We start from the raw sequence: 72,089 nt of genomic DNA on the forward strand, positions 1-72,089 counted from the left end.
GATGCCATTATTATAAGCGATTTTGAGTTTCTACCGTATATTAAAACATGCAACTTGTAACTATATACATATACCTAAACCTAATATTAGAATAGTATCATTCACTATCATATCGTCAGTCAAATCGAAACTGTTTACACATAGTAGATAAATATAATATCAAGCCATTTGCCCATTTATATAAAAGTATGTGAATACGACCAAGTTATATCCGTTGATACTGTCTGTCAACCTACATAATGATTAATGAGTAATTAAATGCCAGTATAGCCAAATTCCATCAGGTACTTTACAATTTAAATTCATATTGGCTATTGTTTAACTTTAAGAGGAGAATATTTCTGAGATAATGCCATATAGGTCCTACTTATCGTTTTTGTGAAACATCAACTAACGAAGAATAGTTATAAAATTACAATGCTATTGCTATAAGTTTGCCTTACCTATATTAGATTATACTATAGCATTGTAATTTGTAACTTTTTTTCGCCAGTCAATGTCTTATAAAAAAGATACCTTATTAACGCCCATAGGTATTCTAGAAAAAAATTTAAATTATATATAAACGGGTATCGCACCGGTAAAAAAACTCGAGCGCATGCAGACGGCTCCAAGAGACGACCTCGCGCACGTCACAGATTCGTATGAACGTAACCACAAGGTAACCTTTTTTGTACGTATTCAATATCCTTAAATTATTGTTTAAAAGAACATGATTTTTTTTCTCAGAGTTATTCCTAAATCCTAATACTCCCCCGAGTGTCCCCTCTCCCCTATTTTTCAATTTTTGGTCATGGTGCGGGAGAAGATAGCGCCAATGTTTTAACCGAAAATATCATTATATACTCCAACGATTTTCCAGTTTAATTCAGAGGGGTTCAATTCCCAATAAAAGTTTGTTTTGCAATGACAACAAACAAAGAGGAAGGTCATATATTAGCGCATTGTGGAATAGATTTGGAAAGTAGGTAACTGTCTCACATGGACAATTGTCGGTATGTAACATTTTCTTAAGTGGGAAGACTTGACCATTTATATTGTACGATTATGCACTACGAAATAAAACTCTGAATGTGGTATATCGCATATCAAAAGGTTTTGACTTACGTTTTTGGTTAGTATAGGTGCCTAACTAGTACTACATTCAGAAATCTATCTTTGATACAATTAGTATATAAAATTATGTATAGATATTTATGGTCTCATAGGTCAGTATAGGCGTATAGCCTATACGCCTATACTGACCTATGAGACCATATGTACATTTTGAAAGTTGGTACCTATACGGTATAGGTACCAACTTTCAAAATGTACATCATGCAAGAGTACTTTTTATATAAAAATAAAAAATTGTTAATATCTACGTACTGTTAATATATTTTGTATTAAAATATATTATATTATATTAGGTATATCATAGTCTGTACATAAAATCACTTGTAAATATCATAAATGCAATTACCTAAATAGATTGTAGGTATCTTATTTTCGTTAAAAAATTGCACACGGCCGAAGCTGGTATTCAGCTAGAATAAAACAAGTACGTATAGGAACCTACATTATATATGTTTGCCTACGTCATAAATTGTTTTTTTTAACGCGCGTTTCAATGTCACCTGCACACCGACTTGTCCTTGAAACGAAACCTGGACGTTCGCTGTAAAAATAATATTTTTATGATTATGTTATTAATTATATAATCATCTCGTAGAATCGGACGACCGTATTATTATAGCCACAAATCGTACATATGTAGTTAAACAGTTATGTCGGCTACAGTGGCGTTGTCGACTTGATTTTCATATGTGGGCTTAGAGCCAACTAGGGATAAGTAATTTCACTATTCTTTGAAGGGCCAGTCCAGAGATTCTAAAATAAGACATAGCCCCCCGCTCCTTTTATTACATCACATCCTCTCGATTATCCTACAATACGGAGTATACCTATCGTATACACAAAAATTATATATTTTAGATAAAAATGATTTCTTTACAGCATATATTTACAATTGATCTTGAAATGTATGATTATATAATGAAAATGTATCAAGAGAACGCTACACTGACATTTGTTGTCTCTATCTGACAAATGTGTAACATAGTAAATTTTGCACCCAGCAGATCACGTTTAGCTCCGTTAGTTTGAAAATTAGAGTGAATTAACCTCTTATAAAGCTTAAAGGTAAGATGATGATTTAGATAATAATAGACTATATAGATCATAGACTTTTTACTATATTTTTATTTTAAAAAGAGTTATGAGTGTTTTAAGATGTACAAACAATTTATAATTTTAAAATACCCATATAACTAGCTTTGAAATAAATAACCTATGAGATGCCCTAGATAATATAATCTCACCTTTACATTTTATAAGAGGTCAATTCACCTTAATATTTAAACTAATGGAGCTAAACGCGATCTGCTGAGCGTCCAATTTTCTATTTTACTCACTTGTAAGACGGAGACAACAAATATCAGTGTATAGCTTCCTCTTAACTCTAGTTATATAATCAATATAATATTATTATAGGTACAGGTACTAAGTATAATAGGTAACTTATTACATATTTATTTTTTGTATCAAAATGTTCTTATTCTGCCATTGTTAAATTATGTTAAAATTCGAACCACCAGGATCGAATGGTGTTGTATAAGAAACTGAGAACACGTTTACACTGAACAAGGCATACTAGCTTTAGTGATCACCGATATTGCTGTATAAGTAGATACCTATATAGTGACTACCTATTGTGTATAAAAACACGAATTTAGACTATAGTGTACCTACCCAGTACCTACCCATGATTTATACAACTCCCGTTTATCAATACAAACAGTTTACAATGTTTACATAATATTATTATATTAAAGTAGTTTGAGCAAGTTCTTGTACAGTTTCTCGATCGCAACAAACTTTTTTTTTAAAGCCTTGATTGTGTGGAAATATAATGGTTTGAAGAATACAACAGTAAAATCACATTCTTAAAAACACAGAACACCCTTCACTCTTTAGTACCATACTGAAACTGAACAGACTAGTTTTTCTAAATAAATTCTAGTTTTAATCTACTAAAGTGTTCTCAATAAATCATTTAATAGGTAAGTACACACACGCAATTGCAGCAATACACTATACAACAGTAATTTATCGAGCATAGTAAATACCATCATTTTTTCTTGAATTAATAATTTATTCGAATCATGTTTTTTTACAAGTATATAAGATTATTATTTTTGTGAATTATTATGTTTATGTATAAAAATCAAAAACTGGATGAGTAATAAATATTTGAAAAAAAAAATTGTATGTAAAAATGCTAGATTCAAAATTTTTAAATTTAATTATTTAAAAAAAAAAGAAGAAAATAGTATCACACATAACTGTGTAATTTCAGTTGTGATTATAAAATTAAATATTATTCCATGCTTCATTGTAATAGGTGCAGTAGGACACTAATATTGTGCATTAGGAAATATAAAGTGTGCAGTTACTTAACGATTAACGAATATGTGCACTTGAGAACTACAACAAAATGTACTTTGCTAAAAGTAAGTATTTAAAATAATATAATGTATTATTTTGTTGTGTGAAATCGCGCCCGACATCGACTGATAATTACTCGCGTAGTCATCGGCGTTGAACATGTTAAAAATATATATTGACAACAGGCTCGCCCAGATTTGAATATTCTTTTGTTTGGGTAGGTACCTACTACTTAATAAGGTCTCATAATTATAAAACAATAATATCGACAATTTTCTAAAAACGTTGACTAAGTCCAACCGTGTCTCTGGAACGGCCCCAGTATGGTTTAAAATTTAAAATTGACTATTCAGTGTGATGAGTGTAAGGTGAAGCCTCCCCACTTATCACTATAACATATTTATTTTATTTTATTTGTGCAGTTGGAAAAAATCCTTACAATAAAATTATGCTCATACATTATGTGATAGAAGATAACAAGTTAACAAAGTCCAATTCCATCATCTTATGCATTTTCTCATTTTTCAAAGAACATGAGATCCTAAAAACATTAAGTATTAATCAATTATTAAAGGAAATCCCAAGATATTAATTCATATTTAACTTACTATCAAAAAACAAGCTCCTAGCAAAACAGCTTTCATACGGACATCAAGATCCATAGGAAAATTAATACCAAAAAAATCGGCATCAGTAAATACTTCTCTTAAGAGCCCAGACCATTTTTTGGATATGCGGCCAACTACAGCGGTTTTGTCTTTAGATAATATCTGAAAAACAGTATTATTATATGTGATTAAAATATTAAATTTTTTTATTTATGTTAGACTACATATACAAAATATTTAGCTAGTCTGATTAAAAATGTTAAAAATTACTTTATATTCAATATCTTCTCCACAGCAACTATATTCACATATTGGTCCTTTCATTTTGAATACTTCTTCATTAGCTGCATTACGAATGGTGAATATTGGTTTTAAAATTGACCAATCTTGTTCAACGATTCCTATCAAACACCCAGGTGGTGAAAATACTTCAATTCTCTGTTACACAATTTTAAATAAATTAAAAATTTTATAAAATTATTATAGTCATTACATAATTATAATATTTATTCAAAAAAAAACAAGTCTTTATGGATATTCATTTTTGAATTACAAAAAAAAATCTTACTTGTTGCAATAGCAAGAGCAAATGAAGTGAAACTTCTTTACAGAATGTATGAAAAGAAGGTTCATCAAGGCCAAATATTAAGTTTGTAAAGGAAATTAATTTATAAATATTATACAAAGATAAGCTGATTGCTGATAAGACAAATTTATTATTATTTATTACCATAGAAACATTAGGATCCAAACAGACGACCGGGTTTTGCCCATAGCCTCATCCTACTATGGAAATTGGAAAGCGTAACAACATAGAGGGCGCTTTTTGATTACTCGATTACTCGTAACTCGTAAGCAGGGCATAGTGCGGGGAAGTAGGGTAAGATATAATATATTGCATGCATAGGTATTGTGGTAAAAAAACAGGCTACATCATTGAGAGATGTTGTCACGCCGCTCGTAATACTGTTGTTGTACACAGTTCTTGACTAGTGGCTAGTAGTATATGGTCTATGATTTTACTGCCCGGTTTTAATAAAATATATTTTAGTTATAGATTTAGTTCGTGGACAGTGCAGTTTTCCGCCGGTCGGCCAGTTCGCTAGCTCCGGCATATTTACTGAACTATAGAAGGAACACTGCGTCTGGCCGGCAAAATCCGATCATCTGATTGGACCCAGTTGTGTAGGCCAAGCCCGTAAATCCATTTTACTCTAACGCGCCTAAAAAAGTTTCATTTCAAAAACAAAATCGAATAATAGTACCAGTTTCTTTGAATATTTTGTTTCTTTTTGGTTATCTTAATTATTACATAAAAGTGTTATGGTTTTTTTTACTTTTACTCCCCTCCAACCGCTTTAAAAACCAACAAGATCTAATTTTCTACCAGGACCATAAATTATTTAAAAGAAATAAATTGGAATTAATTCTTGAATTCACTTTGGAATTAAGTGCATAAATAAAGTAACCTTAACCTTAAGAAGTTTGGACAATTTTTTTAGATAAGACTGTGTTTGGACCATTATTATTATTACGTATGAACTATTCAGCCTATTTATTTTCAAATTATACACTTTTTGCTTTTATTCCATCTGGGATTTTTTTAACTCTTAATTCTAAACCTCTACCTTCTACCTATACTAAAATGGTAAACAAAAATAAAACAAAACAAAAACTCGACTTTTCTATCACAAAAGGGACTATTTACATTTTTTCAAAATATGAGTAGTGTTTTATTTTAATTTTGTTATCTCTGTGTGGAACCTAATTTGTAACTAAGTGATACCAGAAATTATTTTTAATATAACATATCATTATACCTGTAAGCAACAAGGAAAAAGGCAAATTTGACATGCTAAAGGCCTTGATAAATGAATAACTTCATTTTTATAGCTATCCAAGATTTTCATTTCAAATGGTCGCATTGACCCCCAGCAATTTCGTGTACAACAATCATTATCTTCCACAGCATAAAAGACTTTTTCACCAGCATTATTTTTAATTACATACTTGTTATTGGTCTCAAACCCTATTAAGGCTATAGTAACATATTATAAACAATCATAATTAGTATAAAATAAAAAAGCAAAATGTTCATACATTATGTAGATTTGACTGTAATGTATTAATTTTATGAAAAATGAAAATACAATATCATATTAAAGAAAAGTAGATACTTAAACTATAAATATGTTCGACCAAACTATGTAAAAAAAAACGCACCAAGATATTTGCATCTTATCATTGACATGGTTTATTATCCCAGTGAGGGCATGAGGATAATTGTATTCCAGTTATAACCAACATATTTCCGTTGGGATATTTTTTTTTCACTGATTCGGAAAAAACAAATCAATTTCTAGACTGTATATGATATTATTTAAACGAATATTACCAGAAAAAAGTTTTTTGGATCAATGTTCTTACCATTTTGTAGCAGTTCATATTCAAGTTAACTAATTTTATATGTTAACAATTTTGTTTAACTTTGTTAAATTATACCTTTTCGTGTTTTCTTATGAAAAAGTTACTATTTATTTTGATTAATACATTTTTAAAATATTGGAATTTTTCCTCTGTTACAATATTGCATTATACGTACAAATACATTAAGCTAACAATTATTTAAATCTTCTGATTGAAATTTAAGAGGTCAAAAAAATATTATCAATAATTAATAGAACATTTAAAATCTAATTATAGTTATCAGAGTATAGAACGAGTTATATCACTCTATCGTAGATTATATAAAACTTTTTAACTCTATATATATTTAATATATTTACATGTATGTCAATGATATTTGGTATACAATCGATGTCTATAAAACATTTATAATACTTATAGAGGACGCCGTACTCGCATGTGTTTTCCCCGTCTTATACACAGAGGTACGACATACAGCAAAATTTCATTCACTAGTTCCAATAGTGTGACAGTATGCTGTTACTTTTGATATTAGAGTGAGTTTTATATTTATCAAGCTTTCAAGTAAGAACATTATCTGTGTTCTCTAGTTGGTTTTTTACGATATTTTAATTTTTTAAGTGAGTTATGAGTATGTAAAGTATTAATTTTTGAAAATGCTCATAATTCACTTAAAAACGTTAATTATTTAAAACCAACAGTTTATATATATTGTACTAAATTCAAAGACTTACATAGTAGGTGCTAATAGATTTATTTTACTTTTTACCTTCTATAATTCCCACTTGCTGTTTAATTAGTAATTCATCAATTGTTGAAAGATACTGGAGTCCATCTGGACAGTTTCGAGGTATAGCTTGAGGAATAGGCATCCAACCATCTATCAATTTAATGAGATTACAATTTAAAAATAATGAATAATTTGTTTATATTGCGATTACCGGTAGTTAAAGTGGGGGGATACGGTGGGATGGCATAATCCGTCCATCTTATATAATTTACATTTTCCATCTCTCCACTTATTTTGTCGGAAATAATGCAACCTCCTTATAATTATATACACATACTGTTGATAAATATAGCTAGGTTATAAATAAATTTGTTTTATAATACTTGAAATTTAAGGCAATATTTTTTATTTCGCATATTTTGCATATTTTACAAAAAAGTGCATACTTTGTGAAATTTGTATTTGAAGTGCATTTTTCACATATCACCCAAAATCGAGTAAAATGATTAAATATTATTTTATAATTTATCACAAAATGTATTGATACTAATAACCCACACTCAATCCTCATTAACCTCTGAAAATATTTAAAACATTTTAGTCACAGAATGTATTGTTCATTTGAGCAGCAGTTTAATGAATGATTATGTGAGCATATGGATATGATGCACAACTGGAAACTAAAGAACAGTCCAGAATGTGATTGTGGAAATCGGAAATGACAGTCAAACTATGAGGTACATTACAGACGAATACCCGAATTAAAGGTTCAAGTTGATCATCAATGGAAATAATTAAGTTACTGAGAAAGCATTTGAATGGATTTGGGCCTAGGACATAGTATTTAGATTGACTACACACTATAATATAATGTATTGTTATTAATTTTACTAAAACATTTGTTTTAAAACTGTTATTGTGTTATTGTTGCCATACGAATATAGGTAATTTTTAAATAATAAACACAATAATATGGATGTATAATTTAAAAGTTTATTTTGTTGAAAGGCAAGGTTAAGAGCATACCTATTTTAAGCTTTTTTGCATTCTAATAGAGCCCACACTAAAGATGTTTATTGCATGCGTCATGTGTGCATTTTTTAAGGTTTTTGATAGTACGCAGTCAAAATGTTTATTATAAATTAATACAGTCCCTAGCTCTATGTAATATTATTTTACAAAAGTTAATAAAAAAAAATTAAGTTATAATTATAGTAAATTTGTATTTAAAAAAAGTTTAGCTTTTCCATTTTTTTTATACCTTCTGTGTAATGGTATAGGCATTATATTATACTATATATGATGCATGCTAATACTATTTATAAGTTGCATGTACAAAAATACTTAGGGCATAATATATTAATATATGTATATTATATTCATATTTGTAATTATATTCAAAATATATTTAAATGTAGGTACTTTTATAATTGTATGTGATCAATTAAAATAAGACACCAAATTAAAAACTAAAATTATATACCACATATATAAAATTGTATCACGAAAAAAGTGGGTAAGTGGTTAATGCTCTGCTGTACAGTAGATGTCTGTAGATAGTCATTGTAACAGATGAGTTAAATTTGAATTCAATGATATTGTCGTATACGCCGATCACTTAGACGTACACAAAAAACGAACAAATAATATTCTAAGAATCTTTAATAAACGCTCGTGTCTGGTGGTAAACGAGTCACACAATCGCCACCACGACTGACCCCATATTTGTCTAGTACTATGACATGAATTATCGCTTATTGCTTAACCTAGTTTTGTTTTGCAACATCTGCTAAAACTTACTGACTAAGACTTAATATTAAATATTGCTACATACATGTTTACTTAACCTATTTAATATTTTTAATGTTAATAATTTGTTTAAGGAGCCTTGTATTCATGTTCAAGCTTTTGCACTCAACGAGCAACTTTTTATTGACATTTAAATATTAAAAAAACTTAAGCATTGAAAATTGAAAAATTTCGTAAACAGCTCAAAAAAAGTCAAAATATTTTAAACATTTTAATGAGTATAGAAAAATGATATAATGTAAAGAAAATAATAAAATAAACATTTGATGAAAATTTCAAGTATCTAGTTATATTACATATTAGTTATTATTATTGAATAGCAACAAAAGAAAAAAATCGTTGAGTGAAAATTTGTTTTATTTATGGGTAAATATCCAATGTCCAACTTTAAACGCTCGTGAAAAATTAATTTGATTTTCCGGAATCTATTTTTTCTTGTCTAAATGTAGGATAACTTAAGGGGAACCTTGCATTAAATTTTTAAATCTTAGATATAAAAAAATTACATTTTTATGCATTTCCAACTCAAAATAATTTTAATTTGGTGATTTTTAGGAATTTTGTCAAAATTCAAAATTCAAACGCTCATAAAATATTATTGTGGATTTACGCTTTACTTTTTTTAATTTCCACTAACAACAACTTACTAGGAATGCCTTGTATTACAATTTCAAGTTTTTTTGACCAATTTTGACCTAGCCAAACGAACATTTTTTTTTATCAACATTAGTTCTAAAAAAATAATGATAATCGAAAATTTAATATGCCTGTAAATAGTTCAAACAAAAGTCAAAATATTTTGATAATCTTATGATGTATAGAAGATGTGAATATAAGCATTCATTAAAAATGTCATGTGACTCATGTATATTTACAGTATTTTTTTTTGTGTTATACCAAAAACCAATTTTTTGTCAAAGTGTCAGTTTTTTCTTAATTTTTCGTTTGTTTTCCTGTCACCTTTGAAAATTATTAGACATTTTTTACTTTTAATTCTCTCAAAGTACCAACCAGATTCATTTTCTCACCAGAAACGATATGTTGAAGAAAATCGAAGCATTTTTATTGTCTCGAAAGTTGATGATAGACCAGATAGACACAAAAAAAGATTAATAATAAAAAAACAAAAAACAAAAACCAAACACACATTTTAGTAAAATAATTACATTCATCGTTCCTCTCAGAACCTAAGTGGTATAAGAAGCTTAACGTACCCCCCCCCCAAACCACATGTTGTACGATTGTCTAAGCTATATATGAGAACTATATAATTTATGAAAGGTATCCCTTCACTTATTTTGAGCCCCTTCGACCACTGGCGTTTAAAAACATGTTTTATTAGAAAATGCATGGAAATACATTAAAAAGGTTAAATATAGTTAAATATAAAAATTTTACTTACCTGCAGCTACCACTTGAGAAGATGTTTGATGTGCACTGGGTTGATGCTGAATAACTTGTCCATAACTAACGTGACCATACTTCCCGCTTTGGGCGGAACTGTCCCGCTTTCGAGCTATGTGTCCCGCTGTCCCCGAGGAATCTAAAAATGTCCCGCTTTGAGAAAAGGTGACCTGTGGTATGTATTTAACTTAACCAAAATCATTAGCGGTCATTAGCAATCATATATCAATATATGCATACATATTATACTATACTGCAGATACGTATACTATATGTCTATATATACAAGTACAAATTTACTGTAAAAGTGTAAGAGCCATAGTCCATAAAAGTGATACAAAAAGTACCTAATTGTAGTTGCAGCAGCTAGCTATCGCTTATCGCTGCCACCGCGTCGTTTGCGAGAATCGCCAATAAATGGACTACACATAATAGTATTTATTAATTGATTATCTTAGTTGGTCCGCCGCCTTCTTTAGTTATTTTGAGGATCCGAAAATATAGAAAACCAGCTGAATAATTTACTCTATTGTTAAATTATTATTATTATTGTAATTATCACTACTATTAATATATCATCTACGTCTTCTGCGGTTTCATTTTTTATTATTGAAATTAATGTTCTTTTTTTTTAATTAAAACGCACTATAGCTGTTTTTCACTTTATTTTTAGTGTTGTCATTTTACTCGAAATTATATGATTTTCCTATTAAAACTTACAGGTGTCCCGCTTGAAAAAAAAAATTATGGTCACATTATCTATAACCCGACTGTGAATAAGGAGGAGGGTATTTTGGATTTTAACTACAGAATATCCCTGATTGTGTTGTGCTGGCTTTTGTTTTTTATATGGCTGACTTTGATTATCCTGGTAGATATTGGTTTTGAGGTGAATGTTGTTAAGAAAATCATAAGAAATAAGATGTACTTAAAATTATTTTTTACTTCAATTAATTAAGTAATCTTAAGTAAATATTGAACAGAGATAATAATATAAGATTAATTACAATTTTAAATTTTTAAAAACCAACCGAAATGATTTTATTAAATGATTTAAATATTTTTTTTATTAAAATTTTTTTTTCTTATTGAAATCTCATACCTGGTGGTGCTGATTTTGGATTAGTAAACATTTTAATTTTTTGAGACTTGCGATTTTCAAGTAATAAATATTCTGGAAAATACAATTGTTTTCTTAATATATAGGTAGTTATTATAGTCCATAGACACACTAAACTAATAAAATGTGTACTGACACTGAGCACATACAAACTAAAACTAGACTAAAAATAATCTATACAATATCTGGTCCCCGCGGCAGTGGCGCCGAAAACAGGCGGTAAGTACTGACTACAGCCTACAGGGCGGCCTCAAAATCAATTTTTTGGCTGGTGGGTGGTTGTTACTGTAGACTGTGGTCAGCACATCCAAAGATGGGGGGGGGGGGAACTTGGGCAATTATTGTTCGGTCGTCAGTCTGCATTGGTATAATGGTATTCTTGTCTATGGTCTGCAAGAGCAGATTATCTCTGCGGACAGTTTTTTTTTTATAGTTTAATAATTTTGGGAACAGGCCACAGCTGGGTATTTACCCACTTATAATACATTATCTCACTTATCAATGTTATAGCATAAATCAGCAATAAAATATTTTCTAATACTTTAAATGAGAATATAATATAAAATAGAATAGTCATATAATTTAATGCTTTAAGCCAGTGGTCTCAAACTCAAATCAAAAGTTCACGGGCATAACATTTTTGTAGACTACGAATGATGAAAATGATCTTATCGGTAATTAAATATCACTTAATGTCAAATAATATTATATTGATAATTATGGATACTTAAATAAAAACTAAAATCTACAATAAGAAAAAAATTGAAGACCTCCCGTGGAGATCGGTGTATGTTACAAAAATGAAATTGTTCAGAGGAGACAAATAACTGTATATAGACCACTGAAGTCAGTTATGTGCATGTTTAGTACATGGTTAGGTAATTACAACAAAAATTAATATATAATAATATGATTATTCAATTTGCGTGTTTTTATTGTTGACTACATAATTGTGTGTAGAATTCGCGGTACTTCGGTTCCAAATAGTCTAACATAGTAACATCTATATTCTATACATAAACGCTATCTTGCAATCAATTTTCGGAGTTCTTAATGTACGTTAATTCATGCATAATGTAGCACAATGGGTTGTCAACACTAAGTTTTATCAATTAATGTAATAAAACGGTTTTTGAAAATATTGTAACATACACCGATCTCCACGGGAGGTCTTCAATTGTTATCGTTCAATTATAATGATGAATATAAAAATGTTTTTAACTATTGCGGCCCACATCAAAAGTGTTCGCGGGACGCGTGTTTGAAACCACTTAAATTTTAAGCAATTTACTGATAATAATATACATTATACTTCATATACTCTGTTTACAGATAAATGAGGTTCCATTGTCAACAGGCTGATCGCGGAGCAAATGAATAGTTTCAATTAAGATACTTTTTATTTGGTTTTAGATTAATAATTACTCAGCTAAATAAATGCATAGATAATTTAGAAGTAATGAAATATTTAGCTTTTGCTTTCTGTTGAAACAATCAATGCCGTTAAAATAAATCCTAACAGAATTTCAAAGGATGCATTCAAACAGTTTAAACCAGTTTGCTCTGCAGAAATACAATTTTAACAAAATATAATACTAATATATTTATGGATAGCTACTTTCATATTATATTAAACAGATAAAATAGTTTTTTGGCAAATTAAGCATTACAGATTACCTTTATTTTCGATGGAAAAATATAAATACGTCTTCATAGTCTTCACATCTTATAAGCTCATTACTATGGACTTTTTGGGCTTATATCAATCGCGCCGAAATGACCTTTTTACATGTAAGAAATCTATCGATCGGGCCCCTTATCAACGTAGCCAAATTTTTTACTTACTGATTTTGCGGGCCATCAATCAACGACGATTTGTAAATTATTTATTTTAATAAGTGATGGGTCGAACTCTGAATTTTTAAATAGAATTGAACTTGAACGAACTACAAATTATTTTTTCGAAACCGAACCAAGAATCATTTTAAGTCGAACTCGAACTGTTTATCATGTACATTGTACCCACATATTTATTAATCAAACATAATTAGTAATCGCCCTTATATTTTAAGTTTTCTTATTAGATATACCTATTCTACATTTTAACTTTTAAGTCTATGCAACTGTATATAAAATAAACTTAGATAATATTTTATTATTTTTTTTTTTTTTACATGGTTAGTAATTACACAATAAATAATAGCAATTCAATAATTATATATTATTATCATGTATAAATATCTATTGACTTTATGAGTTTATGACAATGCAATCAGTAAATTATAATAATTAAGTAATAACTAATTCACAAATTTATAAGTATATAGAATGATTAGTAGAATTTGGAATGTAAACATGTTTTTATGAACAGCTTAACCGCGGTATCGGAATATTACCATAGAGTTTACTCAAAATGGGCGGTGGTAAATTCTCCCGATTTTTAAAACTAGTAAAACTCTCCAGCTGGGTCAATGTTATGTTTACCTAAAGTAAATGTGTAAACTCTCCTCACTGGTTTTAAATGTTATTGCTACACTGCAGAGATTGTGATTAACATTTTAACTATTTATGATCAATTGTATTATCGTTAATCTGTAATTGTAATTTAAACATTTAAAACGAAATTGACTATTTAATGCTCAACCAAGTTTTTCAATCTCACCAACTCCGTAATACGAATAACGCCCCATGTCCCCTGGCTTAGCAGTACTAAAGTATTGTAGCCCCGGAAGAGTTTACAGGGGCGTGCCTAGGGGAGGGGGTGTTCAAACCCCCCGAAAAAAAATTAATTATAAAAGTTGACCATAATATAATGTATATGTGGAGTTTGATTAGGCTAGGTCTGGAGATAGAAACCCTCTTCCCCCTCGAAAATGTCTGGAACGCCCCTGAGACTTTACATGCAGTATTGGAGTAGACCCTGGAGAGTTTGCAAATGCGCCCCCTACGCATTATACTGGGGTACAAGACCACAAAAGTATCATTTACCCTTCCTCTAATAAATCTTCATTGATACATTATAAATTATAATTATACCAAATACAGTACCTAATACCTACTTACTATTATTATTAATTATTACAATTTTTTTGAAAAATAAAAATGTGTTAGTATTGCTGACAGTTATTTTTTGACACCTATATGAAAACAAATAAACAAATTCAAATAATATGTTGTAATATCACGACAATTGCACATTGATCAAAATTCGACAAAATGTTTAATGATATTGTATTGTATTTGTATAGGTATATACACACGATTGGTTAAATAATACTGAATTAATATAATAAACTTAAATTAATATAAAATGATCCTCCTATTTTTATGAATAATCTTTCCGCAAATACATCCACGTGTAGAGCTCTAGCAATTTTCTTTTCTATATTTATGGGAGATAAAATTGTTAATCGTTCATTTTGTCATTAGATTTCTCGTACAGTTAAGCTATTGCATAGCTTTTATCGCGGGACTGGCGTGGTGACTGAAAAAATATTTTTCTTAACGAAAAAGTGTGACCGTATGATCTTATTGTTATTATTATTATCTGCGGTCGTCGGCTATTGTTTTTCAGCGATAATGAATAAATGAGCAACGGGCTTACTTGCAGCCGACCCGCCCGGCTTCGGTGCCGTGTTCTGTTCCTGACTCGGCTGACGCCCGACTGGCGGGCGCCCTCCGGTCCGTCACAGAACACGAGACCTACCGCAACAAGTGCCGGCGACTCGTGCGCGCCGATCCGGTCGGCACGCCGGCCACGGCGCGCTATTCGCGGACCCATCCTGACAAGTTCTGGCCATCGATCGACGTCGGTGCCTTGTTCTATTCCTGATTCGGCTGCCGCTGACAACGCCGCGGGCAACCAGCGTTATCGCCGCCGTGCGACCACGCACAACAACCAATCACAGACAATCATAACATGACGAATACGCAGAGCCGCAGTGGGTGGGCAGAGTGCGGAGCACAAAATCACCAAATCTTGGTATCAGGTGGCCATGGACTAACACGTAGTAAGAGGTCGCCAAAACCAATGAAAACTACGGAAAGGCCGGCCGACGGGTATAAATACCGGTACATCGGCCGACCAATATCACATTCAACTTTCAATACCTTCAAGACTTCCAGACCTAATCAACAAACATCTAGGAAGCCAAAAGGAACTACGAACGACGACCCAGCTACGACGATCGTTGCAATCTGGGACATCGATCAGTAGAGCAAGCAAGAGCTCAATAATTGACGAGTACGAGTACGACTACCTCGGGCGGTCAATGCGGTGACAGATCAGCTTATCAGTGCTCCCACCGACGCCAATAATCTCGAACCACACGAGCGCGGCAACCAGAAATTGCCTATAACGTCGGCCGTCCGGCGATACTATTACTTAACCACTCAGGGTTAATCGATTATCGACTGGTCTACGGTCACTCGACGTAAATTCAGATAACGCTGTGACTACGGCGATCATCGAATCCACGGGATGCCGTGCAATTCATCTCGTCACTCGTCAGTTCTACTGGACACCAGGTGGGCAAGACGAGCCCGTAACCGGACATCGACGAATCCAGGAGAACAACAGACACCCGAAATTGCCCTTTTCGTGGCAACCGATCCCCCCCCCCCCCGAGTGGGGCTGCCTAGGCAGGGGCGTCATTTACGTTTTTTTCTGGGTGTGCAAACTTTTTTAGGCAGGCCAATTTTGACATTTCATCAGGCCATTAAAAAAAAATATATTTATGTATATAAATGTAGGTAACCTAGGCAAACCTATGTAAATATTGTTTCCTTCTCTTTTATGATTCTAATTGAAACTCATAACGACTAATGCAACTTTCAAATAGCTAACAATTCAAAGAATTAAAAGCTTATGAAAGATATTAAAGCAACCACCTAAAGCCATTCAGTTATTATTTGAAAAAAAAGCAAATAACGTGTAATCAATAAACCTAATAAACCAAAAATATATAAAAACTTGAAAAATATATATTTTTTATTTGTATTACCTATATATGAAGTCATAATGTATAAGTTAATTATGACGGCGCATTAGAGGGTAAAGCGTCAACATGTTTTAAGTTAGTGGTGCCGTCGCACACCCTGTCCCCCCCCCCCAAATGACGCCCCTGTGCCCATTCCGGACGACCCTGCGCACCAACTCAACTTTTTTGACCGGGCTGGTCGGGGTGCCTACTACTACCCCTTAATTATATTGCCAAATACCAATTCATTCTCCAACAGTGTAGTACGGACGTACGGTGATCTCAAGTCCCTCAACTGAATATCGGTGACCCAAGAATCATCTTCTCCATAAACGTTGTACATAACTATATTTTTAAATAGAAATAAATAAAACTGATTTCCATCATCAAATTGCGTTCTGCATTAATACGTTACAGGTGTTCGCAATAAGCGGGTCCCGTTACAAACGTATACGTGTATTGTAAATCATATTAAATTCTACGCATGCATAGCGTATAAATTCAAATATGTAATAAAAACTATGTTAACTTCTTATTTATTTAATATATTTTTCTTTCTTTTGGGTTCTTTTCGGTAACCGCGCTTAAAAAGTGTAACTTGAAATTTGAATTAATATCATACAAAATACATGATATACGTCGCTACAAAATTGCAATACAACAGCAAAAACCGCGGCAGTAGTAGACTGAGCCCCAGTGCCTCAGACTTTTTATTAATCTTCCAAGACACGTAAATGTTCTCTCACGCGCTGCGCTTGATGCTGGAATTGTAATCGATATGACAGCTAATTTATGTGTTTCATTAAAAGAAATGTTATATTTTTCAAGAAGATCAATTATTAAATTCATTAAACTGTTAATTTCTGCGTAAAGCCGATTTTCATATTTTTTTTAATTGTGGTGGGAAAAATTTTAAGTTTTGACTTCAACATTTCAAAATCCAGATTATGATGTAGGTATGGCTAATGCCTCCAAACAGTTCAAACGTTCATAATTTAGGAAATGTTCATTATTGAATGTAAATAAGATATAGAGGATAATATATTGGAATTATCTTCTTTTTTTTTATTATGGTACCAAGGAAAATATTGGAATTATCTGTAAATCTTTTTTCAAGCTCATTAATTATATTATCTAATACAGATAAAAACATATGAAGTTTTAAATCAGTTTTTGAAGTTATTTGATTATTTTATGCTAAACCTTGTTCTGCAAATATAAATTGCTTAAACTTTTCTGGTATTGATTTCATTTTGTTTTTGGTTTTTGATTTTTGACTAGATATCTTTATGTTGTTTCCCTTACTGATGTCTTCATTAAATATTTTGTTATACTACTTATACCAAGCAAGAAGCATTACTTTTTGGGTGTTCTGATCTCATATTTTGAAAAATAGTTTTTAAAGAAGATATAAAATAAACATTCTCCATGCCCGCATTTAAATTTTGTAAATAATGACTTGCTTCTTTAAATGTTTGCTTGCAACACATATTAAAACATAACCAAATTGAATATGAAATTAAAGTCCATTTGATGAAGTAAACCATTTGACACAGCTCTTTGATTACCTTTTTAAAAAACATAATTATTAAATAAAACTAAATAAAAAAATAAAAAATAAATAAAACTAGAACTACAAGACATGGATCTTTTTTTAATGACATACATGTAAAAACTTCAGCAGTCCATCTTGTTAAGCATATTCTTTGTAACTCAAAAATAGGTTTATAATTCATAGCTTTCTGAGTGCTCAAAATCTTTAAATGTACCGAAGAATCAGAAACAAAAACGTAAAAGCTCTCTACAACATTAAAAAACATTTTAACATTTGCTATATTCTTATGAAGTTTTCTGTAAACGTTTTAAAAGTGTGATACACAAACGCAGCTGGGAATTAGATATAGATAGTATAGGCTTAATAAATAATATGTGGAGGAGGGTACAGGAGACAATAAAAGAAATATCAGCTGAAGTCGTGGGAAAACCAAAAAACACTAAAAAACCTTTGTTCAACAAGAGGTGTGAGAAATTGATTAAGGCTCAAATTTTTATGAGCCAATTTTAACTTAACAACGTTAAACATATAGCTACTGTTGAAGTAAACAAAGTACCTACTTAAGAGATTATCCAAATAAAAACTGACTTTAAATATAAATAAGAGTGTATTTGTTACAAATGTTTATATACCGATGGTTGATGGACAATATTATTATACACTCTTGTGATACAAATAATATATTATTAACATCCTGTAATTTGCCAAAAAAATAATTAGAGTAACAAGGGTTAGATATTTAGGTTTAATTTTTGATTGTAACTTATGCTGGAAAATACATGTTTCGGATATAGTGATATGCCTAAGGTCTGTCATAGTGTCATTTTCAAAATTTATAAGTTAAACAAAATATAATCCAAAGAATGAAAGAAACCATATGTACTGTATATAATTCGATGCATAAATCTATTTTCCAATACAGTTTAATAGTTTGGGGAGGTTGTTCTGAAAATGCAATAAGGTCTGCAATAATAGTCTAATTACATACTTCATTTCAATTTGTTTTAATTGTAATGTATTGATTTATTTAATGCAAAATTATTGTAGGTTATTAATGAATGTTTATACTAACATTCTATATACATCATAAAATTAAAAAAGATTTGACTAATTTTTAATTATTATTATAGGCATGAGAAGTTAGCTATTTTTATAAGTTTTTTTTAAATTCTTATTGACAAGAAATTTTTTGCTCTAAATAAATCTTGAACATTTAATACAAGGCTTCTCATAAGTTGTTATAACAGTAAATAAAGAAGGTAAATAACAATGACATTTTTTATAACCATTTAGAGTTCAAATGTTTACAAAATTCATCAAAATCATGAAAATTTGAAAATTAATTTGTATGTAAAATGTATAGGTTTTATAGAAATTAAGATTTAGGCAAAGGCTCCACCCTCCACAAGTCTACTTGACATTTTTTAGGGGTATGTGGTGCCATAGGTTTTTACCTAGTCTAACCGAGTATTTTTAAACAACTTTGGTGCCACTGGGTCTCTGGGCATATATGAAAAATGATTAAGTAAAAGAAAATAGATAATAATAAGAACAAATTTGACACCAAGTTATTTTTGTGATTACCGATTCAACTAATAAGCACTTTAATATAAATATTAAATTAACATATGTAAATAAATTATTATTCTGAAATTTATTCCTAGGAGTTTGAATGTTGTTTAAGATTAAAACCAAACTATCAAAAATATTTTTCACTTCACGTTCATATTGTTTAAAGTTTTCTAAATTTGTATTACTTAATGACTAGTTAACTAGACAATGCAAATAATATATTCAGTATAGTTATCAGCAGAATGATAATGATATAAATATTTCTTAAGTAGGTAATGACTTTCTATTCACAGTCAAAATATTTGTAAGTCTAATATTATAATTTAAAATATTATATTTTAAACAATATCATGGAAAATGTTATTATTTATAAATACATATTAATATAAGATGGTAAAAAAAGTTTAAATGATGATTTGACAGAAAAAATAAATTGAAATTTTACCAAAATCTTTGCACATAATTTCTGGTCAATAATACAACATTTTTCACCTAATGTATGGAAATATATGGGCATGAAAAAGTTGCTAATGCACTGTTTAGTTTGTTACAACTGGTACAATAATTTCTTAGACTGTAGAAATAGTTAAGGTACTAAAGAAATAGTCCATGATGACTAATGAGTTTAGAAAATATAGAGATTCCCAAATATTATTACTAGGGTTAAGAACCCTACTAGACTGAATATTATACATGTACTAGCTGAATTACCCGGCTTCGCCCGTGTAGTTTTATTTTTTTCATATTTACAATAAGGAAGTGCAATCACTGGATGGTTTCTTCCCTTACCTTATACATGTGAAATTATTTGTAGCACATACCCTTATTATGCCTAGGGCATATAGATTGTATATTTCGATTAAAAATAAAAACAAAAAAAAAATATTTACAATATATCCCTAAAACTTCTCGGAACAATTCACAACACGACGGACAAAAAGGATAGGTAACAGGTAGCTGGAAACCCGCGGGCCGCCATGTGCAGCACACTACTTATTGGCGATGAATAAATATAATTGTTAATTACTCTACTAAAACGCATAATTTTTGAAAATCCTTTCTTATTGCACGGTAAAAATATGAGAAGAATAAAACTTTATTCCAAAATTCAAGTTGCGTAGTTTTTGAGTTACAGCGATCAGTGATTAAGTGGTATTTGGATTTTATATGTATAGATTTATTTTGTGTTCCAATATTATTATGGACTCTTCTCGTGAGTAGTCTAATAACTCAGAAACTACTTGATCAAATATCAATTTAGAAACATCAACATTCCAAAAAATCATCTACTTAACAATATATGAAGTAATAAACAAAGGTTCTCACTGGAAAACAATAGAAGTCTGTACCTATACCCCCTACTTTAATGACACAGAAAATATAGTTTTCAAATACATTTATCATACAACTTCAAAAATTGGAATTCAAATAAATCAAGGAATACACTGTTTAACTATTTTTAGTTCAATGTTTGATGATTAATGTTTTCATTAAAATAATATGCTTCAACCATAAATTAAAACAAGTTAAATTACATAAAATAATGTTAAAATAGAATACATAGGTTTGTATGCATAAAGTATGTAAACACATAGATACATCAAACACAAAGAAGCAACAAAACTATTTTCCTAATACATATACATGTATATATATATATATTTATGTTTACAAAATATAATAATAAACAAAATTAAAATTTAATTCAATAATTTCGAACCAGTCCACTAATATTGTTTAATTAAATAGTAATTACAATGAATACAATATAAAATATAAAATACTTAACAAAAAAAAAACAAATTACATAATTAAGTAACTAAATATGACACAGAAAACGATAATTTTTAAATAAATATTGAAATTTTGCTAAAAGTCAGATTTGTTTTTTTGGTAAATAGCAACATAGTTCAATATTGATATAAAAATATATATAAGCTCAAGATTAATTTATCTCTATTACTTACAGAAATATATAAAAAATAACCACCTTACCTTGAACTTTAACAATTCAATGTTTATAGAAATTAATTGTTTCAGAATAAAATACTCCATTTTTAACAGTTTACAAATTTAAAGGATTAGGTTGAACTAACCCACCACTTTGACACATTTGTTCAGCAATATTACTCATTTTTGAAAAGTTATCTAAGTTCTTGCCAGACTTCAATTGCAATAAATTGCTTGCTACTCTGTCACTGGCCTAGAAATAAAAATAAATAATATTAAAAAATATATATATGTATAATAAATATTATACATAAAACACCCGTGAGACATACTTCAGAACAGTAAACTTGGGTCAGTAATGCTTCGTAATCAGCAGAGGGCAAACCCAAGTTGAGTGCTCTTGTTGCACGAGAAAGTACCACAGTCATAGTGTATGTATCAATAGCCGCTTGAGATAATCTATTCAAAAGGAACTGTTCATCAATAATACCTTTTCCATATTTGATTAACAGAGATTCAACAGCTGGTCCAAAAAGTCCTACACTCTAAAAATAAAAACAGAAATATCAAATATTATTAAAATCAATATAGAAAACTTAAAGCATTTACTCACTTGACCAGCCAGGTTGGCAGCATCTGATAATTTTGGGTGTACCAAGTGTGATAGAGATGGGGCAGAACTAAATCCAACCGATGACAGAGCACGTTTAGTGACTTCTCCAAGAATTAATCCTAAATTTGCTGTTGGATTTTTGAATGCTTTTTGCAATTCTTTGAGATGACTACCCGCAAACTGGATACCAGTTAAGGCCACAAACAGCCTCAATATATCATTAGTACCTTCAAATATTCTGAATATTCTTAAGTCACGCATAACTTTTTCTAGGCCTGTACCCTTCATGTAGCCCATTCCACCTAGAATCTGTATGGCTTCATCACATACATACCAGGCAGATTCCGATGCAAAGCACTGTTGACAAATTACATATTTTTATTTATCAGTTGTATATTCCTTAAAATAAATATTTTCTCTGTACCTTAGATATTGCTGCTTCTAAATGATAGTCAACAGACCCAGAATCCATATTTCCAGATATCATATAAGCCATACTCTCTGTCACATAATGCAACATAGCCATGCGAGCAAGTTTTTCTTGTATGCTTCCAAATGAGTCCAAACGTTTACCAAACTGTACTCTGGTGGTAGCATGCTCCACCGCTTTAGCAGTCACTGATCTCATAGTACCAGACAGAGCAGCAGCCATTCCAAACCTTCCATTATTTAATATATTCATAGCTACTTTAAAACCTTCGCCGACACCACCCAAAACATTTTCGATTGGTATCTTGACATCTTCGTAAGTCACTTCAGCTGTGTTTGAAGCTTTGATGCCCATTTTCTTTTCTGGTGGACTGTTTGAAACACCACCAAATGCTCTTTCAACAATAAAGGCAGTCACTTTGTCAACTGTTTTACCAGTCTTTTCGTCTTTTACTGGGGTTTGAGCAAATACTGTCATTATTTCTGCCATTCCTCCATTACTAATCCATATTTTATTTCCATTTAGAACAAAATGTTTACCGTCAGGAGATAAGACTGCTCGAGATCTAAAATTGTAACAATACAATATATTACATTATAATGATTGTATCATTATTTAAGAAAACATACTTGATTGAGCCAGCATCACTGCCAGATGAAGGTTCAGTCAGACAAAATGCGGCAAATTCTTTATTGGATACTCTGGGGAGATATTTAGCTTTTTGTTCAGGTGTTCCAAATAGCAAAATTCCCTGTTATGATTAAAAACCACAATTTATTTTTCAATTAGATATTTATTTTATAATATTAACATATTAGTATTACATCGCATAGTTTAAATATTACAGTTCATTTATAGCATGAGGATATTATATTTTTAAGAATGGAGAAGTTTATATGATAGGTAGGTATGTACCATATTGGTACACTTATAATTTTGAGACAAGCCATTTTGGTTATTTTTGAAATACTTTAATGCGAGTAAAGGAACTTAACAGAAGTGACATAAATTTCTAAAGATTGAAATTTGAATAAAACTAAAACTTTAACAGTCATTTTTAAAATTTATTTATAGTTAACTAACAAAAATAAAAAATAACTAAAAATCTATACACAAATCAATGGTCAACTAAACCCCAATCATTCAAATATTTTTACTAGGCATGTATACATTCTGGACTGTTAAGTAATATTGTTAACACTTCCAATTCACACACTTTTTCAAACAAAAAAGAAACTTAACAGTATTATGATTATTGGGACAAATTGTACAGGTTGAAATGGTTGAATGAAAGAATTTATAAAAAATTTTATCTATAATATATTTTAAAATAAGCTTATCACGAATGCATATATATTTAAATGCGACATACTCTTTATTAACATTACAACTATGTAACAAATTAAAAATGTTGATAAATAGTATTTATATAGATTATATTCTCAAATTTTAGCATGCTAAACATGCCATAACGTGGAACAAATAAATGAAAGATAAAAAAAAAAAAATATTTAATACACAACAAAATTACTTAATTATTTTGGTATGGCTGAAAAGAATATACAATACATATTTACAAATACGTAAAAGTTCTCCATATTTGTATTAATTCTTGTTTATACTATGCTGACATCAAAATTAAAATCAGCTAACCATTATAGATATATTGCAAGATAGGTGTTTATTAGTTATCACAAGAAGACAAATGTAAATTTTAAAAAAGGGTGCATATAAGAATTTTATCCAAGAGCAATCTAATTATGTCACTGAAATAGTATGTATCTTATTATACATCTGTCAGCTACACTGTTTAAACTGGATCACTTAGTCTATTTTAAAGGTTGGTAAATAAAATTCTAACATAGCTCTGTACAATGCAGAATTGTATGGAAATTGTGAACTGAAAAAACCATGTCACAGCCTAGGTTTAAAAGAAAGTACAAATATAAATATTTAAAATATACTTATAGGTTGGTTGTACAACAAAAATGTTACTTCATGTCTCCTCTAATATTTTAAATATGTATTAATACATGTATGTTATGTGTGTGTTTACATATAATATTATATACATAATAATATAATATAGTTTTTGCCTGTGCTTGTAATGTATCTGGATGAATAATTTACATAAACACACAATTTAAATTAACTTTTTTATATTAGAGTAAATAATTTTGTAACAAAAATAGATAAATTAATTTCACATTAGAACCTTTAACTATGGTTTTTTCTAAAAATCTTATCTTTTTTCAATGTGGCATAAGATAATATACCAAACTACTGAAGCATGTATTTTTATAACTAAAGAATAAAATATTTTTATGTTCATGAATTGCCCTATTTCTATCATTACAAAACATAAAATTTTTAAATCTGAGTGTACTCAGAACTTGAGACATTTTTTATTTAAATTAATTTTATATTTATTTATCTCACATAAACATGGGCAATGGGTAATATAAAGATTGCATACTGAAATGCAGGTATGGATCAAACTTAATTCCATGAACTCAAACTTAAATTTTTCTCCAGCTTCAATATTATTTGAACTTTTAAAAATGTATCTATAGTAAATATTCAAATATAGTGTCATAAAATAGAATAAGGAATACAAATTAACCATGGGTAAACTTAATAAAAACAATTCAAATTTCAAATTGATCTGCTATTAAACTTTAACATTTCAAACTAAATTATACTTGAACTAATCAAATATCTTAAAATCTGAGGGATTTAAGAGTTTGAGAACCCATCCTCAATAAAATGTTATCAAGATTATATGTAATTTTATCATTGATTTTTAAACATAATCATCATATAGATAGATATCAAATATAATTATACTATAGTGTAGATAGAAGTATTTACTTTAAATCCAATTGACTGATGTGCTCCTAAAACAATACCCACAGCTAAATCATGAGCACCAACAATTTCTACCATTCTAGCATATTGAGTGTTGCTAAGACCCAAGCCACCTAAGTCTTGAGGTACTTGTAATGAGAAAGCACCCATATCCCATAACCCTTCGAGGGTGTTAGGTTCTACTGTTTCAATTTCGTCATTCTTGAGTGGATTATTAACTTCCTTGAAAAAAATTAAATTAATAAATATATATTATTACAAATTTTTTTAATTTGATAAATACTTTGAAAAACTTTGTCACAGGGTCGACTAGACTGGTTAATGTTTCCGTTTGTTCATCATTTAATACGTTGGGGTATGGGAAAACTTGTGAAGTTTGTAATTGACCACGGAACAGGTTCATTGTGAAGGATTTTGATTGTTTAACATCTTTTTTTGAGTCTGAGGATTTTTCTGTCGAGAGTGCAGCAGTTGTTGACAACAGTCTATTTTAACATTGTTATAAATTAATCAAAAGTAAATAACTAGGTAGGTACAAAAAAAAAAAATATTTCCATCTTTACATAATTATGTTTCGCTATTCAATTATAAATTATACTTCTTAGGTATAAAATAATACATAACAAGTTTTTATTCATTTTGAATTAATATTTTTAAAAAGTATAAGGCATAATAATTAATAAAAGGTTATCACAAAGGTATCTAACCTACTCTTTTGTTGATAATTTGTGTTTGATGCATTATTTTATTAGTTAAGTTTATAGAAATATGCTTTATATTAAAATTGACAAACACGTGTAGGAATAACAAAAAAAAAAAAAAATTATATTGATAACCAATAATTATAAGGTAATATAATGGAATAGGTATAACATTTTTAAACTTCAACAATTAAAAATTAATTTCAGCTTTAATTAAACTTATAATGTTGATGAAAATATTTTGAATATATTGTATGTCCTAACAATATTATTTTTATAAATATAATAATTGTACTTCACTTCCTGATTTGTATGTCAATATTATTAAATTGGCATTGTTCTATTTATAGTGAAAGTATATACATCAAAGCCAAACCATAAATAATATATTATATTGAGTACAAAGGACAATATTACGTAATTAAATGAGATTATTTATTTATTTTTTAATGAACTCCATAAAAATATTATATTAATGTTTAATTAATTACTAAGTTAATATTATAAAACTGTTATATTAAAAATTAAATGGTCAAAATATTTGTGAATTATTAATATAACAGCAATAAGTTATAACACTGATTTAAATTAATCTTAAATTTACATTGGTACTTAACTGAAATGCATTTTATTTTAAACCTTACAAGTAAAATGTTGAGCCCGATGTTGAGTAAACTCAATATGCAATACATAGAGGTCAATCAATTTCATCTATCAAAAGTTGTACTTATATTGTAATTAAGAATGTTAGAATGTTAGATAATTATCCAAATATTTAACTTAATATATATGACAGAAATAGTGAGTTCACCAATGATGTCTGGGTATTTACTTATTTAACCAACTTTATTTCGATTTTTATCAAATATTGTTAATTTGTAAGCTGCATTTTAAACGGCAGTCTATAGATACATTTTACATGCAGTTGTGCAACAAATGTCAATAAAACTGAAAAGCAAAAAACAACATACCTTCTAGTTTTCTGAACGGTCCTATATTCTTCTAGTGTTTTCAATTGGTTACGGTTTAATTTATTATATACTTTGAACATTTTTAAATTAGGGAGTTGAAAAAAAATTACAGAAAAAAAAATTCGATAGTATTAACTACCCAACACGAGCAAGCTACAACAAGGAAGTGTCAGTGAGTCGTGACTAACAGCAAATTTCTGACTAATACGTATTACGTCGGCTGTTACGCACTGGCTACTGTGCCAACTGCCAAGTTACAAAGCAATACAGTACTCGAAGGCAACAACGACTAAACCAACTACGCAAGGTCGATGTAAAAAACAATAAGTAGCCAAATAGAATCGCCAACAACAATATTTACAACAATATTCGTGATATCGTAGATTTTGTTTTGTGATAACTATAGTTTAGTTGGTCAATTTTACAAAATGTATACAAGAATATATAAGAACAATGTTAATGACCCACATATGAGAATTCTTGATAAAGTACAGTGTGGCCACATGTCAGTCAATCATTGTTTGCACCACAGATAATGTTATTAAAAATTTAATGCTATAGACCTTTAAATTTTAGTTAATTTAGTTAATAGGTTTGTACTTTGCACCACGATTGGTGGCAATACTGACATCACATACAACCACAGATTAAATAAATTTTAAGTTTTATTTAATCTGTGGTACAACCCATAGAAAATAGATCTGTGGTACAACCAACGATGCCGTAGTTTTACTAACCCCAAGATAATCTCCAGAAGTGATCAAAAAAAAATTACCAGTTGCATAGAAATAGAACCTCAAAGTTATAAGCAATTTGTTAATGGATGTCACTGCATTGTTTCTAAAAAAAAATAGGATTTCCATAAGTTAGCACCTTATTTTGTGTGTGTAAAACCTAGATCATAAATCATAATTTTACAAAACAGAAAACGTAATTGGAAACAAAGTTTTCAAAAACTATTACGAGTTGTTTAATGTGAAAACGGTGAGTTATAAGGCTACAGACAACGAGGATTAAATTTATCATAAATCACATCTATCGTTTATTTGGAATTCCGACAAAAAAAGAAATTCAATGTTATTGAAACTAAGTTTTTTTTAAAAACTATTTTCTAAAACCAAAAATATATATCATGGCTATAAATAGGGTAACATTCCATTGAAATTTTTCTGTTAGATAGAGCCATGGAGGTAGTAAAACTTATTGGGTACCTTCTATTGAAATTTCTTAGCTATGAAAAGAAAACCTCATGAATTTCTAACTAATTTCTAGAAGTTCTTATCGAGAATAATTATTATAAAACAAATTTCCAAAATTCGAAAAATTTCTCAAGGCTATAATTAACTAGCCCAAAAAGAGTCAAAATATTTCGAAAATGTTACAATGTATGGAAAATGCAAATAAAAATATCTAGTGAAAATTTCAAGGGGAAATGGTAATTAATATTTTTCTACCCAAAAAAAAATAAAATCTATTTTTAAAAATTGGTTTTGGGTAATAATTAACATATTTTTAAAAAAATTTTTTTGTTCTTGACGCTTTCGAAAACTACTAGGAATTTTTAATGTTGATCTCCTGAAAATATTAACTAGATTTTTCTTTTCAATCATAAATTATTATAATTTCGAAAATCTGAGAAATTTCTACTTCTTAAAAGGGTGCTGACTGACGGAAAAAAATAAAAACTAAATTATATTTTAACTACATATTTTTTTCCTTTAAACCTACATACTATACGTGTGGTAAAAGATTTTGAAGTTTGATATAGATGCAGGTAGTTTTTATATTTTTGTTTTGATACAAACGATTTTATAAATAATATTTGATAGGTACTATAATTTTTTAATTCAATATTTTCTAAACACTAAATATTTTGGGGTGCAGTTATAGTAAACCATTTTACCTATCCATTGATGAAGTTATTTGGTCGTTGATATTTTCTAAAACTTGAAGAACGACCACCTTCAAAATTCGGAATCTGATCCTAAAATCATGATCATCCCAAAGTGTCATATTATGATCAACTCGCATACGTATGGTATATATACAATGTTGTCGATGTTGATAATTTAAAAATTCGACGATTTCCTGATCATCGTCTTCAGAAAATATTCCAAGTATATCCATTATTCATTTATAAAAAAGTAAAGTAGGTATAATAACTGTACGGGCTGGTTTGGTATTATAATAATAACAAAATACAACTTTTGGTTATCACAGCTATACACTACACATTTATTCGTCGAATGACTTGTTATTTGGTCAAAAAATTACCTAATAACTTGTTCGTGAAGTCCACAAAATTATTTTCAATAAAATCCGAAAAATGATTATTGATTACCACGGTGGAAGTAACCCTGATCTCATAAGAGGTAAGTCCTGGAAAGCGGTTTACCAGATATACCTGTGTGGAATACAAGAGGGCTTCGTAAGCAATCTCATATATATGATGTCAAATATTGGTTAGAATATATTCATGAAAAGATGAGATAGAGTTAGCTAGGTACCAAAGAGAGGACTGGTAGAGTTTTGGGAACGTAACGCCACGTTAAAAACAGAGAATAAAAAAGATCAAAAATGGGACAACTAGAGTGAAATAAGGACTTTAGTTGAAACTTGCCTGCAACTTGCAAGCCAGCGACACCTGATGTTAAAAGGAGATCACGATGATTCCACTTCGATTGCTGGGAGAGGGGGTGAATATGATCTAACATAACCCATAATACTTCTTATGCCCTCAAATTCCTTATCCAAATCTTCCTTAAATTTTATTAGTCCATCTTTTTCTCTAATTCCTTGGTCAGACTTTACATCTCGTATACAACGTCATATTTTTAACCTTTGGTCTGTTTACTGGCATAATCTGCCCGCTAATTTTGCTTCCAGATTTAAATCTATTGTACCCAATATTATTAATAATACTTTGTTCGCAAATGTATTGCTTTGCTCCCCAGATCCTCCATTATTCAGTTTAATCGTCTACGTATAGGCATCATTTATTAGTTTATTACCCTCTCACGCTTATAAATTAAATTTAAATGATTCTCCCTTTTGCACTCGGCATTTGGAAGAATCCATCGGCGATTTGTTTCATATTCTTTTCGACTGCCCCTCACTCTTCATTAAACGTCAGGACAAGAGGGTTACTTCTCTCATCTCCTTGAATGTTTCATTTAATCTCTACTCCATTCTAAATTCTAACTCCTAACAGGTCATTATTATTATTATTTCTTTTATTCGGGAGGCTGGTTTTTTCATTTGATTGTTTTTTTTATATACTTTAATCTTACTATTATTATTATTATTATTATTTTTTTTTTTAGTTATACATTGCTTACTTTTATTGATTATTCTATCTGTTTTTATATTGCTTTGTTAATATTTTAATGTATTATAATTGTTGAGCTAGATTTTTAAATAAAAGCTATATAAAAAAAAAACTTATTCATGATTTATTCATCGAATAAGACTTATTCTGACATTGAAAAACCGGTAATTAGTTATTTTTTCTTATCTGTCGAATAACTCTTGTTATTCGATTAATAAAAATATGATTGAAAAACCGGGCCTAGTGTATCTTTACTAATGGTGTGTACACAGAAATACAGAATAGATTAAACGGTGTCACCTTAAAACAGTCACTAGCTTTGATCCTTCCCTCAACCATATTACCATTTATCAATTTACCATAGATAAAAGATTAAACATTTAAACCTCAACGGCTGAACGTCACAGTTTTACATTCGCAATATTCGCATTTCACTTCACGCTGTCGTCGACTGCCGATTTGCGTTGTTCTTGTCTACTTTTCGTGTGGCAATAAAATTGTCCTTTGGCGACTAGCTGTTAGACGCGAGTAATCCGTTTCTATTGCGTCAAGTCCAACTACCATCTAAAATGCCACGCACCAAGAAAAGAACTGTCCATCGTTCGTCTGCTGTCGACATGACTGCTGTGAATGCAACGACGGCCAACCAATCGAAAAATATGAAAGAAATTTTGAACGAATTTGATTATGAAAGTAATATGAATACAATTTCGCCTGTCATCTAATCTGTGTATTTAATTTATGCTTGTTTTTTCGTTTTTCAGAACAAAATATTGAAGATTATTTTTCTGACATATTTGATACCAAAAGAAATTTAATCGAAAATTCATTTTTAATGACCAAAATGAATTTGGCCGACTCACTACATTGTAATCTTTATGACTTTGTGAGTTTCATAGCATTATCCATTAAGGGGACGCCATACCCACGTGCTTTGTTTTAGTCTTACAACCATAACATAGGAAATTTAACTTTGTTATGTTTAATCTTAGAGTACCTATTCTTAAATATAGAAGTAGGAATATTATTTATTCAATGACAAGTTATTTATTCATGTTTAAATTTTAAAGCGAGTTATGAGCATTTTATAAAAGTAAATTGTTTGTACATTTTAAAACTCTCACCTTTAAAATTTAAATATAAAAAAATAACCTATGTAATGACACTAGTATTATCTAGATAATACTTATAAATTTGATAACATGTTTAACAGCTCTAAACAATAGAGTTAAATGAATTTTTCAGAACATGCAATTTCTTATGTTATGCATTTGTAAGACGGAGACAAGGCATGCAAGTATAGCCTCGTCTTAAATCTATTTCATTATAGAATGTAATACATTTTAGATCTAGGTATCTAACCCACTTTTTGAATTTTATTCAGATACTTTTTCCTATACTATAAAGAGTACAACACAGAGGTCATCATCATTTATTTTTTTAGATTTCTAAACAGTATCCAATAGAATCCAACAGTGGAACTAAAGGAAACCTAGAACGACCGTCAAGGCCAGTTACCAAAGCTACAGTAAAAAGGATGACTAGAGCAAAAAGTGGTAAGATCCTATTTATAACTTCATATTTCGGAATTTGTTTTTAATTTTTAATTTTCCGATTGACATTGCTACAAAGTTTTCATATCAATCTATCTTGATTATATTTTGGCTCTATCCATTACTATGGTCACTGGTTTAATAATAAGCTTTATGAAATATTATTAACAAAAAATTGATAGATTTTATTTAGAAATCTAATAAATTTGAACGTTTCTGAATGATTTATATGAATTTAATTAATTAATTAAATTTTTAATTTAAAAATTACTGAAAGTTTTCAATTTTGAAAAGTAGCAACCGGATATGTCCAAGAAAGTTGATAATCAGAGTATTTTTACTACTGGATAGTGTCTTTAAATAAAACAAAAAATATACTATATTATATATAATAGAAATTATATATTGTGTTGTGAACTTGGAGTATGGAAACTATTACCTATGGTCATAGAGCCTTCTATAATTCAAACACTAAGAAGTAGGAGTGAAAAAGAAAAGTTTATAGGTTGGTACAAACCAGAGTTCTACATCTGTAATCCTTTTAGATGAGTTTCAGGCATTTGAATTAGAGTTTTAGACTATAATATCTAATTATAATTTCTTTAATTTTTTCAGGGCTTAAATCAACATCTAAGACCAATGGTTCTGCCATTGTAACAAAACACCATAGTGCAACACGTAATGTTGATAATAAGCTACTATTAACAGAAACAATAGAATCTAGATTTAAAGTAATTATAATATATAAATTAGGTATTTATATAAAGTTAACAGCATACATAATACTCCTACCAATCATGTGCAGCATATTTATTTGATTATTTTTAATACTTTTTTTCTTCATTTGTATAAGTTTTTAACATAATCTATACATATATCTATAGCTATACTACTATATAAAATGAAGTCACTTTTTTTTGTCCGGGATAAACGTCAATTCAATCGTCGTGCAATTTTTTTTAAATTAAAGAGGACATCACAGAGAAGGTTTAAGGCAAAAATTTAGTCCGATAAAGTTAATAAATCATTAGTTATTATTAATTAAAATAAATGTGTAAATTGTATACCTATAACTTTTTTAGTAAGAAATAGTCGCTGGCTGAAAATAAATAACAATCAAACTCGACAACCACAAATATAGGTATAGATTTCCGTATTTATTTTAACATCGCCGTACACTGATATTATTTTCGTTGTATGGACTGAGTAATACTTTTCTATCATTTTCGGTAGAACACGTCTTTTCTCGATTTTGATTGTTATTTAATTAATTAGCTGATGAAGTCAATGCGTCTTTGAAAAGATCCTACTTATGGCCTTATATAAAAATATTAGAACTTAAAACTGATATGAGAGTGCTATGTAAAGATCAAGATAATATAAATTTTGTCAAAGATTTACTTTTAATAGGCAAAGGCGAATTTCAAGCAACGAATGATAAAATAAATATTAATAGCTTCTGTAATTCAGTACCCACTATAACAAAATTGATTCAAAACGTGTACTCGAACATTCAAAATATATCTTCTAAATATCATTGAAATGGTTTCAAGAAAGGGCTAATTTATCACCAACAAATGAGCAAGTCGACAAATTTAAATTATTTGATTCTATCTAGGTTTGACGCTCAATTACATATGTACTATTCAGTTGATACAGTTTTAAAAAAAGAGGATGCAGTCCATTTCCCAACTGAATTTCTTAACTATTTAACGCCTTATGGAGTCCCACCACATACACTGATTTTAAAAATAGGGGCACCTATTATTTTAATGAGAAATTTGAGCCCACCCACACTTTGCAATGGTACAAGATTACAAATCAAAAAATTGAGAAGTTTATTACTTTAGTGCATAATATTAACAGGCTGTGGTAATGGAAAAATTGTTTTAATACCATGAATACCAATTATACCTTCAGATTTACCTTTTAAGTTTAAACGTATTCAATTTCCCGTTAAATTAGCATTTGCAATGACTATAAATAAAGCACAGGGACAAACACTTAACGTTGCTGGAATTGACCTAAGCGTTCAATGTTTTTCTCACGGTCAACTATACGTCGCCCTGTCACGTGTGACATCCAAATTTAATTTGTATATTTTTGCCCCCGATCCAGAAAAAGTTGATAACGTTGTTTACAAAGAAATTTTTTAAGTCTGAATTATCAAAATACTGGCATAATTCATATCTTTTGTTCCATCCATAGTTATACCTACAAAATGAACATACACAATTTACATACAATATACATATACATTTACCACTACATACAAAATAATTTTTTTTAAACATTGTGAAGAACTGCGGTGGGGACGCTAAATTTATATGGCTACATTAGCACGAAGACGTGACTAAAAGTGGTCTAAAATAAAAATAATTATTTAACATCCTGAAAATAAATAGCAATTTAATATCTGAAATATCTTGCAATAGCGAAGCATTGCAGGGTCAGCTAGTAAATTATAAATTAAACAGTACACTAGTGAAGGGGAATTAGTCTAAATCAATATATTTTAGGTATTAAAATAAAAGGATAATTTCTATATTGATTGTATAGGAAAAAATTACTTTTTTTTTAATCATAATTATAAAGCAGCCCACACAAGGATTGGCTGACTGAAAAGATTCCTCGTTTCCTGATAGGTTGATCCCCTTGAGCATAATAATGGAAAATAGATAAAATTGACTTTCTATTTTACCCTGACATAATTCAGTGTTATTGTGAATTAATTCTTTCATTATTGTAAAGTTAATATTACCAAATATAATTTCGGTTGTGTTTAGTATTTAAAGATAAAATGGAATAATTTCATTTAAGAAAATAATGTTAAATACACTTTTTTCTTCATATTCTTTGAATCTGCAATGATCATCTTAAGAGGACCTGTATTTGTTGTCTCTGTTTTTCTAACGCATGACATCCCAAGTCATATGTTGAGTAGTTCCAATCTTATGTTATTCCTTAATATTAGGGTGAATTTACCTATTATGAAATTTAGAGGTTTGTTGTGTCGCTGGATTTTCATGATATTTTAGTTTTTAATCAAGTTGTAAGTATATATATAGCTCGCTTAAAAATTATTATTATCATTATTATTATTTATTATATAACGGGCACAAGGCCCACAAATGACATATTATATTTTACATACATTTGAAAAATCTAATACATGGTAACACAAAGTAATTACAAATATCAGTTAATATAACCTCAATAACACAACATTTTGACGACATAAAATAATAATTAATTAACATAAGACATAATGAATTCTGTATTATAAACAAAATTATAGAACATAGATAATGTTTTTACCTTTAAGTTTCATCATTGATTAATGATTGATTTAATCAATGGTTTCATATTAGGTTAATTCACTATAATAATAAAGGTAACGTAAGATTTTAACTGCTGTATGGACATTTTAGTATAATAGAACACAAACTGGTTTGACATCATCTCAAATCTCAAAATAAAAAACAATTGGTCTAGGTTCAAAACTTATAATAATCACATACTAGTTTTTTTTATTTTTCATTATTATATCTAATAAAAAATAAATTATGTTTAACAATTACTAGATTTTAAGTAGGTAGTAGGTAGTAGGTACCCATATTAAGTATAAAAATCATTTAACTTATAAGACTTTTTTTGTGTTATGATTGACTATTGCTGCAATTTTTAGGTTGATTTCTCATCAATTTTTTTTTATTAAATAATTACTCATTTGAATCTTATTAATAAAATTGATTTCAGACTCCAATTAATCGACCTGTATATACTTCAGCAACAGTTACACCAAAAGTAAATATGCATGAACCAATATCAATGATGCGGCGTCCAAACCAAGGAGAGGTTGCACTTTCAATGACTGGAAGTCCACTTATGGTTTCGTCTGTTTCTAGGGATGATATGGCCACAGTCAGTGTACCGTTAGCCAATGGAAATGTAATTACAATTATTCAAAAACTATCAACATAATATCTGTCATAGAAATTGTAGACTCAAAATTTTTTTTTTTTAGATTCTTTCAATATTGCCTAGAGCTGGTGCTTCTATGGACATTTCATTTGATGAACAGACTAAAAGTGAATTACTTCTTCTCAAGGGAAACATTGAAGGGCTGTTAAAAATGAATCGGGGCTCGTGAGTACACAATAAAAATATATTTTCTACTGATCTGATTCTACTGGAAAAATCACAGAGGATGTTGACTATACAATGTAATGATTACAATAATTTAGTATTATAATATTATATTTTTCAATATTTATATATGATTTAATTATTAATAAATGTATTTGCTCTACCTCAACTAAAAATGAAAAACATTTGTTAACAATGTTTCGGACAGAAAAATATGTACTAAGGATAAATTAATTTGAATGCTCTTAAACATAAAAAACAAATTTACCTCGATACACCAGTCTTGTAATAATATTGCTAAAACACTAATATTTTCTGTACCGGTTTTTTTTTTTTAAAGTTAAATATTATTTTCTTGTGTTAAATTTTTTTTTATTATTTATAAAGGTGTATTTAATTATGAACATCTGCAATTTATATAAAAACAGTGTTTTCTAGTTATAGTTAGCTCACTAATAATTGTAGGAATGAATTGTATTAATTTAAAAAATGAAGTTTAAAAAGGTTTTATAAATTTCTTATGTAAAATGAATCTAAATTATAATTAAATATACAGAAACATTGAGGATGTTTTAAATATGAATTATGGTGTATTTTGTTACCTTAAACATGTTGAAATAGTTTTAAAACTGTTACTGTGCTATGTTATAATAATGAATTGTTTACAACTTTAATAGTTGAGTTATTGTTCTATTCATACATTCATTGTCATAATATAGGGTCTGCTCAATTAGCCTTTATAATGAAAGTGATAAAAAACTCCTTAAGGGGATGCCACACCTATTATCTAGTGAACCTACTAGGGTTATTTTACATTTTAATTTTAAAACAAGTTTTGAGTATTTTAAAATGTACAAACAATTTACAATTTTTAAAATAATCATATTTTGCTTTAAAACTATGACATAGAAAAAACCCCAAGAGGTTCACTAGATAATATTCTTACTTGTAAATTTTTTAATAAGTCAATTCGCTCCAATATTAATCATTACAGAGTTAACTTGATTATTCAGAACGTAGAATTTGTCATGTCACGCATTCGTAAGACGGAGACGACACGGAGGGTCTGGCGCATGGGACTTTTCTAGGAGGGGGGGGGGACAAAGGTAATTTAAAATGGACATAGTAGATAATATGTTTGTGCAAGGGGCAATAAGATTTAAAAATTAAAATATTGTAAAAAAGCCAACAAAGGTTCTTACCTTAAAGTTTGATAATAGGTGAATTCACTCTAATATTAAAAGTAACAACACAGGGTTGGTTCTGGAGAACATAATATATTTGACATGTTAATCATGGGTCAGAGAGAGAAAACTAATGGTGTTTCGACATCCTTATATCCAGATATCATTTCATCTTATATTGCTATGCACATCTTCAATAGTTTTACATAATATTATTATTCAGTATTCTAAATTCTGTACTTTTATTATTTAATACTAAACATAGAAAACTATTAATTTTATTATGATACTAATTATTAAATATTATTAATACTCAACTTTCTAAATGGTATTCGGAAAAAAAAGCCCCGTACCAACAAAAAACATAACACTTTTTTATTAAAGTATGCATTTCATAATTGTTAATTTTTAAACAATATATTATTATTCATCTATAGAAATATATTTATAACCATATATATAACATAATTTTTATATACTCTTATATCATAATAATATTTAATAAAATAATAAACCCAATATTTTAAACTATTTAGGTTAGCAGTTAGCCACAACATTAGAAATCAATGCTACTAAATAATTTTTAAAATGTTTTTAATTATGTACAAATGACAAAAGACAATTATTACAAATTGCAACTATACTTGTATATTTTATAATAAGAGAAATGCATGTTAAGGAATGTTATTTATGGAATGATTTTTAACTGTGATATAATTAGTTATTGTTTAATGTCAGATGCTAAATAAAATTTTTTTTAAAGAACTACCTTTTAATCAAATAAATGTACAACCTAGTGCATAATACCTATAATAAATTAGATGCATAATAATATAATATAATAATTTAAATAATTTATAAAATAAATGTAATGATTATATTATGATTATTATAATTAAATGTAATCATGCAAATCAAAAAAAAAAAAGAATAATGTGTTTAGTACGGGGCTTTTTTTCCTAGATTTTTCTAACTTCTGCCGATTTATTATTTTTATTTATTTGTGAGTTCATCCATAATTCTTGATCGTTTATTTCTAACTGACTTCAAAAGTTCAAACCAGATAAAATAGACTTTATGGCAATATAGCTTTAGCTTGTACACATAGACAGGGCGTGGTGGAAGTTTCTTTGGTGAAAGGTGGCTGAGAATAAGGTCTATGCTTCAAACGACTGTTTGTGATAAGTAGTATCTTTAATCACGGTTTAAGCATAGATAATAGATTTATTATCTATGGTTTTATATCTAAGGTCTAACCTCAATTTTATAGTAAACTTAATATTTTAGGTTATGTGATTAGTTTGTTGTCAAACTCAAATTCGCTTAATCATTTTTCGAATACACAAATACACAATAATATATTAATGTACATATTACACTAGTCACTGTCCAGTATCCACTCAGTACTCACAAATTCGATTTTGAAACGTAGAAGTTACCAACAACACAGGTATGTCATATTATATTATTATATTATTATATCATCCAGTTTGTAAAAATTTAAACACTCAAATTTTACAATAACCCTTGGTTTGTAACTTATTCTCTTTTGTTTTGCTGATAGTTCAAAAGTTATGGATCGTCTATTGAGGTTGGGCGGTGGTATACCCTTGGGACAAGGGTCGGCTCCTGCTGCCGATACTCCTGTTGTAGACACTGCTGAACAAGTTTATGTGTCATCATTGGCCTTGTTAAAAATGTTGAAACATGGACGAGCTGGAGTTCCTATGGAAGTTATGGGCTTGATGTTAGGTGAATTTGTGGACGATTACACTGTACGTGTTATTGATGTATTCGCTATGCCTCAAACTGGAACCGTAAGAATGTGTACCTACTATTATTATTTTTTTCACTTGATGTTAATAATTAATTATTTCAGGGTGTAAGTGTTGAAGCTGTAGACCCAGTATTCCAAGCAAAGATGTTGGATATGTTGAAACAAACAGGCAGGCCGGAAATGGTTGTAGGATGGTATCATTCACATCCAGGGTTTGGGTGTTGGTTATCTGGTGTAGATATTAATACACAACAGAGTTTTGAAGCCCTCTCCGAAAGAGCTGTTGCCGTTGTAGTTGACCCCATTCAAAGTGTCAAAGGTATTACTTTGTATATTGTTAAACCGACCTATAAAATGTCCTATTTTTCTTCTCTCAATACCCACCCACCCATATTTAAAGTGTTGCCTGAGCAACACTTGTACCCTACGTCACACACCACTGAAATAAGTTATGGGTATAATCTCAAGTTATATTTATGTGATTTTTTAATATGTAAAGTATAAATGATTTTTTAATATGTAAAGTATAAATGATTTTAGTGAAATGCCAACCATAATTGAAGTATACTTTAACTTATAATTAAAGTTTTAATGAAAAATATTTTGTGAATGTTTATGGAAGAGGAATTCAAATTTGTTTTTCCAACATCTCATTAAAATGTTAAGATAACTTTCAAATTTTGAAGGGCATACTAACATATTAAAATGTGTTTTTTTTCAATATAGGTATCAATTATTAGACAAAAAATCTATTAAGTATAGAAAACTAAAATAGAACATCAAATGAATAAAATAAGATTTAAGTTCTATATAGTAAAATTATTATCATTATACACTAATTGCCAACATCATAATTATATTTTTTTTACTCTTTACTCTTTGGTATTGTGGCTCGAAGATGATCCTTTTATGTACAGTTTGAATACTTCTGGGCTATGGTGTTTAAAGTATATCAACTAAATTAAAAATAATATACTAGTATAGTACACTTGAAATAATTTATTTGTTAAAATCTTAAAACAAATAAATATTATATTATATTTACCTATATATTGTTAAAATAATATAATTGATTTTTAAATTGCATTAATATAATGTTAATGTCATATTAATTCAATGTTTAATCGTCTGTTAGTTCAATACTAGAATTAACTATGTATTTTTTTAATCCAACAGATTATGAGTTTCATCTTACCTACTATTTACTAACTATAATATAAAGCTCTATTCATTATACAAATAAATCTCTACATCATATTACATCTAACCTTATGAAAACGCAGTACTCAAATTTCTTACTATACTCTATAGTCTATTCCACGAGAGAATAATCAGTCCGCCAACCAATGCTCGTTAGTTGTGCATCTCTCATCAATTTTCCGGCAATAGAGTGATCATGTGGTTCTCTACTTGCCAATCAAATCATTTGTGATGCGCGAAAAGTGATAATTCTCTCGTGGAATAGATTATAACTCATAAGTTCATAATATACCATAATTTACCTTTGGCAGTTAAGTTTTTAGTTTTTTAATATTAGAGCTAATTAACCTATTTTTAAACGTTATAGGTAGGTTACATTATAAGTGTTATCTCAAAGGTTTTTTACAATATTTAAATTTTTAGGACAGTTATGCCCATTTCTAAATATTTATATTTTACATACTTATAAATTATTTGAAAACTAAAATATTATAAAAATTTAATGAGAAAACATATAATATTTTTACCTTAAAGTTTCATAATATTATAATCAATTAAATATAAGAACAGTAGTCAGCAGCCAACTTGTAACTAGTTGTATGGCTTAATTTCAAAGTGCTGGCCTTGCGAGTGGCAAAGCTAACATCTGTGGGAGATTGGTCCGATAATGGGTCTGAACGTCATAGATGAAAATTCATTGCCGCCGCTGATTACAGTTCTCATTTTGAATTTGAATATAATATTTTAATTACTCACTCAAAATTGGAACTGCTAGATGTATATTTTTGTATGTTATGCATTGGTAAGACAAAGACAACAAATGTTTGTACGATATCCTATTAAACTCTTTCAAACTGATAATATACAATTTTCAATAATGTCCATGAACATAAAAATTTAATTTCTGTTTAAAAAAATATATTATTTAAAATTTAACAAATATAGTATGTATTCACTCTTTTTAATTATTTACCAATGTTCTTTTAATTATTAAAAACAAAAAAATTAATTTAGTTTGTTATTTAATATTATTTAGGAAAGGTAGTTATTGATGCCTTCCGTTTAATCAACCCCAATATGATGGTACTTGGCCAAGAACCAAGACAAACTACTAGTAACTTGGGACATTTACAAAAACCTTCAGTTCAAGTCAGTAAAAATTGATTTTTATTTTTTATTAATAATTGTTGAGAACTTAACAAGTTTCAAACAATATAATATGATATGTGTGTTTTATATCTTATTTTTCATTTTAGGCTTTAATTCATGGTCTTAATCGTCATTACTATTCCATTTCAATAAACTACAGAAAAAATGAACTCGAACAAAAAATGTTATTGAATCTACACAAGAAATCATGGATGGATGGAATGGCACTTGAAGATTATGAAAAGCACTGTGATACCAACCGAACTACAGTTAAAGAAATGCTAGAATTAGCTAAGAGTTATAACAAAGTAAATACCTATTTTATTGCAAAGAAAACAGTTTACTCATTATTAAATGTATTGCATGTTATTTTTAAAGGCTTTGGAAGACGAGGATAAAATGACACCGGAACAATTGGCGATTAAAAATGTAGGCAAACAAGATCCTAAGAGGCATTTGGAAGAAAAAGTTGATAATCTAATGTCTGGAAACATTGTTCAGTGTTTAGGTTCTATGTTGGATACTGTAGTGTTTAAATAATACTTGTGAAAATATTATGCAATCAAGGAAAAAAAATATGGAAAGAAATAAATTATTTTTAACTGTATTTCAGAATCTAATGGCTAATATTTGTGTGCCGCTCCAATATTTCTAAGAATATTACTCATAAGTCATTACTGTATTTTCTCTTTTTTATATTATAAATAAATCTTAAATAATAAAGATTTCTATTCTTATAATTTAAGCTAATATCATCTTTCATATTATTAGGTGTTAACTCAAATAAATAATTATTCTCAAATTTATTCAAAGATATTAAAATAAAAAAGGAATAATGAGTGTAATAAATAATAATATTTAATAGTTTACTAACTATTCAAGTATTTTCATATACAATAATTGTAATTACTTTTTTATTTATTTACAAGTATTTTTAAGAATTTTCCTCACATTAATTATCATATGTATTTATAAAATCAGTGGTGGCTTATGTTCTTGTATAAATGTAATCTAGTTTTAAATATATATTCTGAAATAGATTCAAAAGTAATGGGTCAATAGTCGGGTGCACAAATATGAATAGGTGCCCATCGACTTTAAATGTACTTTGTAAAATACAGATATGAGCATTTATAAATGTGTATTAGTTTTTATATGTTAACTACAGTGGTGTACACAAACTGGGAGTAGGTTGTGGGTGTTTGAACCATCCCCCTTGGTATTTTTTTACTATACATATTAATGTATAAAAATGACTAAAATTAAAAAAAATATTTTAGTATAATATGTACTTTTATATATAATTTTTTATTACAACCCCTCCCATTGGAAATATCTGTGCACCACTGGTGAACTAACAATACACTCAAAATGTGTTTTGTTTGATTCTCAGATAATCTTTTTTTTTTTTTAATAATTCTATATAATTTATATTCTTTTAGATTTGTTGTACAAACATATTTTTAAAGTTTGTTTGAAATGTCTTACTTAATGTAATAAGACTTGAATATTATTATTCTTATATTTCAATTCCTATTTTCTAAACGTTTTGGGTGGCATTTGTTGGCTTTTGCTCGTATGCTTGTGTGCATAGCTCATATATTCAAGTTTCTTCTGTTTGAAATGTTTAAAATTAAACCTCTAAATGTCTGGTATGTAAATGTAAATATCAGTTTCTGTATAATAAATAGACATAAAAATAAATTTCTGAAATTGATCTTGTAACAATCGCATAAATTAAACTTGAAATGTGCATATAAGAGTACCTTCTTACTTATGACCTTTTTCTTTCAAAAATGAATTGAATTATTAGTTTTTAATTAATATTTATGCATAAGAAAAATTTTCTTGTTATGTTGACTGTTATTAACTCTATATTTCTTTCTTTTATTTTATACTAGTCTTAAGTACTTAAATTAATGGTACAAATAATGAAATTAATTATACATTTACAATAGCCATCATAGTTCTTACCCTTTTGCTGTTTACTTAAAAAGATACAACAGTGTTATGAAATAGGTATTGCAATTTAGTTCATACGAGTATGTACTAGACCTAAGACCTTTAAAATTAACATTATTAATCTAATAATATGTTAGATATTAGGTATGGGCAAATCAATAATTGTTGATGATGTGACAAACACTAAAATAATAATTTACTAACTATGTTAAATAAAAAAAAAGGTGGGCAAGTGGATGTCGCTCTGCTGTACAGTAGGTTACAAGAGGGTCACTGTATAATGGATGGTATTAAATTTGAATTCAATGATATAATATCATTGTATAAGAAAAACGATTCTGAGCGGAGGCGGTATGTCAGTCTAGGTATATGAACATAAATATTTTTAAAAAAAATTGACTTATATAATAAATTCCAAATTAATCATATCAGAACATTCAATATCCACTAGGCATTTGGTAGTTAAATGCGTTATACATCAACAACAAACCGTATTTTGTAGATTTTTTGGTTACAGTATGAACTATTTATGAGAATCTTTGTTTTAAATTTTCAATCCTTAGTTATAAAAACTGAACATTTTATAATTTTTAATTACAGTGATTAATAATTTTCGAGATTTTGATAAATTTTGTCAAAATTCGAATTTTAAATGCTTATTAAAAAAAATTGTGCCTATGTATTTTAAATATTTTACAATTGCTATTGTAAAAATATATCAGGAGCCTTGTATTAAATTTTCAAGCTTTTTCGCCCAATAAATAAAATTTTATTGGTATTTATAGAAAAAAAAACTAAGAAAATTGAAAATTGACAATGTCCGTAAACATCTCAAAAAGAGTCAAATTATTTTCAAAATTTTATCGTGTTTAGAAAATGCTAATATCAACATTCAGTGAAATTTTCAAGTGTCTACAGCCATTCGTTTTTTAATTACAACAAAAACAGAAAATCGTTACATGAGAAATCGAGTGAATATCAAATGTTGTAAAAATATGAATTTCAAACGCTCATAAAAATTTAATTTGACTTTCTAGTAGACATTTTTTTTTTTACAAAGGTAGACAAACTTATGAGGAATCTTGTATTACATTTTCAAACCTTAGATTTCAAAAGAAAAATTTTTACGAATTTTAAACTCAAAATAATTTGCTAATTTTCGTGATTTTTCCGTATTTTGTCAAGATTTGAACTTTAAATGCTTATAAATAAAAACTGTGACTAACGATTTTTAATTTTTTTCATATGCCTTTGAAACAATATACTAGGAGCCTTCTATTAAATTTTCAAGCTTTTTTAACCAACAAATAAAATTTTATTGATATTTATAGAAAAAAAAACTAAAAAAATTGAAAACTGACAATGTCCGTAAACCGTTCAAAAAAAGTCAAATTATTTTCAAAATTTTATCGTGTATAGAAAATGCAAATATAAACAACCAGTGAAAATTTCATGCATCTATGGTCATTTGCTTTAGAGTTACACCAAAAACCAAAATCAATTTTGACAAAAATCGATTTTGCGTAAAAATTCCCGTTTTTCCTTAATTTTTCTTTTGTTTTTCACGTCGCTTTTGAAAACTACTGGGAAATGTTTACTTTTGACCCCCCAAAGTACCAACTAGATTCACTTTCCTATCAGAAAAGTTGCTGTTGAAGAAAATCGAAGCAGTTTTACTGCCCTAAAAGGTGATGACAGACACAAAAATAAAAAAAAAAATAAAAAAAAAAATAAAAAAAAAAACACACATCATTGTAAAATCAATACATTCATCGCTTCGCTCAGAATCTAAAATATTCATGATAATTAAAACAGGAATACTAAATGTGAATATACTTGTGTTGTGTGTACAATTAAAATAATAAATAACCTTACTTTTAATTCTAAATTGAATCACTTAAAAGGGCCTAATTTTATGTGTAGGTATTTTGTATACATATGAAATTATTGATCGTTTAACAGGGCTAATTAATGACTGAATTAACATTATTTAAAATAAGAAATTACTATTCATGGATTATATTTAATTTTTCAGATAATAAATGATAAGCTTTGATGTTCTATTATGGCTGTCATAATAGCTTATATTTTATCAGTTTTCAACTTATGGTTAAGACAGTAAGACCCCAGTATCTGACTTCTAACAAATATGGATGTGTGATTGTTAAATTTAAATATTTTTAACAAAGGTATGAAGAGGTTAAAAAACAAGTATGATTTTTTAAAATTAAATAAAAGAGCAAAGCCATTATGTGTCTTCAAAGGTTTCATGAAAATAATTAAGTTATAATAAGAGATCACAATATCGATAAGTTAGACGTGATAGTTAACAAATCATAAATTTAACTCGATACCTATATAAAAGTTAATACGGAAAAAATAATAATTTACCTCAGTAAAGAAAAATATAAAAATTTTAATTACCTAGCATGGATCACAATAAAAAAGGGCGCTCCCTCTAATTTCCTAAATTATATTAGACAATTTTATTGAACTGTTATCGTAATGTACAATATACCTGTTACCTATATAGCATATACCTATTTTACTTAACTTGACTTATAATTATTACATACTTAAACTATACACAGGTTAACCAATGATTTAACAAATATACATTTTTTATACCAAATACCTAGCAATTAATGTGATATAATTGTATGCCTAATGTCTATTTAATCTACTAAAATATGTCTGTACCTAATAATATACAAAATTATTGCATCAAGAAAAATAATAGAAATGTTTGTCTTATGATGGTAGGTATTGAATCATAAAACCTTAGAAACAAAAATTTCAAATTTTTTTTAACTCTGGATTATTTTTAAATCAACTGAGGAAATTGAAGTTATTTAAACAGTCAATTAAATTAGTTAAATTCACAAGTCGGTGAGATAACTAATTAACTAGTTATGTTAACAAGTTAAGAAAAATTAACATTTAATTACCTAGTTAATTGTCAAAAATGATGGGTTTGTGTGAGTCGCGTGGTATTAAAATGTTTTAAAAGAAAAGTCATAAAAATTAGGATCTGATATTGTAATGTACATTAGTTAAGCTCTTATAATTAATAAAACATACTCATAATATAATAGGTACCTAGTACCTGGCTAGGCTGGCCATCTGGCCACAGAATAGATTAAATCTGGCTATCTATGATTTATCATTGATATGTAAAATACAAATATACAATATTTATCTAAAATTCTAAAATAGAAAGAAGTTAGGAAATCCCAAAGGTGACATGAATCCAGCATACAATATCCGAGAGAAAAGGAAAAAATATAAAAGAATTATGAATTTTTTTAAAATCGTTTTATGTCCACCGATGTAGGAACGGAACAACATAATAATTAATATTATAATAAAAACATATAAATATAATACTTTATATATACATTAATTATTATTTTTAATTTGTCATTTTAAAGAGTTTATTGAACCTTGAACTCAGATAAAGTGTATAATTACTATAATTACTATTTTTCTGTGTACCGTATTTTTTAAATAAAATGAAAAGCTCTCATTTCTTCTAATATATACAGTTAAACTTGTTTAATATATTTATGCTAGGGCTACAATGTGTTGGGTACTAACTACTAGTGTCTATAAAAGTGACATGAAACAAAAGAGGTCGAGAACCACTGATGTAGAGTCGTAGAGACTAGAGTGTACTACGCCATTAGGAAAATGACTGTAGATCTGTTTTAAATTGAAATCTAATGATTATTCATAACATGAGAAATGTCATTCTGAGCGAAGACCGTCTGTCAGTCTACACTATTAAGTATCTATATTAATATTTTAGTTTTATTTTCTGTTATTAGTGTCTTCTATGGTAGGTTGAATTAATTATTGACGAAGACATTGCATTTGGTATGGAAACTAATGCTATATAAGCACAACTTTTGAGTCAATACCAACTTATCGAAGAACGGTGTGAAGAAGTTTATTGTATAAAGAGGCATTGACATTAAAATGTCATTGTGTAGGTAAATATATATGGATAAAATATAATAGTACACATAAATGTTTCAAATCCTTAAGAAAAAGATTTTTAATTTTCATCAAAATAACTAAAATCGTTATTTTTTTGGCGCTGCTCTCATATTGTGCGGTCTACCTTAACGTAGATCGCATAATACCTATATTGTAGTACGCCAAATTTATATTTTCATAATTATAATATATATTTATTAGCTTTAATTTTAAAAATATAATGTAATAATATTATGTCTACATAATAAATCAATACAAAACAATAATGAATAATAATTTTAGCGATAAACTGTTTTAAAATCTCTCAGAAATTCTATAAATGTATAAGGTTCGTCTTTGCAAGCAACCTTAGAACAATAATGGTCGAGATGGGATTGAAGTAGTTTTTTAGTGGTACCTCTCATTGTTTTTATGATCTTTGTCTTTGCATCCAGCCATGATCTCTCTATGCTGAGAGTATAAGCCCCCGTCGAAGGATCCTCGGTGTTTTGCTGATCGTTGACCGTTTTATGAATATACCCATTACCATTTAAACACCTATAAGCCACCCATTCATCAGAGTGAAGAACAGAGCCAGCTTCACATTCTCGCTGTATAATTATCGGAAGTAATGCATTTTTGTCTCTTCGAAGTACATCAAAATATCGACAGTCAGAATGTTTTTTTTACACCAAATACCCAAGGTCCATCTATTCTTTGTCCATGGTTTCTACCGTTCTGGACTTCAACGTCACTGTCTTCCGACGAAGGGGGTTGATCACCATTGAGTAACCGACCTCGATTATATTTTCTCTTTCCGGCAAATCTAGCCTCGTCAATCTGTATTGGATCAATCTCAGTTCCCACCATCTTTGGCCATTTGTGAACAACATTTGAACATACTTCACGACACATATTAAACCAGTCAGTAACTGTCACTTGCCCTCTTTCTGTTAAAGTGGCCGTTGTAGTCAAAAAAATATCCGATACGAAAAAAACTAATTCTAAAATTTCGATAAATTTGAGATTACTTTTAGACTTATTGTTCAAGTCCTCATAATGAAAAAATTTGTTACCCTGCCGTATACTACGCGTGGTCTGATATCCTTTTTTTTGCAACGAACGACAGGACGAAGGTCACCTCCTCGATCTCGTTTTCTAGCATTAACCATTTCTGAACCACACTTTTGACATGGCAATGTTTCTTCGACAGTATCTAATAAACTGGGCTCCATTAAAAAAACAGTGGCATCCTCTTCACTCTTTGCGACAGTCAAATAAAAATCTTTTAATTGACTAACAATTTGCAAATCTTCGTGATGTTGACAAAATTTGAATTTCAAATGCTCATAAAAAAATCCTGCTTATGTATATTAAATATTTTTTAATTTGCTATAATAATGAATGTTGATGATGAATCTTATATTAAATGTTCATGCTGTTTGCCAAACAATTTTCTTACCGATATTCATAGAAATGAAACAAAAAAAAGAGTTCAATTTGGAATATTTTTTAATTACTCGAAAATAGACAAAATATTTTAAATGATGATAACATAAGAAAATCCATTTTGTCAAAAACTGGTTTTACACAATAATAATTTCCATTTTTTTCCTAATTTAATTTTTGTTTTCCCGATTGCTCCCTTCCAAGTATATTCAATCGCTGTGCGCAGAAATAAGAATCTAAAATATTAGAGTGAGTACTCATTAGTTATTTATTTATTTTTTGATTATGTCAACCATAACGACTAAACACTATAAAGTTGTGGACACATATATACATTTTGAATACATACAGTTATAGTTATTTTATTTATATATATAATTATTAGGGTTCGGGACTTGTTGCATTTGCATATTGTTTAATAATGACTGCAGAATAGTCTAAGTAAGATATAAATTATTTGTTGTGTAAAAAGTGTCAATAAAAAGTCAAAACGGATTGACATATAAACATTTTAATTGCATATTTTCGCATATTTCGTCACTTTCGAAGCAAAACGCATATTTGACAAATTTTGGCAATTTTATTGGTATTCATACCATATTTACGCAGTTTTCGTATTATGTTAAGAGAATTTATTTTAAAGGTTAATATTATTTTTTATTGGTCATTGACCTAATCATAGAACTAGTCAGAACAGGGCAACTACGGAAATACCTAATTGTTATTTTGCATATTATTAACTAGATTTGGCAATACCTAATTGTTCCTGCATAAAATATCGGTTATTGACTTATCGTTTATACTGTTATACAATTAAAAATGGTTATTTTATGTTGGTCTACTATTATTCAATCAAAAAATGTATGTTGACACAAAAATAATATTGTATAAAATAAAATATATTTGTGCCCCTATATTGCCTACACAAAGCGCCGTCTTACTTATGTGTATTACGATAATACTATGATATTTATACTGCTGAATATTCTGACTTCACCCGTGCGCATTTTCTTAAGCAAATCATACATAGTATAATATATGCTTTGTAGGACATAGGTGTATCTATGTTTGAGTGTACCTCAGTTCATGGACAAATCGGCGTCAGTGGCTAGGTTTGTAAAATAATTTTACCGAAGTTGGCAACTGAAAGTTGGGGATTGGATTTAGCACTTTGAATATTTTTTTTACATGGCTTAAACACTCTCTAAACTTTTTTGACATCTCTTAAAACAATCTCCAAGATTTTCGTCTAATTCAATTGAATATATAAGCTACACACATACCTATAGGTATTTGTTTTAACTTTTAAGATATAGTTGCACAACTTGAGCATTAGAGGAACTACTATTCCAAATTTCAGGTACTTATGCCTTGCAGTTTTTGAGATGTAGCGATAAATGAGTGAGTGGTAAGTGGTATATAGATTGTATATAATATATACTCAACACCTGAAGTGAATTGTCTTTTCTTTTTATTTAAAGTTTTCTTGACAAACTTATTGCTTACAGTATTAGAATTTAGAATCAGACATTTTTCAACAGTTCTTATACAGAACCTGAAATTAAATCAGGGTTAATTAAATTAAATCTGCGAATCAAGCGAGGGCGTAGATCTAAGTTATAATTATTATTATGAAAGTATACTGAATAGTTGAATAGTATGGAAAACTATCAGTTTGTTTTCCCTCATTTTGCACCAATTTTTGCTTAAACTGTTTTTATAAAATATTTTATTATGGTTAACTCTTAACTCTGAGGTATCGCCCAAATATTTTAATATTACTACATTTTCACATATTACATACTAAGTTACACACGACTATAACAAATTCTAAGTTACGGTTGAAAATCTATCGTTTATCGAGAAACCTGTCGGTAAGTCATCGGACCAGACATGATCAGTCTCTCTATATAGTCCCGGCATGAGATAAAATATTTTAAATGTTGCCTAGATTATAAGCATTATTAATCATTTCAAATCCAATAATGTTATAACTTATAAGTTCTGGTCTTGTATATTTTGAGTTTGATACAAAAATGACGAAAAAACTTTTCATATGTAAATTAATTTAGTTGACATGAAGTATTTGTGAATATACTGATGTGACTGGTGTAGCATGGCCGTAACATGGGGCGGGTAAGAGGTTCAAACCCACATTACAGCATAGGAAATTAAGTAGTTTTATATTCAAGTTCGTATATTTGTATTCTCATTCAAAATTATAATTATGTATAAAATATTTAATGTAAGCTTTATATCGAAATTCGTTCGTTTAAAACTTTATACTATTATTTTTTAATGTTATATATTGCTGCAGGCTCAAGACAAAATTAATATTGTGACACGTATTCACACGTATAAGACTCGTTTCCCCACAACAAGCCAAACACTTCATGGTAAATAACGACATCGTTTACAGATTAAATTAAATACTTACAGTTCAAAATTGCTATTTGTTTAAAAGTTACTATACAAGGGAACTCATATATCAAATCAATGTTTGAATATCATCATGACTGAACAGCTCAATGAATCACCCGAAAAGATTCGGAGCGAGGCACGACAGCCCAGTATCGCCGTAGACCCGAGACTTCAGAAGTCCCATGAGTCGGACGATTTGGAAAACGATTATCAGTTTTTCCGAACTTTGGTCAAAAACAACATATTTCAATTGACTGACGTCTCGGGTACAGCAGACACAATACAATTTATACTTTCACCGATCGGTGATAGTATTATTAAGCTATTATTTTGTTTTTGTGTGACGACATACTATATTGTTTGACGCAGACCAACGAGCGATTTCAACTTGGTTGCACAAATGCGACGAGGAACATGACAAGTCGTTAAAATGCGGGATAATCAAACTGATGTTGGTGTCACTTCAGCACCCCCGAGGTAATATGAAATTGTTTAGACATTCGGCCCCGAAAAACCTGCCGTACCTGGTAAACACACCGAATTACGTGAGTACCAATATACTACAGTAATATATAATACAATACAATAGTACCTACGTACCCAGTGGCGTACATACGGGGGGAGGGTACGGGTTCAACCCCCCCCCCCCAGGAATAAAAAAAATTAAAAAATTGATATTATTGAAGTATTTCTTAGTATTAATCATCCGTGTATACACAAACTTACGTCAAAATAATGACTATTGAGTATACACTATACTTTACCAACAACGGAAAAAGATTTCATAACGAAATTGTGGGTGCCGTAAATTAATCAGAATAGACATTAAATGTCATCAAATTTTGATCGTACACAGTCAGTTAGTTGCGTGCGGACATAAATACATATTAATATTGTCGTTATCTCGACCGACTCGATCGGACAACGGAGAAAAAACCGATTGCGTTATAAATTATAATCGTTGAATTTCGCGTGAACGACAATAATACTGTGAAATGGATTCTATTTTTATAGCACTAACGTAAATGATCATGTTAAACATTTTTGCTATATAATATTATGAAGTTTTCGTTCATTTTGTTTCTGTTCTATTCTGCCGTTGGAGAAGTTTAAATCGTTGACATGAATTTAACTCCATTAACCATAGGTAAGTATTTAGATAAGATTAGTTAGAGTTTATAACATTAAAATTGTTTAGTAACAAAACATTAAACATTTAAACTATTAAAATGTATTATAAATACACAATACTGGGTAAGTTAATGATTTTTTTAAACTCAGTTAAGTTAATATGCAAACAAATATACTATAATAAATTGTATTTTTAAGTACAGAAGTTTTAGATTTTAGTGTTGGTATTTATTTTTTCCCGAAATATTATATTTTATAACAATAATATTATAGCATAATATATAGGTAATAATGTTTTATTATCATTATCATTCGATATATTTTAGGTTTTGAAGGTAAAATAAACAGTAATCATGGCTGAAAAATTATTAAAAAAATTAATAATATAATATATATAATATTCTATACTCGTATATGCTATGTGCATATTAAATAGTATTTTACTGCCATGAGTTATGTAAACCTTTGTATTTGTTTTGTTATTTTGTCTATTAATATTTATACGTGTAATGTGTTTGATTGTTAGAAAAATGGGAAGTTTTAAAGAGGAAGGTGTTGGTTATTTTTTTGTAAAAACGCCTCAGAGTAAATTTGAATGTACGCCACTATACGTACCTATAATTGAAGCCTGGACACAAACATTAATTTATAAATAATTAAAAATAAATTTAATACAATTATTATTATTGACAATGCATATTCTATGAACATTTACTTTTTATTATTTTAAACCATATTACTGGCAAGTATTAAAAAAAAAACTTAAGTTAGTTGTAAGTTTCCAAATAACTTAAATTTGATTGAGTTTAAAAAAATAGGATAACTATAAACTTTAAATTTTTCAAAATATCTAATATCAGCTTAACTTTAAATGTTTTTGGTTATGGTTGTGGTTACGGTATTGAAAAGTGAAAAGCCCTAGGTTTAAAAAAAACAGTTTTGAACCCGGGTCAATGGTTATTACCAATATTATTATTATGATAATTCTTCACTCAAAATCGATCTTACAGCTCAGAGAATTGGTCGAAGACATGTTGAAGAACTTCGATTCCGACTCGGACACCGACGACGAAGTTTCCCGCCCTCATCGCTGCCGCCATCGGACCACCTGCACGAACACTGCCGCCGTGTCGCCGGACATGACCAGTGTCGCCACAGCGTTCGCCGACGACCGCAGCGTGCAAGCATTCTACGCCAGGTCCGATCACACGGTGGACACGTGGCGTCTGCCCAACAGCTTCCGGTTTCCGGTGCACAGTCGTTCGGCGTCCCGATGGGAAAAGGCGCTAACGACCGACTGCCCATTGTGGGCCCGAGTGACCAATTCCACTAAAACTGTGAAGAAAAACATCATAAAGGACTGGGATTTACCAGTTTTCTTACCAGAGTATGTTTTCCCACGATAAATATTAAATATAAATAAATAAATATTATACTCCCGTCCTGAATCCGTTTTTTAATATCGTTTTTTTATATTTTGCGATGTGTGTTGGCATCTTATTTAATATAGCGATGGTAAACCGTGGAAAACACCGAAATGGAATACCAGCGAATCCGATCTGTAAACAAAATACAAAATATACAACATTTATCATCACATCATCACAACATGTTCCTATAATATCATTTATCGTTACTTGTAGGAGTCCGATGGAACAAAAATGTCGTGGGTTAATGTCAGAGCAAATATCACCAGAGGACAACGAATTTCGGTGGTACGAGCACAGTCGGTTGGACGGCAGCTTGAGACCTATGGCTCAATTTGGTATCGATAAGTACGTACAAAATGGTCATTTTTAAGTTTTAATTTCTATGTACTTGTAAAACAAATACATTTAAATAGTCTTAATTTCGTCATTTAGGAACGTACGCGGTCAAGACAAAAACCAATCGGAATTGGACGAACGAGCTATTAACGTGACAAACAAAATATATCCAGAAAATATTCGAATCTTTGTCGATCCACGTCTTATCGCCGAGGTGGTTGGTATAGACCCAACGGACCGACGGGAATCGTGACGACTGTAGGTTGATACCGGAATGACAGAAAAAAAAAATTGATAGTCAGCAGTGGAAGTGTAGGTAGCTTATAATTTATAAATAATTTGACAGTTATTTGTCCTAATATTTTACCCAGTATTAAAGTATCAAACATTTTCAGAATCTCAACACTAAATTAGGAGACGATGACGCGCCCACCCAACAACAAATCGACGTGACAAGTCTATTACACCGTCTCGTGACTATCCGTCCACTTCGCAATTGTCGTACTGCTTGCACGTACGTGACCAAGTCCAAAGTTGTGCTGTCTGTCTAACAGGTGGTAAGCCCGTCGAAGACTCACGTGTGAACTCGGACAACCGGAGCTCGATGGGTTCGCAACCGTTAGGTTCACCGTTGGACTGACGACGACAGTACACGTCAGCCGAATCGTCGAGGCGTCCTAGTAGTGCCAGTCGACGGCTAGTTTGGTTATTTATTTATTAAAAAAGTATGAGATAAGACCGTTACATGTATAAATATAGTCCCAATATGTATAAATGGAGCTCATGTTACAGCTTTAATCGTACTCATTCCTTGGGCCACAGTTTATCATCACCTCCAACCTAATACCATCATACAACTCCAATGGCATATTAGGTACCTTATAAATAAAATAGATGCATGGAATTTTCTGGTGCTATTTGGTCGGAGTATAGTTGATAGCGGTGACATCCAGTGGGATGAGGCCGAGAACTTTTAAATAAAATTAGGTACATTTTTTTAACGTTTTATATTGCGTTGTTTTTGTACCATTTATGTTGTATATTTATTTCAAACTTTGTGTCGAAATATTATGGAGTGGGCTGTAAAAACTATTCCCCCCCCCTGACTGACCCACGTTCCTTATATCCCCCCCCCCCCCCCCCCCAACAAAAATACAACAATTACGAATTTTAGGCATCACGTTTGTAATTCCTTTAAGATGATTGTGATTCCCTTTTATCTTTTTAGACGTCTTAAGCTTATCGATGACTCCGTTAATTGTCGTCCATCAACTATATTACACGTCTCGTCACGTCTGTGTTATCGCGACCGCGTATTACCTCGATTGTACATTAATTATATACGTCCGGTTTGTTATTATTATTTTGTTTATTATATTTTAGTTTTTTATTTTGCAACTTGTCATCAAACATATTTATTATTTTATACTCACTGAAGGTTGCCGTGATTTATGTTTACAGTTTGCATTAAGTTATTATATTTGTTATTTTAGTGATTTTTACTTTATAGTTACATAGTAAACAAATATAGTGGTTAATTAGTAGTAGATAATTAAACAACATTTTTTATCGTTATCATTTTTAAGTTGTTTACTCTTTTTAATGAAAACATTCATTTTTATTTCATATTCCTAAGCAAAATATGATTTGGAGTATTTCAATCTGCAATCTGTTAATACTAGACAAGTAATTGATTCATAAGTATTTAAAGTTTTTTTCATTTTGAAACCAACGACGAAGTATTTTGAATATAAGTAACCGATCCACTCGCCGCTCGTCAAAACATTAAATAAGTCTTATACTTAACTCATAAACTAACTAGTCCAAAATTCAAATTTTATTTATCTAAGTATTCCCAAAAAAATATTCTGCTCTGGAATAAGGAATTAAAATCGAATATTATCGTACAACAATTGAAAATGATAACGATACAAAATAATTAAAATATATTCTCTAGATAAATGTTGTTTTAACTACTTAAAATAATGCAATATAATATTTTTTTAAATCATTAGCTTCAAAAGAAGTTTTTAAACAATGAGTGTCTTGAAATGAATGTATCATAATTGTAATGAATCACCCGGTTTGTACATTTTGTATGGACCTACACTAAAAAAACGTATGTATGTTCGTAGCACACTTTGATAATAACCCAAATATGAATAAAAATTAAAAGTGAACCTTGGCAGCATGGTGGTCTTACATGATATGAATTTTAATGACGATGTGTTAAATTCATCGTTTACATACCTAGCCAGGTTAGGTTAAGTTAGGTATGCATTGAAAAGGTTAATAATAATACAAATAAATATACAAATTTAATAAATGTTTATTTCCATGGCTGGTCAAATACCGTATATTCTCAATGTATTTTATCATAATTTTTTATACCATATGCTTTTAAAAATATCGTAATGTACAAATGTAACTTATTTTTTCTTAATCACAAACCTCATAGGCACTGTCTACACTAGAATTGTGGTAAATAGCGAAGTGTGGTTTCCTGCGCAATATCAACGCCGTTGGCTATATAATATCCGAAGGAAAAAATTACACTGTTGTTAATGCCGTTATAAGACTTAATATGATATGGCATGGGCGCAGATAATTCACCTTTTGCAGCAAATAATGATGATTAATCGCACCATTTTATATTTTAGTGTGATCCTTGCGCCCCAGAGTAGCCCGCAATTGCTCTCCGAGGGTTATGGACACTGCGACCAAACTAAAAAAAACATAAAAAACCATACTTGTAGAATTGTTGTTACAGGCAGTCCTAAAAAGTGTGTACAAATGGGAAGGAAGATGTTTTTTTTAAAGTTTGATTTGACTCAATCAGCATATATACCTTAAAACAATCCGGGACTCAGTATTATTTATAGTCCAGGTGCGACCGTTCGGGATGCAACGTGGCCGTCGGTTAGGTATCGTTAAATAGATACATTCGAAGTTAATCATTTCCAAAATTTTAAAAATTCTTACTATGTATAAATCATTTTTAAAATCATGAAAAACTGATCAAGGTTTTTTGTTACTTGAAATAGTTAAGCTGAAATCCATTATTACTTAGTAGTATTTTGGGACTCACTAATCACGACTCAAGTGCTGATGCAACTGACACAAAAGTTACAAATGATAAATTTATCATAAAATCGATCAACGATAAAATATTATTTCAGATTTTATAGTTACCCAATAAATGGCAACGTTGCACGATTTTCACTTGTTTTAAATGATTTGGGGCGCAAATGGGTTTGGGCGCAAGTGGGTTGCACCGTTATATTTAATTTCATAATATTATAATATGTGTATTATAAGAAATTCAAACGCCCGTATATAAAATACTCAATTTATACGGTGCTTTGCGACAAGGCTTTCCGGATTGTATACTTAGTATGGATTAGGACATTATAGGTAACTATATACATTAACGATACCTACATATTAATGTGTTTATCAGGTTTTGAAATATCAATATAATTTGAATTATATAATATAATATATAGGTAGTATATTATTGATAAAACGTGTTGGATCAGCAGCAGGTACCTACATAATATTATATACTACCTACTTATGTACAAAAAAAAAAAAAAATGTTCATATACTTCAAATTGTGTTATTGCATTATAGTTATGTATGTATATAATATATACTAAGAAATAGTTATAAATATTGATTATTGGGTTGACGTGTGGCGCGCCTAAATACCGCAGGTATTTATTTTTCATAAGTAGTTTGCCAAACTAATTATTTTCTTGAAGTTCGGGTTTATCGGTTATTTTTGATTCGTCGAAAAATACGTCGATTGGTTTTAACGTTGTTTTATTAAAGTATTAGATCCACGTTTTGGCCAATCGAATCTCGACAAAAGTACGTATGGGTGCATGCACGTGGTGTGTTGTAACTCGATTTAAACATAGGTGGATGGATAATAAAATATATGTCGATAAAACACGTTAAGCACGTCATATGTACGCGTATACGTAGGACAACAAACGACAATTAAGATTGGACTCATTTACATAGTATATATTATGTACGGGTAAACGACATTATAATATATTAGACGGTCTCCTGTTATTAATCGAATTTACTTAGGTTTAAAGATAATTTTGAATGTCCACACGTAGTGTTAAAATGTGCTGCAGGTGTAGATTTATATAACGCCTACCTACGTAAAGTGTAAAATATACGTACACATATATATATACATTGGTACAAGAGTACACAACGAGTATTTCAATATTTGTGCAAGGTATATATATATAATACAGGTACACTACCTATATGTATGTATATATATGTATATATGTACTATAGGTACACTACCTATATGTTTATGTATATATATACGTACCCACTCGTTTGATGTCTACGAAGAACATAATAATATTTAGTGTCTGCGAGCGCGCACAACCGTCGTAGATTAATAATTATTAATACCCGCGATTATGTTGTAGTATATGTCACTATGTAAGTAAACATTACTATCGGTTTTCTAACAGGAACACATTTTTACGTCAATAATAAAACAACACTCTGTACATAATACAGTACATATATGTATGTATATTTAATATAATAATCTATTAAATACTTAATACTATTATACTATATTATGCTGTTCTACACGTATATAACATAATATGCGCGGATTGAGGGAAGTGAAACAATAAAACGATTATATTATAATTGTAATTGTGATGTCGGAAAATCTCATCGGCGTTTCGGTCGGGGGTATCTTCGATTTTGATTTTCAGTTTATTGTCATTAATTAAATAATTATAGGCGGTCACATATTATTATGTATATAGGTACCGATATACCAATCCATATATACCTAGGTAATGCATGATAATCTATGTTTATGAGTTTAATAACACGCTTACATAGATATACTGTAAATAGGTTTTGATTTGCGGTGGTGTATAGGTTTTTTTTTTTTTGGATTTTTCACATACCTAGTTTGAAGTCATGATAAAACAAAATTGTTGCAAAAAATATATACTATATTATTTTTCATGGTTTGTAATTGTTTGCTTTTTTTGATCAACAACATACATTTTTAATTTCACATTCCTAAGTAGAACATTTTCTTGAATGTAGAGAAAATCGACTTTTGATCGAGTAGAGGTAATTAATCGTATGTAGATACCTAACTTATAAGTTTTACGTATTTTAAGTTAGATGAGTGGAGTATCATATACACATATTTTGCGAGGTCCGTTGCATAACTCCACTCCACTCATTTAAACACTTTAAATACTTCTTATAGTGAGTTATAATAACTTATAACTAATTAAACTCCTCGTTCGAAATTATGTATTTTATATGTAAGTACCTATCGAAATTCTCAGAGAAATAATATGTATATAGGAAATTAAACATGTTTCCCGTTATTAAAAAAAATAATGACTTCAAATGAAGTAAACATTTTTAAAAAGATATTTCCAAAACTTTAATACTTTTAGAGAGAATTACTGTTTAGGTACCTTTAAAAGATTTTGTCGATTCGTACCTACTTGAATACACGGAGCATATCATATCGCATCCACCGTTTTTTAAATTTATTTGTTTAAATGCAATATTTTTTTGACGTTTGTAAGCATTTTTTACTGTGATTACTTTTCAGCGATCTGCGCGGATTTAATAATATAATATAATATATTGCGTTTTCACATATTATATCGACCGTAAAATGGCCGTCGATTGCACCCGCAAGCAATGGCAATGGATTGCAAAAATTTGCAACAGCAGACATGAAACAGCTATCCTATAAATATTAAATGTGTCAGTTTAATATGTGTGAACTTATGTGTACTATACTACACCAACGCAGGATTTTATTTATGCGCAACACACTTTCTGAAAAACAAAATATCTTTCGCGTTTTGTTTAAAAATATTATACTTGCAGTTAAAATATCAAATTATAATATTAATAATATTATTATTTATTTGTATAAAATGCGGGTACAAATTTAACGAGTAGGTACGAGTAAGAATTTTTCCTCGTTATTTTTCAATTTTTTTGTTTTATTTACAATAATTATTATCCATATAATATATGCTCAACAAAAATCGTAAGCACTAATATTTTCGCCGTCTCTGAAATGCCTTCTCGGCTGTAGATAAATTATTATAGATATAACGCGTTTATCGCATGACTTTTTGCATTAATAAAATTAATGAATCGACTCGTAAAAACAATAATAATATCGTCGTTTTCCAAATCTGTTCAAAGCAAACCGAAACTCGATTCAGTCGTTTGTTTTTGGTTTACACGTTTTGAATAAATTGCAAACTGCAATTTCGCTATCGGGTTATTGACAGTTATTATGATAAGTTATCGTATATGTTATATTTTAATTATTCTTAGGTTTAATTTTAAATAACTTTAGGTAGGTACGCAAAGTCTGAATAACGAGCACGCACTACGTCAGCAACAATAATATCATATAACCATTATTAAAAATTATTGTAATTCGCAAGTTATTTAGATTTAATATTTATGTGCTCATAGGTACTACACACGATAAGTTTTATAATCAAATAATATACACATCATAACAACGACGACGGTGGAATCGTATAAACGGATTAAAATTATTCTGAATCGATTTAGTCGTTGCCGCCAGCAGTCAGTACATCCCGATCGTATCGCAGATCAATACTGTTCTATGTCTATAGTATAAATTTGAATGGAATATTATTCCTAATCTATACCCAGTGCGGACGACGAGAAAAAAACTTAAACATTATTATTGTAATAAATTGATTTGGTCGATTTAGCCAACTATTTTACCCGTCATTCACACTGCAGGCGAGTTGTGGTAACACTTTATTTTGCAAGTCTACATACGCAAAAAATGTGGAAGTGGTAAGAACCTATTTACCCACTTAGTATAATCCAGAACAGAACCACTTGTTTTCGCGTCCATTGTGCATAATAGTATGGTACCATCACCGCGAGTGCAGAGTCTACATATATATATATATATAACAATTTAAGTATACTTATTCGACTCGATCAACTATTACCTTGTTACTTAAATCATTATACGTATTTATTTATTATATTTTATACCCGAGTATTTGGAATAGGAATGGGCACGACGTTTCTCAAATGAAAACAAACAGGTGTTATGGGTAAATAATCATAGTATTTACTAAAACATATTATATCATTATATCACAGTCTATATAAAAAAAATAACCATACACGCAGGCTATAATATTATGAATGCGTGTACAGTGTACACAGTATTATGTCACAAATAAAAATAATAAATAATATCATACGATATACTATAATACACATATAATGAATGATGAGGTAGGACGACTACCGACTACAATATTATAAATTATATATATACGAGAACAAATTAAATTTATACCATTTTTTGTTTTTTTTTTACATAGTCGTCATAATATAATAATATATTATAGTCTATATCTAAACGATGGTATATCACAGGGTCATATTTTTAAAAAATTAAAAAAAAAAATTAAACATGTTTATAAATATATTTAAATATAGTAATTATATATATATATATGAACGCGTGCGAATAAAAAAATGCCTTATAATAATTTATCAAAAACTATACGCATACAATAATATTAATAATAATATATCATATGTATGTCAAAATCTTTTCGTTCATTTAAGCGTAAAAAGTTCGATAAAACCCGTTTGCGTCCGCGTCCCGTTATACAGGCGTTTGGTTGATTTTTCCAGAGAATGTATAACATAACAAGAAAAACGATACAACATAAAGTGTAGGCAATAACAAGAAAAAAAAAATTCAAATCGAGACAAATAATAATATCGTAATGTATAAAATAATTGGTAAATCGCGCGCGCGTGTGAGTTTGTGTGGGTGTGTGGGTTACACGGCGGTTGGAAGTTTTACCAAGGTCTCCACACGGAGGCGTTGTCGTTTTTCAGGGACATGTCGACGACTTGGAGGAGTCCGGTGGAAGTGCCGTCCATCGAGTTGGGCGTCAGTGGCATCGGATACGACGAGGTGGTGCTGCCGGTAGGCGACTGGGGCGGTGGTGGTGACGAACAGGACGACGACGCCGAGGATGAAGACGAGCAGGACGCCGACGACGAGGACGAGGATGTGTCGGTGTTGAGCGTCAGTGGAGTGGCCGGTGACGAGGCTGTGGTTGTTGCCGGCCCGGTCGGTTGGATCGAGTTGAGCCTGTGGCCCAGGTGGGTCATGAGGTTGGCGCCCAAAGTGACGTCCAGGCCGGGCGTAGCGGCCAGGCATCTGGACACTTCGGACGCGCAGCGCGTGTAACCTGCGCGGAATCGGTCCATCTCGGTCACCGGGTTGCCGGAAAGCCGTTGTTGCCGGCGCAGCTTGTGGAGGTGTCGGACAGTCAGCTCGAGTATGTCAGCCTTTTCCAGTTTGCTGACGTTCTCGCCTTCAGATTGCAGGGCGACCACCATGAGTTCTTTGAGTTCATCCAGGCACCGGTTGATGCGGGCACGGCGTTTGCGTTCCAACATTGGTTTCATGACCTGATTAAAAAAAATAAAAAATTGCCGTTAGTTAAAATGTTCAAGTTAAAAGTGTTAATATATTATATAATATTAATAACAGTTTTTGAGGGCGTCGGCCGTCAGCTTAACGGAGTGCCCAACCGCGCGTTTTGTTGCCTATACACGTGCGCCGCCGCGATCGACACTACACGGTTTCTCGTTAACGACGGTTATTTCGAATAATTTAAATTATTTTACTTTTTATTATTTTTTCTAGACCCTATATTCTATTGTAATAAAATTGATTTTCGAGGAATTTTTTTCTATTATTACAAATCTAACATGACGATTACTCTGATTTTTATTTGAATTTTTTTTTTACAATTGAAAAATAAAATAAGACCGAACACACTTAACGATAGTTTTTACTTCTAATAATTGTTTATTAATTGAAGCGTTTATATATTTTTTTTTTTTATAAAAAAATACGTTATGGTAAAAAAAAAAAAATTGACTCGTTCCGAATTTAAATCGTTTAAATCTCCGACGGCGAGGAGAAATGAGTAAAATAAAAAAAAAAACAAAAACTGGGCATTGCGGCCGAGTACTATAATAACAAGAGCAACGGTATAATATAGGAAAATCGTAATTACCTTTCTGTATTGGTAAGTCCTGGAGACGGGTTGTTGCATTTCAGTGGCGACAGAAGACATGACGACGATTGTTGACGAATTCGGACGTAGAGTAGGTATTGTGTAAAATAATTGTAATGAACCACTGTCGTAGATTCAAAACGAAATCGCACTGATCGTAACACGAACGCGTCGGTGAAACGATTAAAATAAAAATAATAATCACTGTGATAATAAAAAATTATTATTATTATCGGTGACGACGAGAGCAGGAGCAGGAGCAGCAGTAGCAATAGACCTGTACGCAGCGACTGAGCGCGAGAGACGTGTGCGTGCCGGCGGACGGTGTCGGAATGCGGTGTGCCGGGCACCGGGTGGGGCGTTATATAGGCGCGCGGCCCGTGGGAACTCGGGACAGCGCGACGTTCCCACACACGCGGCGGCGGCGGCGGACACGGATGACGATGCAGCCGGCCAGCTGCCAGGCCATAGGCATTTTTCAACCGTATTATATTATTACGCGGCGGGCGCGCGCGAGTGTGTGTGCGTGTGCGCGCGCGCGTGTATATTGTAATGTACTCACGCACACGCACACGCGAGTTTACACGCGTTTGCGCGCGAGCTGGTACACACACACACACACACACACACACGCACACGTACACTCGCGCGCGCGGAATAGGGACGTACAGGTACGTGTGCACGTGCGACGGACACCACTGCCGCCGCCACTACCATTCCTTCTGGCCGACCGCACGACTACCGCCGCCGCCGCCGCCACTCCTTTTTGTCCAAGACCTACCGCGCGCGTTCGGCGGTAAATAATAGTAATAATAATAATAAAAAATAATATTATTAGCTATGCGCGTTACCTGCGCGACTTAATACTTAAACAGTAATTATTGTGTTAATAAACGATTAATTAATCGTTTATTTATTATATTATATTAATATTATCGTCATTATCGGTATCGCGTTTTTAATCATTTTATTTAATAATAATACTATAGGTATAAGGTTTAGTAAATAATGATGTATCGAGTGGTGTTGGTTGATCATCATCTCATATTCGCGGGAGGTAACACTTTATATAAATAACATATAAATCAAATTGGACACCCAATTTCCTAGACGACCGTGCATTAATAACTCGTTTAATTTCAATGGATTGACATTAAGTAGGCACATCGTCACGATTCAATACATTTTTCAACACCTAAATGGAACACTAAAACGATATTATAATGATAAGCTGAAAACATATCTTACAAAAAGAGTACAATTAATAAAGTTAAGCAAAACATTTTTAATCGTTGACAATGATTGGATTTTGTTCGTAGTTAAATTATTTCAACGATAAATTTTACTTTGAAATAATTTTATTATCTTGATAATTAAGTATTGACGGATCGATGCAAAACCATAGACGTGTATATTTATCGAAATTCGTCATTTTTAGTACACACATACAATAATCTCTACAAACTTGGATCGTACAGTTTTTGGTCGATTACTCATGCATTATCGAAGGCCCCATCAAAGGGTCCCGATAAATTACAAGATTTTTTCTAGGCCACATGGGGGAGGACGTCCAGCATAATATGCTCCCGGTTAAAACTGCACCGAGTTCATCGATCGCCGTTAAGAATTTACCGAGCCAAACCCTTAAGAATAATTTCATTAATCGTACACGTGCGGTGTTGGTTGGCATGGTGTAATTGTTATTATTTTAACACCTACCTGCTGTACATAACAATTATTACATAGGCGCGTTACGATATTGTGTAGAATATTATATGGCGTCAACGACAACAATTGTACTTAACGTTATTGTAGTGGGCACACTCGCTGTACTTGATATTACATTAGAACAATAATAATATCATACTGGATGGTAACAATACACCGCGGTAATTGTTTTTATGGTGCGTCGTCGCCGTCGACGACAATGATTTTTCAGAAAAGCATAATAAGTAATGTTATTATTATACCTAACAATAACATAATACTTGGATTGTTCGTTATCGTGTAACAGTAATTATTATTATAACGATTATAATATTTTAATAATATATTCTATATAGCTGCTGATACTCTCGATTTTTTTCCCGCTACTACTATTACGCCGTTACACAACTCGTAATTATTATTAATTCAACAACAATTATTTTTATTATTATTGTTGTTGTTGTACGATGAGAATTTCGTTTTTTTTTTTACGGTTTTCGTGAATGAATCAGTTAGGTGTCGATAAATCCAATATTTTGTTATTTATTATCATTTTTGTTATTATTACCCTACGTCTACGTACGGCATACACGTCTTTATCGGAACAAGAGATCGTCGGCACGGTGCGTTTTTGTTGGCGATGGGTGGCGTGTGGGTACCTATTAAACTATAAAACTACCAACCCATGTCCGACGTATGTAGAGTGGTTCGGAGTCACCGCGGCCGGCCGACAAATTGGCTCGTTTTCGTTTTCTACGCATCGTCGAGTTAAAACGATCGATAATAATAATACACGCCCTGTGTATTAAATGCGTGCACGTCGTCGGAATAATAGGTTTGTTTTCCCGGCGCGTGAATTGAGAAACCGATTAAATAGATAAAAATAATTAATTACTCGGTGGAGCGAAAAAAAACCAATTTTCACAAGGTTATAGCTTATAAGCGAGAAGAAAAAAAAACGTAGACGAAGGCAAAAGTCGATCAGCGTATCGCGATAATTGTTTTGCGTTGTACATATATACAGACGTTTTTGCCAATCGCGTGTATAATTTAGAAATAATAATTATCACTATTAGACTTTTAAACGGATACTCATTATCGTCATTATCGGCGTCGACATAACGGCACGACAATATGACTAATAATATTATTTTATAAAACATGAACGCAAGTGAAATATTTTCAGACGGATTATGTCCACGACTATAATATAATATTGCAAGTATTACTCACGGTATCAGCCCCAATTTAAGTCTTTATCGAATATCGGAGTCCAAACATTATTGTATAAATCTTAATGTTTATTATTATAATATGTACCTAACTCAACTTCATAAACATAAATTATATTATGGTGTAACTGTATGCACAAAAAAGGGAACTTATTATTATGGGCTAAATAAAATGATTTTTGTGCAATAAAACATAAAATGCTTAGACTTTGCAGTGATATCAACACTTTATGTTCATACCTACTTGCGATATTTAACTACTGACTTTGACGTATTTACATTGCTTGCCTGAGCCTCAAGGCTGCATATACTGAGCGATTATCGATTTCGATGAGAATTAAATCGATAATGGGGTGGCATGGAATCTCAGCCTGCCGCCGGTGCCATGTATCATGTATATAATAATATAATAAATAGCTGGCTGTATACTGAAGTCACATTTTTGTATTTTAATCAGTCCCGAGGCCGATGTGATAATAATGGCGCCGAAATTATGTCAAATTAAAACTCGATACGCAAAAATGTGAGCGTGGGCATAAATTGTCGTTCGAAATCGGTATACCGACATACCAGCGTGATAACGGTATAATATTATAGACTTATATTATGTGAGTCTAAAAACAGTGATGGCGAGAAAATAATTTATGACAAAGGAGTCGAGTCGGCGGAGCGGTATAATATAAGCCGACGCGATTATCGACGCTTATGCAGACGAGAGGCGATTATGATGTCGAGAAGCGTGAAAACAAACAAACAATATTTTAAAACCGATGAGGTGAAAGTTCTCTCATTCGAGTGTCGATCATGTGCCCGAATAAATTCGGTAGACGGGCTATATGAAAACGGCGGCGGCGGCGGCGGTGGTGGCTTTAGTGATCTTACATAATGTAAGCATAAAATTGCAGAGTTGGTATAATATAATAATATAATTATTTAAGGACCGAGATATAATACATAGAGGTACAATTATGGGCTCCACACGGAAGACTACGGCTAGCTATAGCGTAATAATAGTTATATAATAAGTATCTTAAGTATATTGTGGTTGTGGCTGAGGGGAAGATCCCGTTTGTGTGGACATCGCGCTCGCGTGCACTGTGAAAACACGACACACGGTAATGTCGCAATGACGATAGTGAATAATAACAATTATAATGATAATAATAATAATATCGGTGTCACGGCGTGCACAGTGCACATCGAATTCGTGTATATTATGGGCATTGCAATAATGTGTTTTCGATTTGTTTACCGAGGTTATGCGTGCGCCATGTACCGTATACATATAAGTATACCCCAACACCACGTCGAGTATATGGTCTGCCAAGTGCCAATGCGGTCGACGAGACGACACTCGTAAATTCAATTATTAACGAGTCGACACATCACACACACACACTACACACATATGCGCAGTGTATATTATATTAGGCATTCATAATAATATGGTGTTGTAATGCATGGCGACCCGACGAGTGACGTGGGACAGCAGCCGGTGCCGCCGGAAAAATAAAACCCAAATATTATATGTATATAATAATATATTACAGTAAGTATAGTGATATATATATATATATATATATATAGGTATACGCGTTTAACGGCGGCGACGGTTATTATATTTCCTACTCGTGTATACATTAAAATATATTTTTTCGGCCGTCAAAACTCAAAACCACCCCGGGAAAAAAAAAAAAAAATAAAGTGAGTATAACCGCCGACGACGACCCCTAATGTGCCGCACGATATCGTTTTCGAAAAACGAGCACGTGTTGCACGTTGAAGGGTACGGCGGCGGCCATATACGTCCTATTGGCTATTAGGAATACATATTATGTATAATAATATAATATATGAGTGCGGTGTGGTGTGTGTATGTGTGTGTGTGTTATGCGTGTATATAACATATAAACTGTGTGTGTCTATATTATACATATAATTTATAATAATATTATACATACTGCTGCACAGATACGCGTCTCTCGCACACGTGTACATCGTATAATATATTATAATATGTCGCATACCTTATTTTTCGAGGAAAAAATTTCTCACACCAAACCCTCCGAGCGCGACGACGGCGACGGGGATGTTAACCACGTTTTTTTTTTTTTGTCTTTTCTTTTCCGTATACGTTCGCGCCTCTCTTTAGAGTGGAAAAAAAGCGGGTACAAAAAAGGGTTTAATAATACGCGTGCTGCTCTATATATATTTAAATTTTTATTACACTTTGTCATCACCGCACACATGCGCGATACGCCGTCTATTATTCAGCGACATGTCGTGTCGTTTATTGTATAAATTGTTTCATATACTTATAACGTATTAATATATTAATACCGTTATTCATATATGCATGGCAGTATGGTGCAGACGTACAGTATATTAAAATGTATCAGTCGCGTCTCAGTAACTCGAACATTTTTTTCTCATGTCCCCTGAAAATGTATACTACATACGCGCTGAACGATGCAATACAAACAACTCAATAATATGTGCTATATTATGACATGACTAAATTATTCAAAATCATTTTTATACCCCTCGATAGGTATAAAATGCGAATAATACAATATTCAGATTTCAGTGCAGGCAAGTCGACGGGGTGGGTATAGTCATCTGGAACCCGCGGTGATCCTACACGCGTGATGTTTGTTTTGCAGGGAGCCTAGGTAAATGGATTTACGGTGGCTTTTGATCATGATCATGGTGCGCGTAGCTACTATTATATTTTGTATAATTAATAGCGTTTACAATGGTTGCAAGCAACTATAATATTATATTATTGTCACAAGAAACAATAGAATATACCTATACGAAAAAAAAGCGTTAATAAACCATAATACATAATATAATGGTACAAATATTGACATGACGCACTGCACCTATGTATATTACATAATACTGCAAGTGAATGTTTGGACAAAAACCAAACAAACAACACGCGTTTATGAAATATTTCAGTGTACAAACGATGTGTTTGGTCCCTCTGTTTGTTGAATGAATTTCAACTGTTGTCAGTATATTATGTATGCCCGCATCTATACTCAGACGAGTATATAATTATTCTACGACAAATCATTTCGTATGTGCAGACGACGTGCAGCGAGTCTTTCACGATTTTTTTAAACGTGATAAGAGTTGTGGGTTTAAGATCTAATTATTGGTGTACCGTGTTTTGATGGTAACATATTTACGAGCTTAAAAGCAAATATACGTAGAATAATTTAATAATTATAATTTATAATGGGTGGTGTTTGATCATGGAGGGTATACTGGGTGGTGTAGTGTTTTGTGAGTTAACCGCAGGGAAAACGAGTACTTACCTATATTATATAGTGAGGAAATATGTTTTTTGATGTGACTGAAATTTTACTATTAATACCCCATACAAGTTTTAAATAATTATATTATACTACCATAATATATAATATTATGTAACTAATTACTAACCTGAAAGTATATGCATATTATAGTAGTACTTATGATAGGTACCTATGTATATTGTACGTCCCAGGTTCATAGGTACATCGTACCTATATATAAAATAATAAAATACTTTTGGATTATGAGAGTGTATGACTTTTACCTAATAATTTAAAATATAACTTCTAGTTTTAACTCAAAAATAATAGTCGTCCCTAAAAATGTGCCACTGCAGGCAACAATCTACTTTGCCTGACTGTAAATCCCCCACTGAATATACTATTATACTTGATATATTATTATGACATAGTTTAGGTAACTGATACTCAAAATACAGGTAAACGCATACCTATATACCTAGGTAGTTATTAATTATTATAAGCTGAATTATATGGCAGCGTCGACAATATTATTTATCATATACGCATATACCGCACATGGTATATTATATACGTACCTATATTGTATGTGTTTTATAAACACCGCGAGGTGAGGGAAACGTGCGTCACAATAATACTATATTATTATTATTGTTATTTGTGCGGCGAACTGTGTCAACTGGCGACGTCGGTGTGATGACAACGTGATGATATTATTATTACTACTATTACTATTATGCATTATTATTATTGACTGCCTTAATATTTAACGTTATATATTATGATATATCTATATTAATAAACGGAAATTTTTTTTTGTATGTTTGTTTATTCAAGGTCAATAATCTGAAAGATATCGAGCGATATTCATGGTTCTGAAATTTGGTAGGTGCCTACATTGGTACCTACATAGGTAATCTATAGATTCCTATATTATACTTGAGAATGTGCACCTCGAAGCTCATTTTTAACATTTTGAATTTCAAAAATGGGCTTACACTTGGATTTGTTGGACTACTAAAGATGATAATGTTTTTGTTTGAATTAGGTTGCCATTGGTAGCGGAAAATTCAATCATAAAATTGGATACAAATTTTGAGTTTTTTTATACTTGGTTAGAACCACGAAGACACTGTTAAAAATATGTGTATTTTACATGTAATGGAGTTTAAGACAGCGTAGATCCATTGGCATTATTTAAATTGTCACGGGCGACGCCATGCTGCTGGATCAGTTTTAATTAATAAATATATCTAGGTACTTTATTTTAAAATCAAAGGACTAAAATCTAAATCGCATGAGCCTCATGAAAATCAACCGATATTCATAACATTCTTATCAATAAATTCGACAAGATCTGTAGTGTCTTAAGCAACTTTTTATTAAGTATACTTACTTTTTACTTTTTAACACATATATTTTGTGTGTATAGTTGACTCACGAAAAAGCCATAATTTTTTTTTTATATATTTATTGTTGTCAGATATTGGCTATAGGTATAGAAAATAAAAAAAGTTATTTTTATTGGATATTATTTTGTGTTTTACTCGTAAAACAACTCAAAAAAATGGAGTTCCAAAAACCTGTGCAGACATTGAAAGCCAGCTTATACGCATTTAACTGAGCACGGGGCGGAGTAAAACCAACTGGAATCATTGAATTTGTCACGGGGAAAGCCGTGCAGGATCTGCGGCTACATAATATAATGCATTACCATTATGTGCACGGCCGTTAATATGCGCACTCTTCGCGACAGTACAATAATAATGATTTAATGATTCGCATATAATATGATATATAAACATAATATATATATATATATATGTATATAATATACCGAGGACCACTCGACGGCGGCGTAAGTATGACGTAAAGAGATACTTGTTGCTTCACGCGCGCCCTGCACGTGTCCAGCACGCTCCGGTACTCGGGTTCCGGCGGCCGTTTTGACGTCAACGGACACTCGACGCGAGTGCCTCGCCCCGCGCTCATCGCCAGCGACGAGTCGCGCACCGCCTCCGCGGCACTCCTCCGTACTTCCGAACCGGCCGCGACAATAATTTCGTTCTTATCACGACGTTTTCGCTGGCGCGCGTGCGATGACGACAAGACGACTGTGTGTGTGTGTGTGTGTGTGTGTGTGTGTGTGTGTGTGTGTGTGTGTGTGTGTGTGTGTGTGTGTCGACTGCATTATTGTGCTCGATCAGTATAATTATTATTTATACGATCGGTTGAAGTTATATTATAATTTAAAACGTTGTGCTCTATACGTGTACAGCTTCGTGTATCAAAATAACCGACGTCTTGTGCGGAGCGTAGCGTTTTTTAACACGCCGCACCCGTAATACTGCCACATATTCGAAGACGGCAGTGTTTTATTTTTTATTTCAACCATGATATTATTATTATTGTATATCATAATA

General features: G+C 30.5%; 6 protein-coding genes across 6 annotated transcripts; 3 read left to right on the forward strand and 3 right to left on the reverse strand.

Moving 5' to 3' along the window:
* Positions 1-3,930: 3,930 nt before the first annotated feature.
* LOC111028227 (phospholipid scramblase 2-like) lies at positions 3,931-13,545 on the reverse strand. Its single transcript, XM_022306784.1, has 8 exons — positions 13,430-13,545; positions 11,567-11,638; positions 10,463-10,603; positions 7,291-7,401; positions 5,915-6,132; positions 4,365-4,532; positions 4,095-4,256; positions 3,931-4,027 (listed from the first exon to the last, which is right to left on the reverse strand). Exons 1-8 carry the CDS (start codon positions 13,443-13,445, stop codon positions 4,004-4,006), a joined length of 912 nt encoding a protein of 303 aa, XP_022162476.1. The 5' UTR covers positions 13,446-13,545; the 3' UTR covers positions 3,931-4,003.
* Positions 13,546-21,618: 8,073 nt separating this feature from the next.
* On the reverse strand, positions 21,619-27,593 carry LOC111028217 (very long-chain specific acyl-CoA dehydrogenase, mitochondrial). The gene is made up of 8 exons (XM_022306767.1): positions 27,224-27,593; positions 25,835-26,036; positions 25,555-25,773; positions 23,313-23,434; positions 22,678-23,248; positions 22,254-22,610; positions 21,973-22,185; positions 21,619-21,893 (listed from the first exon to the last, which is right to left on the reverse strand). The coding sequence occupies exons 1-8, from the start codon at positions 27,301-27,303 to the stop codon at positions 21,756-21,758; spliced, it is 1,902 nt and encodes a 633-aa protein (XP_022162459.1). The 5' UTR covers positions 27,304-27,593; the 3' UTR covers positions 21,619-21,755.
* A 3,202-nt stretch (positions 27,594-30,795) lies between these two features.
* LOC111028231 (borealin-like) lies at positions 30,796-36,551 on the forward strand. Its single transcript, XM_022306787.1, has 6 exons — positions 30,796-31,244; positions 31,316-31,437; positions 31,996-32,107; positions 32,720-32,835; positions 35,864-36,055; positions 36,132-36,551. Exons 1-6 carry the CDS (start codon positions 31,121-31,123, stop codon positions 36,255-36,257), a joined length of 792 nt encoding a protein of 263 aa, XP_022162479.1. The 5' UTR covers positions 30,796-31,120; the 3' UTR covers positions 36,258-36,551.
* Positions 36,552-38,751: 2,200 nt separating this feature from the next.
* Positions 38,752-42,170, forward strand: LOC111028219 (26S proteasome non-ATPase regulatory subunit 14). The gene is made up of 6 exons (XM_022306769.1): positions 38,752-38,887; positions 39,002-39,254; positions 39,317-39,533; positions 41,451-41,563; positions 41,671-41,871; positions 41,942-42,170. The coding sequence occupies exons 2-6, from the start codon at positions 39,012-39,014 to the stop codon at positions 42,101-42,103; spliced, it is 936 nt and encodes a 311-aa protein (XP_022162461.1). The 5' UTR covers positions 38,752-38,887; positions 39,002-39,011; the 3' UTR covers positions 42,104-42,170.
* Positions 42,171-51,464: 9,294 nt separating this feature from the next.
* On the forward strand, positions 51,465-54,574 carry LOC111028232. Its single transcript, XM_022306788.1, has 6 exons — positions 51,465-51,639; positions 51,743-51,918; positions 53,515-53,891; positions 54,015-54,065; positions 54,148-54,279; positions 54,367-54,574. The coding sequence occupies exons 1-6, from the start codon at positions 51,465-51,467 to the stop codon at positions 54,521-54,523; spliced, it is 1,068 nt and encodes a 355-aa protein (XP_022162480.1). The 3' UTR covers positions 54,524-54,574.
* Positions 54,575-61,418: 6,844 nt separating this feature from the next.
* LOC111028224 (enhancer of split mgamma protein-like) lies at positions 61,419-63,778 on the reverse strand. The gene is made up of 2 exons (XM_022306781.1): positions 63,423-63,778; positions 61,419-62,808 (listed from the first exon to the last, which is right to left on the reverse strand). The coding sequence occupies exons 1-2, from the start codon at positions 63,480-63,482 to the stop codon at positions 62,188-62,190; spliced, it is 681 nt and encodes a 226-aa protein (XP_022162473.1). The 5' UTR covers positions 63,483-63,778; the 3' UTR covers positions 61,419-62,187.
* Positions 63,779-72,089: the final 8,311 nt, after the last annotated feature.

This window comes from Myzus persicae, unplaced genomic scaffold (genome assembly GCF_001856785.1).
Source record: "Myzus persicae strain clone G006 unplaced genomic scaffold, MPER_G0061.0, whole genome shotgun sequence".
Lineage (NCBI taxonomy): Eukaryota > Metazoa > Arthropoda > Insecta > Hemiptera > Aphididae > Myzus > Myzus persicae.

What these genes read in the sequence shown, in the direction of transcription:
- LOC111028227 (XM_022306784.1), bottom strand. An exon ending in TTTTTCCTTGTTGCTTACAG is followed by an intron (nt 4,533 to 5,914) that starts GTATAATGATAT and finishes ATTGTGTAACAG; the next exon opens with AGAATTGAAGTATTTTCACC. An exon ending in TAGGAGCTTGTTTTTTGATA is followed by an intron (nt 4,028 to 4,094) that starts GTAAGTTAAATA and finishes TAATGTTTTTAG; the next exon opens with GATCTCATGTTCTTTGAAAA.
- LOC111028217 (XM_022306767.1), bottom strand. Translation starts at nt 27,303, where the DNA reads ATGTTCAAAGTATATAATAAATTAAACCGTAACCAATTGAAAACACTA. An exon ending in AGTGATGCTGGCTCAATCAA is followed by an intron (nt 23,249 to 23,312) that starts GTATGTTTTCTT and finishes TTACAATTTTAG; the next exon opens with ATCTCGAGCAGTCTTATCTC. An exon ending in TAGAAGCAGCAATATCTAAG is followed by an intron (nt 22,611 to 22,677) that starts GTACAGAGAAAA and finishes ATTTGTCAACAG; the next exon opens with TGCTTTGCATCGGAATCTGC.
- LOC111028231 (XM_022306787.1), top strand. Translation starts at nt 31,121, where the DNA reads ATGCCACGCACCAAGAAAAGAACTGTCCATCGTTCGTCTGCTGTCGAC. An exon ending in GAACGAATTTGATTATGAAA is followed by an intron (nt 31,245 to 31,315) that starts GTAATATGAATA and finishes TTCGTTTTTCAG; the next exon opens with AACAAAATATTGAAGATTAT. An exon ending in GATGACTAGAGCAAAAAGTG is followed by an intron (nt 32,108 to 32,719) that starts GTAAGATCCTAT and finishes TAATTTTTTCAG; the next exon opens with GGCTTAAATCAACATCTAAG.
- LOC111028219 (XM_022306769.1), top strand. Translation starts at nt 39,012, where the DNA reads ATGGATCGTCTATTGAGGTTGGGCGGTGGTATACCCTTGGGACAAGGG. An exon ending in CTATGCCTCAAACTGGAACC is followed by an intron (nt 39,255 to 39,316) that starts GTAAGAATGTGT and finishes TAATTATTTCAG; the next exon opens with GGTGTAAGTGTTGAAGCTGT. An exon ending in TACAAAAACCTTCAGTTCAA is followed by an intron (nt 41,564 to 41,670) that starts GTCAGTAAAAAT and finishes TTTTCATTTTAG; the next exon opens with GCTTTAATTCATGGTCTTAA.
- LOC111028232 (XM_022306788.1), top strand. Translation starts at nt 51,465, where the DNA reads ATGACTGAACAGCTCAATGAATCACCCGAAAAGATTCGGAGCGAGGCA. An exon ending in TTACCAGTTTTCTTACCAGA is followed by an intron (nt 53,892 to 54,014) that starts GTATGTTTTCCC and finishes TATTTAATATAG; the next exon opens with CGATGGTAAACCGTGGAAAA. An exon ending in GCTCAATTTGGTATCGATAA is followed by an intron (nt 54,280 to 54,366) that starts GTACGTACAAAA and finishes TTCGTCATTTAG; the next exon opens with GAACGTACGCGGTCAAGACA.
- LOC111028224 (XM_022306781.1), bottom strand. Translation starts at nt 63,482, where the DNA reads ATGTCTTCTGTCGCCACTGAAATGCAACAACCCGTCTCCAGGACTTAC. An exon ending in GGACTTACCAATACAGAAAG is followed by an intron (nt 62,809 to 63,422) that starts GTAATTACGATT and finishes TTTTTTAATCAG; the next exon opens with GTCATGAAACCAATGTTGGA.